This window comes from Coregonus lavaretus (genome assembly GCF_964263955.1).
Source record: "Coregonus lavaretus genome assembly, contig: HAP1_SCAFFOLD_844, whole genome shotgun sequence".
Taxonomy (NCBI): Eukaryota; Metazoa; Chordata; class Actinopteri; order Salmoniformes; family Salmonidae; genus Coregonus; species Coregonus lavaretus.
In genome coordinates, this window is record NW_028159233.1 from 1 (window position 1) to 72,089 (window position 72,089).

Here is a 72,089-nt window from a genome sequence, read left to right on the forward strand (position 1 = left end):
TTGTTCTTGTACAGGGAGCTTGTGAAGGCAACATCCACGTGCCTCAGACCGCCGTAATCAACCACACAGCCACTACAGACAGTGACGACATAGAGGCATATAACGGGTGTGTCCTTTTCACATGAAAATACACCATTTGCCTAATTTTGGTGTGTTCCACAACAAACGTAATCACTATCCTGTCCATGGTGCATTGCATCCATACCGGGCAACTGAATATCCCCTCATGACCCCAGGCTTGTGTGGCTCAAGTGTAATCTCTCTTGTTCCAGGCTGCTGCAGTGTGTATGTAAGGAGCTAGCGGAGTGGTATTTCCAAGATGGCCGTGCTGTGCTGGCGGCGTGCTGTCACCTGGCTGTTGACAACACTGAGGTAAACACACAGACTCTGTATGTTCTCTTGTAATACACACATAATATTCACTGTTCCGTATGCTAATTGTTCACCTCAAACCTAAAGCTGGTCATGAGCTACCCTCCCGCAAAAGCCTACCTACAGAGCACTAATGCCTATGAATGTGAACATAAATGTAGATATTTAGTAGATGCATAACTTATCATGTTGTTGTGTGTTCCCCACAGCTAGCCATGGCCAGTCTAATCCGGGGTAATGAGCTGGAGCTGGCTGTGTGTGTAGGGCTGGTGTTGGGAGAATCAGCCAATCAGGCCACTCACTACGTCCTGGAGCTACTAGCCAGGAAGTACATGACCGCACCCACCTGGTAAGAGCCAATTACAACTCTCCATGAGAGGGCTACTGTACATAACAGGCTAGATTATATATATATATTCTCCATATGATTGAGAATGTACAGATCACATTTGTTTATCATTTCCATCCTCTCATTTCTTGTAGCTTTCCATCAGTTGGAAGCAGGTATTATACATTTTTCATGTATCATAACCCTAAGTTTAATGCGATAAAGGATTTGACTTTATTCTGGTTTGAGTTGCATCTTTTGTTCCATCCGTTTGTATCTGGTCTTGTACAGTACATTACCTCATTCATAAAGACTGCTTAGGTTTTCAGAGGGATGTGTGGATGTGTCCTCTGCAATCCAACAACTAGACTAATGTCACCACCCTTCTCCTTCCCAGGGACCTGGCAGCTGATCTTCTCCAGATGATCCCAGACAACGAGGTCCTGCTGGCCAAGCTGTGTGCCTTCTACCCTGGGAGCTCCTCAGAGATAAACCAAATCCATAAAAAAGTTGGTGCAGAAATTCAACGAAAATTCTCTGTTGAGCATTCTTTTACGTCATGCTTTTTAGTCCAAACTGGGTCCGGGAAACCAGTCCTAATTGTTTAAACAGAAGAACATACAAATAGACCTATCTACAATATGACATGAAAATGTCAACAACAACATTGAATGAAAAAATGTATGTTAATAATGGGGGGTGTTGTTTCAGTGTGGTCTTCCCAGTCTGGAGGAATGTCAGGCATTGGCTGAGTCTGCTGTCAGCGAGGGAGACATCTTCAATGCTGTCAAGTACTATCTACTGAGTCCAGAACCCGAGGCAGCCCTGCTTGTTGGCATCACCCACGTCAAAGAACAACTGAGTGATTCTGACTGGACCGTAGACTCTGTCCATCCTATCCTGGACCTTCTGGGTTACATTAGAACGGACCGGCTCATACTTGCCAAGTTCACTGAGTAAGTGAATGGAAAACACAATGTGTGAGACAACGTCACCTGGGTCTAGGCAGGTAGCCTAGCGGTTAAGAGCATTGGGCCAGTAACTGAAAGGTTGATGGTTCGAATCCCTGAGCCGACTAGGTGAAAAATCTGTCAATGTGCCCTTAAGCAAGGCACTTAACCCTAATTGCTCCTGTAAATCACTCTGGATAAGAGCGTCTGCTAAATGTGAGAGGAAGGTTAAGAATACTGCTATAGATTGGCCATCAGCCCTCTCACCTTGGATTTTCTTATTGTGTTATAGAGCTCGAAGTGAGCTGCTCATCCTATCTGGTTACATCGGTGCACTGTTGGCCATCAGAAGACAATACTCCAGCATCGTTCCTGCACTTTATGAGTATACCAGGTAAGATGCAAAAGCCACCGTATGGAACACTTTCTAAATGTTTATGTTGAACCTACATCACCTAATTCTTCAATGTTGAATTTAAAGCCCTATCTCTGACCTCTCACCTTCCTCCCCAGTCAGTTGATGAAGAGGAGAGAGGTGTCTGTTCCCCTACAGATAGAGCAACTCTCTGTAGAGCTGGAGGCATGGATGGCCTGCACACCTTCTCTCATCAAGTGAGTAGAAGAATTGTCTTGTCAATCCATGACACTGATACACTCTACTCTGGCCTGGCCCGGATGTTAGTCATCACATATTGGACTAGCAAACTCAAGACAGTTTGAGGTTCAAAGTCTGACATTAAAACACACCGGTGTCTACATGTCTGAATCGTTTGATTCTGTCTCCATGCCTTCCAGCTCCAGGGGTCCTGATGATGCTCCCTACACCCCTCCGTCAGAGGCGCAGAAGGCAGAGCACGCCCGCCTGCTAGACAGGCTCCAGAAGGAGCCACTCAGGGGCCTGGAGGGGCCCGACTATGTCACAGGCTCCAACCTGCCCAGCCATTCTGACGTCCAGGTCTCCTGCTTTACCGGACTCAGGATTCAGGTCAGCCTCAAGCAATCAACCAATTAATAAATCAAAGTGTATTCAGAAAGATACATTCAGAAATATATTGGTCACAAAGGGACAGTTTCGAGGACACAGAATTGGGTCCAGGACTAGGTTTAATCTGGGTCAGGGAAACAAAGGGCTCAGCAGCAACTCAGACCCAAACCACCATGCTTTCTAACCCCTTACAAAGAGGGCCATGCTATATATAGCCCATGAGTGGTTACTATTTGTAGTCCCCTAGTGGTGGGTAATCACTAAATGGGTGGTAATCAGTAAACTGCTGCTCAAGCTGTCTCCACTGCGATGATTTGAAGTGCCTTTCTGCTTGAAGTGTGTCTCAGTCACTTCCTCAGCTGATTCAAGGGGAGAAAGATGACGTTACTTCAACCTTTAAACTGTTGTGCTTTTATTTTCTTCACTCAGGGCCCTGTGTTTTTCCTTGAGGACGGTAAATCGGCCATATCATTGAACGATGCCCTTATGTGGGCCAAAGTGAACCTTTTCTCACCTCTGGGGACGGGTGTCCGTCTCGACCCCTTCTAAGACACAGCCTAGCCAATGAGGACGGGCTACAGGACTAATGGCATTTGATTGGTCAGCCTCCGAGGCCAAGGTCACATGATGGTAAAAGGTCAACGTCAGGACCGACACCTGCTCTCCCTGAGAGATAGAAGGAAGAAGGGATGGACGTTCCAGAACGGAAGAAGAGAGATGGATGGAAGAAAGCGACAAACAAATATGCTTAAAATTAGTTCTCTCCTCCACTATGTGCTTTTTCTATGTGGTTTACAATGTGTGCAGCACAAGTCATCCAGTCAACAGTATTACAGCTTCTTATAGAAAACGTGTTGCGTACTTAGACACTGACAAAGAGTGTTTGCATGGTTGAAACGGGTTATAGTGTTGCTATGTGGGAGCGAGACCATTGCAGTACTTCTCTGTCTTGTTTTAGACACGCCATCACATGCACGTCAGTCCACAGACAGACAAGTCGACGAGCTATATGATTCTTATTATACTCATGATCATAGCACCAGCATCATTTGATTGATGAATACCATATTTGTGTTGTATTGCTGTTGGTTTAACGTTGCGCAATGTTGCATCATCATTTCTGTTTGTAACAGAAATCCGCCAGCACACACACAGGTACAAGAGCAAAGCATATGATGATCTAGGCCTACAGTGGTAGTTGATCGAAAGCAAACATAGTTGTTAGCCTTTTATTTAGCTTAGCATCAATCAACCAAATAATTGATGTAGGACTTGATTGCTTTCTCATTAAAACAGCTTAGCAGCATCGTGTCTGTACAGTACCGTGTTTGACTGTGAATGTATAAGACTTCTGCTCGACCAAAAATAAGGATGTGGACATGTAAAATTGTCAATTATCCTGTGAATAGGTTATTGTATTGCACATAAGACTGTAATTCCTGTTGAGTTGCGCAGAACTGTATCAGGGATCACAGTTGCTAGCTAGAAGGGGAGGTAGTTGGTACTGTACAAGGCTAGAATAATAGCTGTTATGATACTGGATCCATAGAATTATAATTTATATTCTATGGTTGGGTCGATGCTTTAGAATGTCTCTGAGTCTCGTCGGCATTACACCGTCATAATCATTCGTAGCCATCACCTGACTGCAGAATTTGTAGTGATTTCGTATTGATGATAAGCTTCTGCATGGAATTCATTATTACAATCAATATTTGGCAGACAGGGTGACAACCTGCTAAGACTAGCTAACTTATATGTTAAATAATATGCCATTAAACAGAAAGCTATGATAAAAAGAAGGCAATATTTGAGAATCCTTTTGCTTTTGAAACACAGACTTGAATAAATAGGCTAATTAAGAAATGAAATACCTGAAGGTTGTGCCTTAAGAAAGTAGAAAACGATTTGTTACATCTTTATCACTGCAACATACAGTATATTGGAAAGTAGGTACATTCATGTAAATAGAATAGGTTTTCTTCCTCCTGCTTAATGAAACAAACATTTATTCAGATCATTTGTAATTGTGTTGTAATTTTTTTAATAATGTATTGATATTACTTTTCCACCTACACTACTGTTCAAAAGTTTGGGGTCACTTAGAAATGTCCTTATTTTCCATGAAAACATACATGAAATGAGTTTGAATAGGAAATATAGCAAAATGAATAGGAAATGTAGTAATTGACAAGGTTAGAAATAATGATTTTTTATTTAAATAATTATTGTGTCAAAGAATCCTCCATTTGCAGCAATTACAGCCTTGCAGACCTTTGGCATTCTAGTTGTCAATTTGTTGAGGTAATCTGAGGAGATTTCACCCCATGCTTCCTGAAGCACGTCCCACAAGTTGGATTGGCTTGATAGGCACTTCTTACGTACCATACGGTCAAGCTGCTCCCACAACAGCTCAAAAGGGTTGCTGATAATGGGCCTCTGTACGCTTATGTAGATATTCCATTAAAGATCAGCCGTTTCCAGCTACAATAGCCATTTACAACATTAACAATGTCTACACTGTATTTCTGATCAATTTGATGTTATTTTAATGGACACATTTTTTTGCTTTCTTTCTAAAACAAGGACATTCTTTCTAAGTGACCCCAAACTTTTGAACGGTAGTGTATATGTTCAACTTAAATTATCTTCAAATGCATTTATTGTATCTATGTATTTATTATGTTTTACTTATTGACATATGTACAGTTTGTTTGTACTGCCATTGCAGTTTATAAAATGTGTTAATTAAAATATGACAATCTTACTTTTGTAACATAAAGACGATACCAATGTAAACATGTAAAATTTGTAAGCAGGATATATTTGAGTTTTGATTAATGGAAAAGGTAAAGGATCAATTGAGAAAATTGGTCATGTTACAGAGCACCATTGTAGACAAAATGAAAAAGTCTGTCAAAAAAAAAGACCAAACTAAACCACGGCCAAAAAATTCAACAAGTATAGTCCCCAAGACAATCATGGAATACCATTCTTATTTATTATAGTAAAACAGGTGAGAGGTATGTGAAATGAGTTTTGGCAAAATATTGTACATTTGTGAGTGAGTTATACATATACAGGTCACGTTAATATATTAGTTGGCTAATTTAATATAAATAAATAACAAAATACATCTGATTAGCATAAGAGCTTCATATAGGACAGACACAATCAGATTATCATGGGTGTCATTTTGAATATTTTCACTTTTTCCACATTATCAGGGAATTACAAGGAGTCATTGAGTCTTTAACGTACACATGTCAATGTGTAATGAATGAGCTGCATATATGCTATCAGTGATGCAAACAAGATAACATAACACTGCGTACATTAAAGTACATTATGTTATCTTGTTTGCATCATTGATAGCATAAAGGCAGCTCATTCAAACAAGATGACATAACATTCATTATGTGTACATTAAAGTACATTATGTTATGTTATACATTACGTTAAAGATTCAATTACCCCTTTTATTATTTGGGTCAATGAATATTAGGCAGTTAAACGTATGGCATGCACAGGAATATTGGATACAAAACCAAAGTGAACATGAAAGATGAACGATCAACTTGACTTAGATAGTATTGTGCAGAAAAACATGATTTACACCAATACACATCTTCACAGACAACTTTCTGACACGTTGGGATCACAACGATCACTGCAGTGGGGGTGTCATTTTAACAAGGACTTATAACACAATATTATACAGTGTTAATATTTAGTTATTTTGAACATTCAAACTCTTGTTTTGGTCAATGTAACAGAATATACATATTTACATGACCATGTGCATAGGTGCTTCAGAGAATCAGTTAAAACAGATTTCAGTGAATGGGAGGGATTCTGTGCGTTTGAGGTTCTGGGTTAAAAAAAGCGGTTCAGTGACTAATAATAAATTAACTTGATGATAAAGATGGACGAGAGAGAAACAGAGAGAAAGAGAAAGAGAGTGGATGGGATAGAGAATATCCTCTAATATGACGATGCTCTCATTTAGAAACAGAGAGGGAAGGGGGAGAGCAACAGACAGGAGAAAGAGAGAGAAACAGAGAGAGAAGGGGGAGAGCAACAGACAGGAGAAAGAGAGAGAAACAGAGAGAGAAGGGGGAGAGCAACAGACAGAGATGAAAGAGAGAGAAACAGAGAGAGCGTTGATGTGTCCCTATCTGTACTGGAGGAAGCGTTTGAGAAGGTTGGGGAGGTGTAACTGAGGGATGAGGTGTAGTCGGGATCGGCCCATATAATCTCTGATACTGAGACGACACAGCTGACGTAGTGACCGCGGTGTTGCTACAGAGAGAGAGAGAGAGAGAGAGAGAGAGAGAGAGATTATCGGATTATTCCAAGACAGCGTCAATATCATCCATTTCTATAATCCAAATATCAATGTTTTACAAGGAATTCTGACTGAATGGGGATATTTCCTGGCCTGGTCCCAGATCAGAATTAGTATCAGAAAACTTCAGTATCGGTTTCTGATCAGACTACGAGTTTGGCATGAAAACGAACATATGAGTTAGCTATACAGTACAAACTGATCTGGAATCAGTCAAATATTCCCATGTAAACTGAGCATAATCTTACCTTCATGCAACAGTAACGTCTCCTCTGCTGAGCTGTTAGGCGGGGCTGACTCCACCGGTCTCTTCAGCTCTAGGTTTTTAGCGTTAATGTTCGCTCCAAACTCTAACAACACATTGATGATCTCAGTACAGTCCTTCTGAGCTGCTGCATGGAGCGGGCTCTCCAGGAACCTGCCCTTCTGCACATTGGCCCCTGTGGAGCAAACCGGACACCATTGGTTTAGTTCAGTAGTTCACACTCTAGGAAAATGGTTTGCAACAGAAAACATTAATTTATGCTCTGATTGGACACTTTTTTGTAGTTCCTTCCTGTTTTACTCAGTTTAAAAATCTATTCTCCCAACTGAACACACCCTATGTTTGTTCAGTTTGGAGAATAGACCACTGTGCCGAGTGGCGCAGTGGTCTAAGGCACTGCATCGCAGTGCTAGCTGTGCCACTAGAGATCCTGGTTCGAATCCAGGCTCTGTCGTAGCCGGCCGCGACCGGGAGACGCATGGGGCGGCGCACAATTGGCCCAGCGTCGTCCAGGGTAGGGGAGGGAATGGCTGGCAGGGATGTAGCTCAGTTGGTAGAGCATGGCGTTTGCAACGCCAGGGTTGTGGGTTCGTTTCCCATGGGGGGCCAGTATATATAAAAAAAAAGATGTATGCACTCACTAACTGTAAGTCGCTCTGGATAAGAGCGTCTGCTAAATGAGTAAAATGTAAATGTAAATGTACTGCATCAGGTAAATCAATGTCCTATGACATATCTTCTCTTAGTAAATACAGAAAACAGAAGAAGAAAAAGATAATACAAACGGATGAATCGTAAAAACGAAATACAAAATGCATTGATGTCAATGGGAGAGATCATTTTAAGTTAGGACCAAAGTGTCTGGTTAGTTACTGACCTCCATTGAGGAGTTTCTGTGTGCACTGGAGTCCTGAGGAGATGCAGGCGATGTACAGGGGGGTTCCCAGGTGAGGAATATCATAGTCCACGTCTGCTCCCCATGTGATCAGTACCTCCAGACAAGCAATTTTGCCTACACACAATACGTCCTGTGTTACCAGCATACTCTCATTCAGAAACGCATTCATTGGTCTCATCTTAGAATTGGGGGGGGAACATACTAAAATTACAGCCAGAGTATTTCAAAACCTCACAGTAGTGACAGCACATATCCTGCGATGGAAGTCCTCCTACAGTACCTTTGCTGGAAGCCTCGTGTATGGGCGAGGGCTGGCATATCTCTGACTGGGGCTTGGCACCGTTTTCCAGCAGTACCTCTGTACAGGTGGCACTGCCCACTGAGCAGGCATTGAACAGCGGTGTCACCCCATCAATGGTGGTGGCATTTACCTGATCAGATAGATGGGGCATTGTCAGAAAAGCATGTGTATCTATACATGAGCCATTGTAAATGGAAACGTTCCAAAGTTACAACAAAGGGAAGTCAATCGGAATGTAAAAAGATGAGTTGCTGCCACAGCATAATGATGTCTTGTTCTGACATGGAGTGTATGTGTTTGTGTGTGTGCATGTGTTTGGTCATGACTTACATTGGCACCAGCAGCAATAAGCGCCCTGGCGCATGACGCGTGGTCTGACAGGCAAGCCTCATGCAACGGCGTCACATGGTCTATGGTAGGGATGTTTGCGTTGTAACCCTGGGATGACAACAAGAAATGTTTGCATTCATTATATAGGGCTCACTTTCCCTACACTTTATTTGTGCAGATGCTCTACAGATGATCATACTATCAACACACTATATGTTGATAAGCAACTGCTTGCTAAGGTTACGTTTAGGGTTAGGTTTAGAATACGAGTTACACTCTTTGAAAAAAGGGTTCCAAAAGGGTTCTTCGGCTGTCCCAATAGGAGAAACCTTTTTGGTTCCAGGTAGAACTCTTTTGGGTTCCATGTAGATCCCTCTGTGTAAAAGGAACCAAATGGGTTTTTACCTGGAACCAAAAAGGGTTCTTCAAAGGGTTATCCTACGGGAACAGCTGAAGAACCCTTTTAGTTTCTAGATAGCACCTTTTTTCCCTAAGAGTGTAGGGTAAGGGTTAAGGTTAGGTCTAGGGTTAGGGTAAGGGTTAAGTTTAGGGTTAGGATAAGGGTTAAGGTTAGAGCTAGAGTTAGTAGATAGATAGTTGAAATATTACTGGTAGTCTGTAGATAGTCTGTAGAGCATCTACAGATAGACTATCCAAATAAAGTGTTACCCTAACTTTTGGAAATCTGATTACGAGGGGAAATGGCAAACATATCATATGTATCTTATCTGGAACATACAGAAACAGCATCAGCATATAATTTTACATAAAGGTGTCAAAACATTCCTCTCCTTCTTTACTGTCTTAACACTGTATAAACCATCGACCAGAATGCTTTACGTTGTGGTGCCCCGCCCCTCTGTGTTTGACTCACCTGTGAGAGTAGGGTCCTGAGGGCCAGGAGACGGCCCTGACACGCTGCCTCGTGGAGAGGAGACCGGTCCGCCCATGACCCTGGGAGAGGGACAGACAAAACACCTGAGCAAGTATTTGATACACTGCCGATTTTTCAGGTTTTCCTACTTACAAAGCATGTAGGAGGTCTGTCATTTTTATCATAGGTACACTTCAACTGCGAGAGACGGAATCTAAAACAAAAATCCAGAAAATCACATTGCATTTTATTGCATGACATAAGTATTTGATACATCAGAAAAGCTAAACTTAATATTTGGTACAGAAACCTTTGTTTGCAATTACAGAGATCATACGTTTCCTGTAGGTCTTGACTAGGTTTGCACACACTGCAGCAGGGATTTCGGCCCACTCCTCCATACAGACCTTCTCCAGATCCTTCAGGTTTCGGGGCTGTCGCTGGGCAATACGGACTTTCAGCTCCCTCCAAAGATTTTCTATTGGATTCAGGTCTGGAGACTGGCTAGGCCACTCCAGGACCTTGAGATGCTTCTTAAGGAGCCACTCCTTCGTTGCCCTGGCTGTGTGTTTCAGGTCGTTGTCATGCTGGAAGACACAGCCACGACCCATCTTCAATGCTCTTACTGAGGGAAGGAGGTTGTTGGCCAAGATCTTGCGATACATGGCCCCATCCATCCTCCCCTCAATAAGGTGCAGTCGTCCTGTCCCCTTTGCAGAAAAGCATCCCAAAAGAATGATGTTTCCACCTCCATGCTTCACGGTTGGGATGGTGTTCTTGGGGTTGTACTCATCCTTCTTCTTCCTCCAAACACGGTGAGTGGAGTTTAGACCAAAAAGCTATATTTTTGCCTCATCAGACCACATGACCTTCTCCCATTCCTCCTCTGGATCATCCAGATGGTCATTGGCAAACTTCAGACGGGCCTGGACATGCGCTGGCTTGAGCAGGGGGACCTTGCGTGCGCTGCAGGATTTTAATCCATGACGGCGTAGTGTGTTACTAATGGTTTTCTTTGAGACTGTGGTCCCAGCTCTCTTCAGGTCATTGACCAGGTCCTGCCGTGTAGTTCTGGGCTGATCCCTCACCTTCCTCATGATCATTGATGCCCCACGAGGTGAGATCTTGCATGGAGCCCCAGACCGAGGGTGATTGACCGTCATCTTGAACTTCTTCCATTTTCTAATAATTGCACCAACAGTTGTTGCCTTCTCACCAAGCTGCTTGCCTATTGGCCTGTAGCCCATCCCAGCCTTGTGCAGGTCTACAATTTTATCCCTGATGTCCTTACACAGCTCTCTGGTCTTGGCCATTGTGGAGAGGTTGGAGTCTGTTTGATTGACTGTGTGGACAGGTGTCTTTTATACAGGTAATGAGTTCAAACAGGTGCAGTTAATACAGGTAATGAGTGGAGAACAGGAGGGCTTCTTAAAGAAAAACTAACATGTCTGTGAGAGCCGGAATTCTTACTGGTTGGTAGGTGATCAAATACTTATGTCATGCAATAAAATGCAAATTAATGACTTAAAAATCATACAATGTGATCTTCTGGATTTTTGTTTTAGATTCCGTCTCTCACAGTTGAAGTGTACCTATGATAAAAATTACAGACCTCTACATGCTTTGTAAGTAGGAAAACCTGCAAAATCGGCAGTGTATCAAATACTTGTTCTCCCCACTGTATATATATATATATATATATACACACACACTACCAGTCAAAAGTTTTAGAACACCTACTCATTCAAGGGTTTTTCTTTATTTTTACTATTTTCTACATTGTAGAATAATAGTGAAGACATCAAAACTAGGAAATAACACATATGGAATCATGCAGTAACAAAAAAGTGTTAAGCAAATCAAAATATATTTGAGATTTGAGATTATTCAAATAGCCACCCTTTGCCTTGATGACAGCTTTGCACACTCTTGGCATTTTCTCAACCAGATTCACCTGGAATGCTTTTCCAACAGTCTTGAAGGAGTTCCCACATATGCTGAGCACTTGTTGGCTGCTTTTCCTTCACTCTGTTGTCCGACTCTTCCTAAAACATCTCATTTAGGTTGAGGTCGGGGGATTGTGGAGGCCAGGTCATCTGATGCAGCACTCCATCACTCTCCTTCTTGGTAAAAAAGCCCTTAAACAGCCTGGAGGTGTGTTGGGTCATTGTCCTGTTGAAAAACAAATGATAGTCCCACTAAGCCCAAATCAGATGGGATGGCGTAACGCTGCAGAATGCTGTGGTAGCCATGCTGGTTAAGTGTGCCTTGAATTCTAAATAAATCACAGACAGTGTCACCAGAAAAGCACCTGCACACCATAACACCTCCTCCTCCATGCTATACAGTGGAAAATACACATGCAGAGATCATCCGTTCACCCACACCGCGTCTCACAAAGAAACGGAGGTTGGAACCAAAAATCAAGCAAGTCATTTCTTATTATTGGTGATTTAGTAGTGGTTTCTTTGCAGCAATTCCACCAGGAAGGCCTGATTCACACAGTCTCCTCTGAACAGTTGATGTTGAGATGTGTCTGTTACTTGAACTCTGTGAAGCATTTATTTGGGCTGCAATCTGAGGTGAGGTGCAGTTAACTCTAATGAACTTATCCTCTGCAGCAGTGGTAACTCTGGGTCTTCCATTCCTGTGGCGGTCCTCGTGAGAGCCAGTTTCATCATAGCGCTTGATGGTTTTTGCGACTGCACTTGAAGAAACTTTCAAAGTTCTTGACATTTTCCGTATTGACTGACCTTCACGTCTTAAAGTAATGATGGACTGTCGTTTCTTTTTGCTTATTTGAGCTGTTCTTGCCATAATATGGACTTGGTCTTTTACTAAATAGGGCTATCTTCTGTATACCCCCCCCCCCCAACCTTGTAACAACACAACTGATTGGCTCAAACACATTAAGAAGGAAATAAATTCCACAAATTAACTTTTAAGAAGGCACACCTGTTAATTGAAATGCATTCTAGGTGACTACCTCATGAAGCTGGTTGAGAGAATGCCAAGAGTGTGCAAAGCTGTCATCAAGGCAAAGGGTGGCTATTTGAAGAATCTCAAATGTAAAATATATTTTGATTTGTTTAACACTTTTTGGGTTACTACATGATTCCATATGTGTTATTTCATAGTTTTGATGTCTTCACTATTATTCTACAATGTAGAAAATAGTAAAAATGAAGAAAAACCATTGAATGAGTAGGTGTTCTAAAACTTTTGACTGGTAGTATATTTCCAGCACATTCCCATTAATGTCTGATACATTGACAGCATTCATCCTTATTATTCAATCATTACCATAATCCTCATTTAGAATTACTTCCTAAAGGCCAGTAGTAGCAGTCCACTATCCATGTTCAGAAAATAGAAACCCTGTTGTCACAGCTGTCACTTATATCACAGAGCATAAAACAGAGCGCCGGATAGGTTTTCACTCTCTCACAGTGTGGATGGAGCTATATATAGCTGTAGCTCAACCAAGCAGGCCATCTGGCAGGCATAGCCTTGTACAACTGGCAGAGCAGAGCTCAGTCTCTCCCTACACACCCAACTACACTACCATCCACGTCAGAGAACAACATATAGGTGTTTATTTTATTTTATGAATCCTTTATTCAGGTGAAATCCTGTAAATCCTCTTTTATGAGGAAGCCTTAAGTATAATAAAATGTCAGCCATACTTCCACACAACATAACACAGCAATGCAGTGCAATATTCAATACTACATACCCATGTCTCCGTCTCCCCACGGCACATCTAGCCATTGATACGTATATGACATTGCTGCCTGTAGGACAAGAGGGCGCCTGTCACCTACTGTACTGTTACTGTACTGAAGGTTCTTGTTGTCACAGCATGGATTCACACAGGCAGAGCTGTGACTGTGGCGGCCATCTTTGGAAGGGCATTTGTATCACCTGACAAGCTCACGTAGTACACTGACATGGCCTGTTGTTGCTACTATCTTTTCTGATAAATAGGACAACTAATATACTGTATATTATTTTGTTGTTGTTGCAAATTCTGAATTCCTTTTTAATATATAGACCAAAAATGACATTAATTGTTATATATCTTTTTTGGGGGGGTGAAAGGACAATAACAGAGATTCCTCTATCAAGGGATACATAACATAACAACAGGTGCCAATGAGGACAACCACTGGTGCAGAGATAAATAGAGTTTGGAAGCTATTCTTAGGAAGCACATGTTAGAGCTACAGTAAGTAGCTAATTCCAGTCACAGCAGCAACAGCGACCTGGAATCCCCCCTCTCTCTATTTTCTATCCTTTCTCCGGGAAACCAGCCAACCTTTCCCACAGCGGTGATCCTCTATAGCTGGTTGCCTGGTGCGACTGAAGCCTTGTACATTATTCTCATTCGGACAGCACAGGGTGTCTCTATTCTAAGCAGGGTAAAATGGTGGCTCTCATGAATATTGCAATGGTGCCCTGAACATGTGACTTTGCTTTTGCTTAAGGCTCCCCTTTGCCACACTAAGCAAGAACACAAGGAAGCAGAAAAGGCTGTAATATATGATATAATCAGGGTTAATTGTCTGAAGCTGCTGCTTAGTACAGTTAAAAGGTCTAACTGTTATTGTCTTGTGTGAAAGAGTCATGATAGCACATGGTAGCTTCAGCTGTTGTAGGCCAGTCATTATTAAACTGCAATAGACACATATCCCAAGGCCTACTACTTCTACTACAACTACACACAGGCCTAGTAGTAGTAGTAATACTACTACTACTAATAATAGTAATAATAATAATTAATTAATTAATTAATTATAAATAGGTGTTAAATAAATAAATACAATTGTGTTATGATGTAAGATATACGGATCTGTATTCACATCAATAGGATAAACACTGGACTGCTCTAGGGACCCATTTGACCAGATGTGTCCAAGGCGTTTGTTTGGTTATGTCATGATATTCTTATATCATAGAGCTTCATTTCGCATGCTATAGCACAGTCCCAAATAGGCTGAATCCTATGAGAATGTTCCAGAACAGGTGCCTTTTCCCCGAAACATTTCCATTTCAACCCCTCTGTCTACCTCAAATAAGCTTGACACGAACAGCACATGAGCCCTATAACAACATTGCAGAGTGCCAGTCCGAGACGCACTCACCCAGTGCGCAAATACACAATTGTGTGTGCGTAAACCGCTACTGACCTTGGCTAGTTAAAATACCCCAGCAGCGAGGTTTCTTTTTTGCCGTGTAATCGTCTGTGTACTCTAACGTTCTTTTCCTCTGCGTGTTTTCTGGCTGCTGCTCGCTCGAGCTCTCTGCAGATGGAACTTCAGGCATGTTTACATCGGCTATCTGTCCCTGCAGCACTGTGCACCATGATCCAGTCTAAATCCTGCTCTCTGATTGGCTGCACGGCTTGTTGTTTCACAGCCAAGGCCGAGCACAACGATAACAAGAACAGGCAGAGAGGGAGGTAGGGAGAGAGAGAGAAAGAGAGAACTTTTTGCACATTGTTACAACACTGTATATATACATAATATTACATTTGAAATGTCTTTATTATTTTGGAACTTCTGAGTGTAATGTTTACTGTTAATATTTATTGTTTATTTCACTTTTGTTTACTATCTACTTCACTTGCTTTGGCAATGTTAACATACGTTTTCCATGCCAATAAAGCCCTTAAATTGATTTGAATTGAATTGAATTGAATTGAGAGAGAGAGAGAGAGAGAGAGAGAGAGAGAGAGAGAGAGAGAGAGAGAGAGAGAGAGAGAGAGAGAGAGAGAGGGGAGAGAGAGAAGGAGGGGGGAGGAACAGGAGATGAGTGTGAATGTAAGGAGATATTGTGATAAGGCGAAGAGAGGAGAGTCAACTGAGGGGAGAGTCGACTGAGGGGAGAGTCGACTGAGGGGAGAGTCGACTGAGGGGAGGAAGAGAATGTGGTGGCTGTGGCAGTGGCACCCTGCCACTGCCACAGCGGCACAGTGCCACGACTGTAAGTCGCTTTGGATAAAAGCGTCTGCTAAATGGCATATTATTATTATTATCAGAGGTTAAGAAATGGCTTAGACCAGAACAGCCTTTATCCCCGCTGGCCTCAGGGTTAGAAACCTTTCTGTTTATAAATGATTAATTCGGCATGGTTTGAAATATTAAAGTTTGACCTTTGAGTTGAATACAGTATTTGCTCTTTTGAGTATGCCTAGTTGCTTGTGTAACAATCCTTTGCTTGCAATATTCAAAAGCCATGTACTGTTTATAACGGTCATTGGTTAAACTAGTTGTACTTGGGGATGGAAAGCTAGAGCCCCTCTAACCTCTCTCTAACACGCTTCTGTTCAGCTCAAAACATTCCTGGCTGACAGCCGCTGTGTAACCTACGTGAAGTACGAGTACAGGCTGCAGCCTGCAACTGCCAAGTCTCAGCTATGAGATAAACTGTCTATGAATTGTGTGGCATTTTTATAAGGGCACAGCTCCTAGGTATGCACAATTATACAAATACGTACAGCTGCAAACCGATGGTTTGAATATATTAATTTGACATACTCTCAAAAAATTTGCATTTCATGTGTCATCTCATCAGATCTCTTGATGATTACAGTGCATGGAATACGCTAAGGGCAGAAGCAATCAGAGACTTCTGGCATGCCATTCCAACATGCCATCATGATGCCAAAGGTTCTGGGTCCTTTCCCTCATCCCAGGTGTGGTTGTTCCAATGCAGTGCTTTCCCCCAGTACCTCAGCAAGAAAAGAGCATTGAAAGACATCAAGAAGAAAGTGTATCTAATACACAAATGTATCTAAGTGTTTCTAATGTCACCGGCCACAACGATAGGCTGAGTAGTTCCTGGGCAGACTGGATACAGTTGCCTGGCATGTTACAGACACAGAGCTTTTAGAAAGCTGGAATACCCTAATACACACACTTTACTGTAAAAAGTGTGTGTATGACTCTCTGCTGTAGAATAATAGTCTGTTGCCTTTCACAGAAACAGCTACTTACTGTGCCCTTGTCCAAAATCATAAAACTCTTCTGCAATGCGGGCAGCCTCCTTCCGATTCCCCTTCACCACATAGAAGTGGGTGAGAATATTCAGGCTGATCTTGACAAAGAGCTTGACGCAAAACAGAGCGAATATGGAGAGGTAGACATTGGAGTAGTGTACTGTGCCAAAAGACTGGCCATCCACATTTGGAGTCATTGCTTCCTTGCTTGTCTAGCCTTGCTTATGTCTTGCCTGGCTGTCGGTGGCTGGCTGCTAATGTTTTGGAAATTTAAATGGGGGGCCTGGCTATCTGTGTTGTGTTGACACTGGTACTGGGTCATATGCCAGCCCAGAATGACACAGAAATTCCCCTCAGCAGCTGGGTCGAGACCAGATAGGATAAGTTGGAGAGAGCAGCTGTATTATAGCGCTGCCTGCCTGCCTGTGGGACAGCTGGGGCCCGTATTCATACAGTGTCTCAGAGTAGGAGTGCTGATCTAGGCTTAGGCTCCTCCTCTCCATGTAATCTTATTCATTATGATCAAAAATGCAACACTGAACATAGATCAGCATTCCAACTCTAAGACGCTTTGTGAATACAGGCCTAGGGCCACTCAGACTCTGCCAGCAGCCCTAGGGCAGGGAATACAGTACAGCTATAGCCAGGGGCTTTGTGACTGTGACCTGTGGTTACAAAAAGCTAACCCAGGCCTTAATCTTAGTTGACCTGTGGTTTGTTCCATTTTGTTGTGATGCTTCGGAAAGGTTCAAAAATATTTGTTGAGTATTTATTCTCTTGAGGTTTAACATTATCTTGACTCATATAATTTTCCTTCAAAATGATATTATCCAATCAATTGTCTACTGTCATGAAATTCCAAGCTCTTACTGGTAGTGTGAACTGTAGTTCACCTCCATAACACATGGGGGCAATGTTTCACTTTCATTTTCCTTCGATTACGGAAAAAACATCCACTTCCGTATTTCTTTGTCTCAAACTACACTTCCTGCTTTTGCGGCTGGAAGTCGTTTGCATCTTTGTTTATAAAACTGTAATATAACTGCATTTAAAAATGAATACAGTGTTGTCGAGGGCGAATTCCCTCTTCGCCTTTTCGCTCAGTGTGATGGCAGCGTTGACGTTCGGCTGTTTTATCACGACGGCGTTCAAAGACCGGAGGGTGCCGGTGGATATCCACGTCTCGAGAGTAATGCTGTGAGAGATGACGAGTTATTATTATTAAACTACACTGAACATGCATTGCTTTGGTTTAGGTATCTTTCGCACCGTGATCTATCACATTTACACATTCGTATAAATAGTTATTGGTCTCAGTTGGCTACATAACTAGTTCGGTGTATGAGTCTTTGCAATGGTGCTAACTAATGCTAGCTCGAGGTGATCACTGAATCCATATGGCAATATTGACGCCAATCAATCTGAAACCTGTGAATTGAAAACTGCCTGCGCAATGAACAACAGATGTTTTTGTCTTTGGCTACAATGTAGCCAGCCAGACAGGATGCCAGCTGCTGCGGCTTGCAAAATTGTATCCAATAGTTGAACAGCACGTCAGCGTGGTATATTTTGTCAAACTGTGAACGAGCTGCCAGCAGATGGAATGTTTCAGACCTTACTTTTGACATTTAGCTATCGTCACACCTTTTTTCATTAGCTTTGTAATAGTGTATGTGAATGCTACCATCCATATACATTAACATATCACGTTACAATTTGTAGCTACTCATCTATAGTAGCCCACCCCCCCACACACCCTATTAGCATATGAACAGGTCATAAGCCATGGCCAAAAAAAATAGAATTACAGGAAATTAGCTGTAAAACTGCAACATGTTCTCTCAGCCTCATGGCAAAATGTGTAGAATAGCATGAGATTAGCTATAAAACTGCAAAAAAAATATCTCTTCCCCATGGCTGTATGTGTAGAATTGCAGGTAATTGCCTTTAAAACAGCAACATTTTCTCTCAGGCTAATGGCAAAATATGTAAAATGGCACGTTTCTTTTTGCCCCATGGCAAAATGTGTAGAATTGTAGGAAGTTAGGTGTTTTTTCCCCTTGCTCAGACCTTACGGGGGGATGCGTGAAACTGTGGTATGTCATGCTAGTAGCTATACCAAGCCATACTGTGCAAGGTGTAGCTAGAGACCATAGGTGTACAGCCAGAGACCATAAAGCAAATGTAGCCTACTACTATTTGTGGTGTAGCCAAGACAAATAACATATATTTTGACAGCTTACTGTTCCATGTGGTGAAAGAAATGTCTTGGCCTAATTCTAGGATGCACTGCACACAACTAACTCTGCCTTTACCATTTGACAGGAAAAACGTGGATGACTTCACAGGACCCAGGGAAAGAAGTGACCTGGGGTTCATCACCTTTGACCTCTCTGCTGACATAAAGCCCGTATTTGACTGGAACGTCAAGCAGCTCTTCCTCTACTTGTCTGCAGAGTACGCCACCAAGAGCAACGTAAGTGTCTTACAACAGGGGTGTATACATTACATCTTGCAACAGAAACCATTTACCATTTAAGAACCAAACGGGGAGGCATCTACCTGAATGTATCCAACAAAAACTCTAGTTTTCGTTGCAAAATGTTTTGCAACGGAATCGACATGATGAATACAACCTAGGCCTGTTCTCTTTCCTGTTCATCTATCAATTATCATTATCATGTGTTCCTCTTGGCTTGCTTGGGTAGTTGCCACAACAACAGATCACACACATCATACAAATGATACTTGATGAAAGCCAATATGATCGGAAGGGAAGACATTCTATAGGTAGATTACCCTACCTATAGAATTGCAGCAAAATAGTCATACTTCTATGTCACCAGGAGCGATGTAAGAACTGACCACTTTCCTTTACAATGTATCAATGATCGTTATCACACGTTCCTCCTCTTGGCTTGGGTAGGCTGGTTGCCACACACTGTTGACACATTGGTGCTTCTACAGATCGCACGCATTTACTTGGTGAAAGCCAAGAAGGCAATATGGGTTGAAGGCAATATGGTTTGAAGGTGACATTTTATAAGTAGTGTATCCTAAGAAGTAGCCTGGGTTAGACTCAGGTAAACTCTTATGGTAAAAAAAAACAAAAAAACTATGACTATAGGAATTGGATACACAGTTGTGAAGAGAGCACAACAACGCCTCTTTCCTCTCAGGAGACTGAAAAGATTTTGCATGGCCCCTCAGTTCTACAGCTACACCATTGAGAGCGTCTTGACTGGCTGCATCACCGCTTGGTATGGCAACTGCTTGGCAACCGACCATAAGGCACTACAGAGGGTAGTCCGTATGGCCCAGTACATCACTGGGGCCAAGCTCTCTGCCATCAAGGACCTCTATACCAGGCAGGTGTCAGAAGAAGGCCCTAAAAATTGTCAAAGACTCCAGCCACCCAAGTTATAGACTGTTCTCTCTGCTACCGCACGGCAAGCGGTACCGGAGCATCAAGTCTGGGACCAAAAGGCTCCTGAACAGCTTCTACCCCCAAGCCATGAGACTGCTGAACGGTTAATCAAACGACTACCCTGACTATTTGCATTGACACCCATTTTTATTTGCACTGACTCTCTTGCACCGGCTCTATGCACACTTACTGGACTCTACCAACACATACTACTGACACTCCAATACACACACTACATCCGCTCACACACAAAACACACACACATATTGACGCCACAGACACACTTTCAATCTTTCACACTATTCACATACGCTGCTGCTACTCTGTTTATTATCCATCCTGATTGGCTAGTCACTTTTACCCCTACCTACATGTACATATTACCTCAATTACCTCAACTACCTCGTATCCATGCACATTAACTCGGTACCGGTACTCCTTGTATATAGCCTTGTTATTGTTATTTTTATTGTGTTACTATTTCCTTTTTTTATATTTAGCAAATTTGTCTTACTCCTTAACTCTGCGTTGTTGGGAAAGGGCTCGTAAGTAAGCATTTCACAGTAAAGTCTAAACCTGTTGTATTCGGCTCGTGACAAATAAAATTAGATTTGATAGAGATCTGGGATCAGGCCACCTAGGAAGGTGAAATGCATGGTAAAATGGCTGCCAAATAGTGATACTTAACTGCGACGTGTTGTGCTTTCTTCCAGGCCCTGAACCAGGTGGTTCTGTGGGATAAGATCGTGCTAAGAGGAGAGAGCACCAAGCTCAACCTCAGAGACATGAAGTCCAAGTACTTCTTCTTTGATGATGGAAACGGTCTTCGGTAAGCATCCTCTGTTCACCCTCTCACTTTTATTCTGGTGCCAGTAACCTAACGATAACAAATCATGTTTTTGTAACAGCACTGGTGTGGAATTTGTCTTGATGCCATTTTATTTAATGAAATAAAATAGTTTTCGTCACATACAGTTTACAGCAGGTATAAAAGGCACAGCGATAATCATTTCGCTACACCTTTTAAACCTGCTGTAAACTGTATGTGAGAAATACAATTTAATCTGATTTTACATAGAGAAATTAATATTTTTTTGCATTTAGGCCTACATTATGTTGAATATTTATGTAACACCCTTTGTATGCTGTAGAGGGCAGTATAGGTCTGCTTTTGGCACCTCTCTCACTCCTCTCCAGTCTTTTGAATGGAAATACTGTAGGAATGCTCTGATGTTTAAGGCCTTTGTGTGATGATCTCTCCACCAGGGCGAATAAGAACATCACCCTGACTCTGTCCTGGAACGTGGTGCCCAACGCCGGGATCCTGCCCCTGTTCATGGGCTCTGGCCACATGTCCGTCCCCTTCCCCGAATCATACGAGACCACCAAGAGCTACTGAACTGTTCCACCATTATTTGTAAATGTTTGACTTTTAATAAAAGTGTACATTTGGGAATGGTTCAATTGTATGCATTTGCATTGATGCTGCCACAGATAAAGACTGTCTGAACGTTACTAGCTGTGAAATCCTTGGCTATTGTTTTCTACAATTCCTCTCAAAGCTCATTGGAGGAGGCCACCTGAGGAGAGACCTTGGATCCTCTACTTCAATGCACTTTGAGAGAGGTGAGGAAATGAGGAAGAAGCAAGGATTTGACTGCTAGTAATCCTTGGTTTAAATTGTCATTGCGGAGACGGACTTAGTAACTAGAAAGTCAGGACTCATCATGCTTCATTTAACTCTACAGCAGTACTCAGTACCTGTATAATGAATGGCAATGTGAGATTGTTGAATAATTACGTTTTTGTGTTGTTCTCTGTAGGTGTTGCTTTCTTTGTTATAAAAAAAACATATGAAAGATAATTCTGTATAATTGGTTATTAGTAGAGAAGTGAAAGAGGATTGGATAAAAACATGTAATGTTTACATTTTACCTAAAGATGGCACCACATTACCACAAACACAACTAACCTACCACATATCCAAAGCGTTCAGAGTGGTCGTCACATTTAGGATGATTGACGTAGGCCCATAGAATAATTGTCGATGTCTTGGAATTTAGTTCCCAAAAACAATGTCTCTGTTCTATTCATGATGTTTTGAAGTCATGGTATATACATTTAATGGCTACAACGACATCGATTGAAACTTGCCTTCGAGCCTAGGTGCTCCAAATAACTAAACATAGTTCAATCAGTGTCCCTCTAAAGAATGTCCATGGGTAGTAGACTAGACAGATTTGCAATTTCAACATTTAATTGAAGGCCTTACATTTTAGTGAGTTTGGAGAGTGGAAAAAATCCATTGTATCACATACAATAGGAACAGAAAAGCCCAAGGTTGTTGACACAGCAGCCGCAGTTGAAGGGGAAATGTAATTATAGCTAGCCATATATTTGTATTCAAGAGACTGATTTTAATCTTGGAAAATAAGTTCATGTGCGTTGTTCTTAGACTGTGTGGTATGCAGGGGGTAACAAACAAGAGTTGGGGAAATTCAGCTGCAGAGAGCCCTGCTATTTAGACGAAGGGTGTTTAGTGAGGAGTTGTAGAGGTTATTAAACCCAAAGTGATTTACAGTTTAAGACAAGCGGGAAGCTCACCAGGGTAGCAGGGTATCTACTAAACTAAATCGGATCATGCGTTAACTGGCCATAGCCGACACCTGCATTATAGCTGATGTTTAGAAGGTGTTGGAGGTGGAATTGGGTTGGAGCTGTCAAATCTGTAAACAGCCGCTCTTGTTCACTGTCAAGAAGCAACACCCGCCCCACTGGCGTTAGAAGTTAAGAACGAGAAAGTGTAGGCTATGTAGAAATAATTATGCTCAAAATGAAAAGTCATTAAACGAAATGAGGATTTCTATCATTCTAATCGTGGTGTAGATTTCATTCCAGTGTTCGAATTTGTAAACAAGGCTGCATGTTTCCAAATGTGTAAACAAGCAGCCTTGGGCACATGGGAGGGTAGTGCGTTTTCTTTCCTGGTTTACATTCGCTCTTTTGCAGGTTTGACTATATCATTTCATCCATCCTAGCCACATTTCCTCATCTGCTTGCATGTGCCTCCACTATATCAAGGTGTTTTGGTACTTCCCACATACACTATGCTTTTCCACAAGCTAACTTTTACTATACTACTATAATTATTATTAGCCAGTCTAACTGTCTATCCTGCCCTCTATCCACCATTCATAGTGACAATAGTGGTAGGTGGATCTTTTGTACAGATCTGCAATAGGCTAACTAGCAACCATACCACACATAAAACCATTCAAAGCTGCATACATTTTCAACATGAATCCACAAGAGCAAATAGGAATAGCTGATAGGCAGCGGAGAGGCCAGGTGCATCATTGCTCATGAAAGAACAGTGAGACATGAGACATGCAGCTCAAAAAGCTCCCCTATGGATCTTGTTTAGGGACAATGTACAATTATCCTACCTAGACTAACCTACAACACCACAATTAATAATTGCATTATTGTGTTCAAGTACGCACAAAATTCTACTTTTACTTCTGATACTGAGATGCGCTGTCTGTCATCATGGATGGAAATACAACTCTGATGGGAAAATGTACATATTGTTTTTATACAGATTTTAGAATATTCGCATGAAAATCTGTCGCCAATTGGATGGAAACTTATTTATACACACCCTAAAGACTCTGGCTAGTGCTTTAGTCCAGTGTCACTTTGATTATGCCTGCACATCATGGTTCACCAACAGCCACAAACATCTAAAGAATAAGTTACGGACCTGCCAAAACAAGCTTGTAAGAATTGTACTTAAACTCCCTGCTCATACTCATCTGGAGGTCGAGCATTTTAAGCAGCTAGGCTGGCTATCTGGAAAAAAAGAGTAGTATTAATTCAACTTGGTCTGGTCGACAGAATTATCACGAACTCAGCCCCTAGGTATCTGCTTTTCCTTCACTCTGCGGTCCGACTCATCCCAAACCATCTCAATTTGGTTGAGGTCGGGGGATTGTGGAGGCCAGGTCATTTGATGCAGCACTCCATCACTCTCCTTCTTGGTAAAATAGCCCTTACACAGCCTGGAGGTATGTTGGGTCATTGTCCTGTTGAAAAGCAAATGTAAGTCCCACTAAGCCCAAACCAGATGGATGGCATATCGCTGCAGAATGCTGTGGTAGCCATGCTGGTTAAGTGTGCCTTGAATTCTAAATAAATCACAGACAGTGTCACCAGCACTTCATGTCTTAAAGTAATGATGGACTGTCATTTCTTTTTGCTTATTTGAGCTGTTCTTGCCATAATATGGACTTGGTCTTTTACTAAATAGGGCTATCTTCTGTATACCCCCCAACCTTGTAACAACACAACTGATTGGCTCAAACGCATTAAGAAGGAAAGAAATTCCACAAATTACATTTTAAGAAGGCACACCTTTTTATTTATTTTATTTCACCTTTATTTAACCAGGTAAACCAGTTGAGAACAAGTTCTCATTTACAACTGCGACCTGGCCAAGATAAAGCAAAGCAGTGCGATAAAAACAACAACACAGAGTTACATATGGGGTAAAACAAAACAAAGTCAAAAATACAACAGAAATACATATATATATACAGTGTGTGCAAATGTAGCAAGTTATTGAGGTAAGGCAATAAATAGGCTATAGTGCAAAATAATTACAATTTGTATTAACACTGGAATGATAGATGTGCAAGAGATGTTGTGCAAATAGAGATACTGGGGTACAAATGAGCAAAATAAATAACAATATAGGGATGAGGTAGTTGGGCGGGCTAATTTCAGATGGGCTGTGTACAGGTGCAGTGATCGGTAAGGTGCTCTGACAACTGATGCTTAAAGTTAGTGAGGGAGATAAGTGTCTCCAGCTTCAGAGATTTTTGCAATTTGTTCCAGTCATTGGCAGCAGAGAACTGGAAGGAATTGCGGCCAAAGGAGGTGTTGGCTTTGGGGATGACCAGTGAGATATACCTGCTGGAGCGCAGACTACGGGTGGGTGTTGCTATGGTGACCAATGAGCTAAGATACGGTGGGGATTTGCCTAGCAGTGATTTATAGATGGCCTGGAGCCAGTGGGTTTGGCGACGAATATGTAGTGAGGACCAGCCAACAAGAGCGTACAGGTCACAGTGGTGGGTATTATATGGGGCTTTGGAGACAAAACAGATGGCACTGTGATAGACTACATCCAATTTGCTGAGTAGAGTGTTGGAGGCTATTTTGTAAATGACATCGCCGAAGTCAAGGATCGGTAGGATAGTCAGTTTTACGAGGGCATGTTTGGCAGCATGAGTGAAGGAGGCTTTGTTGCGAAATAGGAAACCGATTCTAGATTTAACTTTGGATTGGAGATTCTTAATGTGAGTCTGGAAGGAGAGTTTATAGTCTAACCAGACACCTAGATATTTGTAGTTGTCCACATACTCTAGGTCAGACCCGTCGAGAGTAGTGATTCTAGTCGGGTGGGCGGGTACAAGCAGCGTTCGGTTGAAGAGCATGCATTTAGTTTTACTAGTGTTTAAGAGCAGTTGGAGGCTACTGAAGGAGTGTTGTATGGCATTGAAGCTCGTTTGGAGGTTTGTTAACACAGTGTCCAATGAAGGGCCAGATGTATACAAAATGGTGTCGTCTGCGTAGAGGTGGATCTGAGAGTCACCAGCAGCAAGAGCAACGTCATTGATATACACAGAGTAAAGAGTCGGCCCAAGAATTGAACCCTGTGGCACCCCCATAGAGACTGCCATAGGTCCAGACAACAGGCCCTCCGATTTGACACATTGAACTCTATCTGAGAGGTAGTTGGTGAACCAGGCGAGGCAGTCATTTGAGAAACCAAGGCTATTTAGTCTGCCAATAAGAATGCGGTGGTTGACAGAGTCGAAAGCCTTGGCCAGGTCAATGAAAACGGCTGCACAGTACTGTCTATTATCGATCGCGGTTATAATATCGTTTAGGACCTTGAGCGTGGCTGAAGTGCACCCATGACGTGCTCGGAAACCGGATTGCATAGCGGAGAAGGTACGGTGGGATTCGAAATGGTCGGTGATCTGTTTGTTGACTTGGCTTTCAAAAACTTTTGAAAGGCAGGGCAGGATGGATATGGGTCTGTAACAGTTTGGATCTAGAGTGTCACCCCCTTTGAAGAGGGGGATGACCGCGGCAGCTTTCCAATCTCTGGGGATCTCAGACGTTACGAAAGAGAGGTTGAACAGGCTAGTAATAGGGGTTGCGACAATTTCGGTGGCTAGTTTTAGAAAGAAAGGGTCCAGATTGTCGAGCCCAGATGATTTGTAGGGGTCCAGATTTTGCAGCTCTTTCAGAACATCAGCTGTCTGGATTTGTGTGAAGGAGAAGCGGGGGGGGCATGGGCAAGTTGCAGCGGAGGGTGCAGAGCTGGTGGCCAGGGTAGTGGTAGCCAGGTGGAAAGCATGGCCAGCCGTAGCAAAATGCTTGTTGAAATTCTCGATTATTGTAGATTTATCGGTGGTGATACTGTTTCCTAGCCTCAGTGCAGTGGGCAGCTGGGAGGAAGTGCTCTTATTTTCCATGGACTTTACAGTGTCCCAAAACTTTTTGGAGTTAGTGCTACAGGATGCAAATTTCTGTTTGAAAAAGTTAGCCTTTGCTTTCCTAACTGCTTGTGTATATTGGTTCCTAATTTCCCTGAAAAGTTGCATATCGCGGGGGCTATTTGATGCTAATGCAGTACGCCACAGGATGTTTTTGTGCTGGTCAAGGGCAGTCAAGTCTGAGGAGAACCAGGGGCTATATCTGTTCTTAGTTCTGTATTTTTTGAATGGGGCATGTTTATTTAAGATTGAGAGGAAATTACTTTTAAAGAACAACCAGGCATCCTCTACTGACGGAATGAGATCTATATCCATCCAGGATACCTGGGCCAGGTCAATTAGGAAGGCCTGCTCGCTAAAGTGTTTTTGGGAGCGTTTGACAGTGATGAGGGGTGGTCGTTTGACCGCAGACCCGTTACGGACGCAGGCAATAAGGCAGTGATCGCTGAGATCCTGGTTGAAGACAGCGGAGGTGTATTTAGAGGGTAAGTTAGTCAGGATGATATCTATGAGGGTACCCATGTTTACGGATTTAGGGTTGTACCTGGTAGGTTCGTTGATAATTTGTGTGAGATTGAGGGCATCTAGTTTAGATTGTAGGATGGCCGGGGTGTTAAGCATATCCCAATTCACCTGTTAATTGAAATGCATTCCAGGTGACTACCTCATGAAGCTGGTTGAGAGAATGCCAAGAGTGTTCAAAGCTGTCATCAAGGCAAAGGGTGGCTATTTGAAGAATCTGAAATATAAAATATATTTTGATTTGTTTAACACTTTGTTGGTTACTACATTATTCCATGTGTTATTTCATCGTTTTGATTTATTCACTATTATTCTACAATGTAGAAAATAGTAAAAATAAATAAAAACCCTTTAATGAGTAGGTGTTCTAAAACTTTTGACTGGTAGTATATATGTAAATAGGAACCAGAATGGAAATAAGTTCCCGACTTTATTGTGCAACCCCAATCACTTTAACACAGCTTTGTACTGTGTGTATATACAGTGCATTTGGAAAGTATTTAGACCCCTTGACCTTTTCCACATTTTGTTACATTACAGCCTTATACTAAAATTGATTAAATCGTTTTTTTCCCCTCATCAACCTACCCCATAATGACAAAGCAAAAACTTTTTTTGTGTGCAAATTTATTAAAAAATAAAGAACTGAAATATTATATTTACATACGTTTTCAGACCCTTTACTGAGTACTTTGTTGAAGCACCTTTGGCAGCGATTACAGCCTCAAGTTTTGGGTATGACGCTACAAGCTTGTCACATCTGTACTTGGGGAGTTTCTCCCATTCTTCTCTCCAGATCCTCTCAAGCTCTGTCAGGTTGGATGGGGAGCGTCGCAGTACAGCTATTTTCAGGTCTCTCCAGAGATGTTAGATCGGGTTCAAGTACGGCCTCTGGCTGGCCACTCAAGGACATTCATAGACTTGTCCCGAAGACACTCCTGCGTTGTCTTGGCTGTGTGCTTAGGGTTGTTGTCCTGTTGGAAGGTGAACCTTCGCCCCAGTCTGAGGTCCTGAGCGCTCTGGAGCAGGTTTTCATCAAGGATCTCTCTGTACTTTGCTCCGTTCATCTTTCCCTCGATCCTGACTAGTCTCCCCTTCCCTGCCGCTGAAAAACATCCCCACAGCATGATGCTGCCACCACCATGCTTCACCGTAGGGATGGTGCCAGGTTTCCTCCAGACGTGACGCTTGGCATTCAGGACAAAGAGTTCAATCTCGGTTTCATCAGACCAGATAATGTTGTTTCTCATGGTCTGAGAGTCCTTTAGGTGCCTTTTGGCAAACTCCAAGCAGACTGTCATGTGCCTTTTACTGAGGAGTGGTTTCCGTCTGGCCAGTCTACCATAAAGGCCTGATTGGTGGAGTGCTGCAGAGATGGTTGTCCTTCTGGAAGGTCACTGTGTTCTTGGGGACCTTCAATGCAGCATACTTTTTTTGGTATCCTTCCCAGATCTGTGCCTCGACACAATCCTGTCTCAGTGCTCCACGGACAGTTCCTTTGACCTCATGGCTTGGTTTTTGCTCGGACATGCATTGTCAACTGTGGGACCGTATATAGACAGGTGTGTGCCTTCCCAAATCATGTCCAATTCATTGAATTTACCACAGGTGGACTCCGATTAAGTTGTAGAAACATCTCAAGGGTGATCAATGAAAACAGGATGCACCTGAGCTCAATTTCGTGTCTGAATACTTATGTACAGTGGGGAAAAAAAGTATTTAGTCAGCCACCAATTGTGCAAGTTCTCCCACTTAAAAAGATGAGAGAGGCCTGTAATTTTCATCATAGGTACACGTCAACTATGACAGACAAAATGAGACATAAAATTCCAGAAAATCACATAGTAGGATTTTTAATGAATTTATTAGCAAATTATGGTGGAAAATAAGTATTTGGTCAATAACAAAAGTTTCTCAATACTTTGTTATATACCCTTTGTTGGCAATGACACAGGTCAAACGTTTTCTGTAAGTCTTCACAAGGTTTTCACACACTGTTGCTGGTATTTTGGCTCATTCCTCCATGCAGATCTCCTCTAGAGCAGTGATGTTTTGGGGCTGTCGCTGGGCAACACGGACTTTCAACTCACTCCAAAGATTTTCTATGGGGTTGAGATCTGGAGACTGGCTAGGACACTCCAGGACCTTGAAATGCTTCTTACGAAGCCACTCCTTCGTTGCCCGGGCGGTGTGTTTGGGATCATTGTCATGCTGAAAGTCCCAGCCACGTTTCATCTTCAATGCCCTTGCTGATGGAAGGAGGTTTTCACTCCAAATCTCACGATACATGGCCCCATTCATTCTTTCCTTTACACGGATCAGTCGTCCTGGTCCCTTTGCAGAAAAACAGCCCCAAAGCATGATGTTTCCACCCCCATGCTTCACAGTAGGTATGGTGCAACTCAGCATTCTTTGTCCTCCAAACACGACGAGTTTAGTTTTTACCTAAAAGTTATATTTTGGTTTCATCTGACCATATGACATTCTCCCAATCCTCTTCTGGATCATCCAAATGCACTCTAGCAAACTTCAGACGGGCCTGGACATGTACTGGCTTAAGCAGGGGGACACGTCTCGCACTGCAGGATTTGAGTCCCTGGCGGCGTAGTGCGTTACTGATGGTAGGCTTTGTTACTTTGGTCCCAGCTCTCTGCAGGTCATTCACTAGGTCCCCCCGTGTGGTTCTGGGATTTTTGCTCACCATTCTTGTGATCATTTTGACCCCACGGGGTGAGAACTTGCGTGGAGCCCCAGATCGAGAGAGATTATCAGTGGTCTTGTATGTCTTCCATTTCCTAATAATTGCTCCCACAGTTGATTTCTTCAAACCAAGCTGCTTACCTATTGCAGATTCAGTCTTCCCAGCCTGGTGCAGGTCTACAATTTTGTTTCTGGTGTCCTTTGACAGCTCTTTGGTCTTGGCCATAGTGGAGTTTGGAGTGTGACTGTTTGAGGTTGTGGACAGGTGTATTTTATACTGATAACAAGTTCAAACAGGTGCCATTAATACAGGTAACGAGTGGAGGACGGAGGAGCCTCTTAAAGAAGAAGTTACAGGTCTGTGAGAGCCAGAAATCTTGCTTGTTTGTAGGTGACCAAATACTTATTTTCCACCATAATTTGCAAATAAATTCATTAAAAATCCTACAATGTGATTTTCTGGAAAAAAAAATCTTAATTTGTCTGGCATAGTTGACGTGTACCTATGATGAAAAGTACAGGCCCCTCTCATCTTTTTAAGTAGGAGAACTTGCACAATTGGTGGCTGACTAAATACTTTTTTTCCCCACTGTAAATGTGATATTTAAGTTTTTTATTTTTAACAAATTTGCAAACATTAAAAAAAAACTGTTTTTGCTTCGTCATTATGGGGTATTGTGTGTAGATAGAAAAAAATATATTTAATACATTTTAGAATAAGGCTGTAAATGTTGAAAATCTGATTTCCTCCTATCTGACCATTGTCTGCAGGCGGCTCTGATCTTAGTATAGGCCTAAGAAACATGCAGGGAGAGTGAGCTCGTTCGTGGTGGCCGGCGAACCCTCAACCATCTGGCCCATATCACTGCATGCTGAAGTGGCAAAGTCAAAACCCCCCCCCCCCCCCTCACCACCACCAACTAAAGTTCGAACTCTAGTTCCACCTCCAACCTGGCCAAAACAACCGCTATGCAGATGTCGGCTAAAGCGGATCTGATTGAATAGAACCCCATGTGTTTTTTAGCACACAAGTAGAAACACGAATAGGTCAAATAATTTAGGCAATAACTCTCACATTAGCATAATGCGTCTTTACTGTGTGTGATGAGAAAACCGTTCAGCAGCTTTTCATTTCCTACGGGAAGTCGGGAAGTCACTGATACCCTTTTCACACTATTGTGCCTAACCGGACTGTTGTGACTCAGATTCTTCATTAAACAGTATCCTTTCTAGCAGCTATAGTGGATGCTTTACCAGTACAGCTCAGTAGTGTGAGAAGGGTACATAAAAGGTCTCTCTGCCATGTTGTGACAAACAGCAGAAGTACCAGAGTGGATCCACTTCACACAACCTCTTCTCCAGAAGCACCGCACAGGGGCGTCTGTAATCACTCAAACCTAAGGCATGATCAGCATATATTAAGTTGCCCTGGTAACTCCTCCTGTCAGAGACATAGAGCGCGGGAGGGCGACGTTATCCACCTGTCTGGTGAACAGGGAGGGAACCTGTTTTAGAGGGAGAAAGATGTGTGTCTGTGTGTATCAGGAGTGTGTGTGTGTGTGTGTGTGTATGCACGCATGACTGTAAGTCACTTTGGATCAAAGCATCTGCTAAATGGCATATGTTATTATTATTATTATTATTATTATTATTATTATTATTATGTTTATATTATATTATTGTGTCAGGAGTGTGTGTGTCGGGAGTGTGTGTGTTGGGAGTGTGTGTGACTGTGTGTCAGGAATGTGTGTGTGTCTAAAGCTTACCGTATGCTTCCCAGTTGAAGCAGTTATTATTTTCAGCTGTTCATGCACACACCATTTCTTCTTCAGGCTAGTCGAAGTTCGGTAGCCGAAGTCTATGCACCTTCGTCTGTGATTGGTCAACAGTAGGGATTCTTCAATGAAGTGTTTGTTGTCATTCAACAACAGACAACTAGTTTTCATGCAAATTCTTTCACTTGAGAAATACTGCACCAAACATCTTATTTAGATGTAAAATTGAGTGACTATGACCTCCTCGGCAAAAACTGAGCTGAGGGATACCCTGGGGCTGAGGGATACTCTGGGGCTGAGGGATACCCTGGGGCTGAGGGATACCCTGGGCTGAGGGATACTCTGGAGCTGAGGGATACCCTGGGGCTGAGGGATACCCTGGGGCTGAGGGATACTCTGGAGCTGAGGGATACCCTGGGGCTGAGGGAGACCCTGGAGCTGAGGGATACCCTGGAGCTGAGGGATACCCTGGGGCTGAGGGAGACCCTGGGGCTGAGGGATACTCTGGAGCTGAGGGATACCCTGGGGCTGAGGGAGACCCTGGAGCTGAGGGATACCCTGGAGCTGAGGGATACCCTGGGGCTGAGGGAGACCCTGGGGCTGAGGGATACCCTGGGGCTGAGGGAGACCCTGGGGCTGAGGGAGACCCTGGAGCTGAGGGATACCCTGGGGCTGAGGGAGACCCTGGAGCTAAGGGATACCCTGGAGCTGAGGGATACCCTTGAAGTCACAGTCACACCCCACCAAGTAGAGAAGGCCAGATGTATTGCAGCCAGGGGCTATCTCATCCTAAATCTGCATGTTTTAGCAGTAGTGGGACACCCTTCTGGTTACACACCAATGAACAGAGAAAATAGGAAGACAGTTCAGGGTTATCCTATTCCAAAATGACAAAGAGAGCTTGGATCATAGAACGGTGATGTTGCTGACAGGGCAAAACCAAGTAGTAGAGTTCAGTCATGCATAGTTGTATGATAGAAGAATAGTGGCCTTGCTGCTATTCCAGTTTCAACTGTTCTGCCTGCGGTTATGGAACCCCTACCTGTCCCAGACCTGCTGTTTTCAACTCTTAATGATCGGCTATGAAAAGCCAACTGAGATTTATTCCTGATTATTATTTGACCATGCTTGTCACTTATGAACATTTTTGAACATCTTGGCATGGTTCTGTTATAATCTCCACCCGGCACAGCCAGAAGAGGACTGGCCACCCCTCATAGCCTGGTTCCTCTCTAGGTTTCTTCCTAGGTTTTGGCCTTTCTAGGGAGTTTTTCCTAGCCACCGTGCTTCTACACCTGCATTACTAGCTGTTTGGGGTTTTAGGCTGGGTTTCTGTACAGCACTTCGAGATATTAGCTGATGTAAGAAGGGCTATATAAAATAAAATTGATTGATTGATTGATTTATAATCTTCTAGACTCTTGCCCTGGATCCACGCGTTAACAACATTGTTGATTCGTAATGTGACAGGTCAAAAAAGGGTTAGATGGACATTGTTGAACAGACTTTTTAAGAAATTGAAAATGACAAAGAGATTGATTACGGGCAGGTTTTATATTTTCGTTTAAGTTTCTGGAAATTCTTGACAGCAGAGCCCCACGATAACTTAAATTCACCCTCCCCCTGCAAACCTCCAGGAAGAAAAACAACATTCATCTTATTCACAAGCCTCAAGCAGAGAGAGCGAGAGAACCCCATTAGGTCATCAGGCAGATGTTCACAATTACATGGCACCTTCATGGCATCCATATCACAATGCACAGGAGACATGGGAGGTCAAAGTTCAGCCTGCCTGCTGCCATTATGTACCTTTCAAGTGTAGTGTTGCTAATGCTTTGTGTGAGGCCAACTTCCATTCACTGCACCGTATCCCAATGTGATTATGCAGAGTGTGGGTGAAAAGTGTGTGGCAGAGTGAAGGTTAAAAGAGCTGCTTCATTGGAATATTCAAGATTTGGAAAGGAAATAGGCTTTTCGGAGGCATGTGGGGGAGTTCAAAATGACTCAGGTGGGATGATGGTTTGGAGTGTGCCAGTGGCTAACAGGAGACTATAATTCCCTTACTGTGCAGTGAGCTAATGAGCCAACAAGCAAAGTGAATTTAGACACATTATAACCGCCACATGACCAAAATCAAATTGAATTTGCTCACTTCCTGTTATACAAAATATGCTTGTGAAAGCATATTCAGAAGTTGTTCATTAGGAAATTCAATCCCTGTGGAAATTCAATCCCCTTTTAAAAACAACTTCAGGTGGAATATGCTGATCATACCGGGAAAAAACCCTTACCGCAATTCCCCTTTGTCATAGCTGATATCATGTGATGCCTTATTTAGCTACTTTTCTATTAGAGTCAGGTTTGAAGAATGCAGGGGGTGATTCTGAGGCAGACCGATTCTCCTAGCTACCCCCCCCCATTCACCCGTGGCAAGCCCTGCTCCTCTAAGGCAGCCTCCTTATCTTTGGCCCTAGTTATAATGCCATTCTGGCTCTTCTCCCAGCGTCTGGGAGGCACAGCCTTCATTGACTCACCCTCCTCGGTGGAGCATTACTCCTGTCAGAGTCGGGGTAAATTCCATTTAAATTCCAGTCAATTCAGGAAGCACACTGAATTTCGAATTCCTATTCTCTTTTATGCAAATCATAGACGAACATTTGGAATTAGAATTGGAATTTGGTTTACTTTCTGAATTGACTGGAGTTGACCCCTACCCTGACTTTTCTGCCCCAACCCATAGAAACATAGTATTGTTAGGAATGGGAATTGTTTAGGGCTTCGGTAGACTTCCACTCTACACTTCCACTACACGCATCCCTAGAAGCAGCAGAAACTGGGCCAGGTACTGAGAGTGATAAGCAAGTGATTGCTCACAGGTAATCATAGTGGAGAGGTGAAATTAAGTAGCCTTCCCGCGTTTATTTGATTAAAAAAAAATTTGATAGCATGCATTTTTATGTCTTTATTTGTTTGTGTCATTAGCCTCAACATTAATTATCTGCTTGGGCTAGCTGACTACCGAGTCAAGACAGAGCTCGCCATGGACCCTGGTAAGAACGCTGTCACCTCGGCACGTGCCTCTAACAGAATGAGTTACAGTGAGAGAGGAACATTGTGTGTATTATTATTGAAACCAAGAGATTATAGTTTAGTTTAGTTTAGTTTATAAGGATCACCGTTGGTTATTGCACATGCAGCAGCTACTCTTCCTGGGGTCCACATAAAATGTACAAATACAGGACAAAGTATAGATCAGTAATAGACTAGAACAACATAATATAGTACATTCAATTCAAAATAAACACATTTTTACTCCAAGAGACAACAAAAATACTTTTTACACACTATTCATATATACACTACCAGTGAAAAGTTTGGACACACCTACTCATTCAAGGGTTTTTCTTTATTTTAACTATTTTTTATATTGTAGAATAATAGTGAAGACATCAAAACTATGAAATAACACTTATGGAATCATGTAGTTGTGTGTGTGTGTGGGGGAGGGGGGGGGGGGGGTATACAGAAAATAGCCCTTTTTGGTAAAAGACCAAGTCCATATTATGGCAAGAACAGCTCAAATAAGCAAAGAGAAATGACAGTCCATTGTTACTTTAAGTCAGTCAATATGGAAAATGTCAAGAACTTTGAAAGTTTCTTCAAGTGCAGTTGCAAAAACCATCAAGCACTATGATGAAACTGGCTCCTATGAGGACCACCACAGGAATGGAAGACCCAGAGGTACCTCTGCTGCAGAGGATAAATTCATTAGAGTTACCAGCCTCAGAAATTGCAGCCCAAATAAGTGCTTCACAGAGTTCAAGTCACAGACACATCTCAACATCAACATTTTACATTTACATTTACATTTTAGTAGACGCTCTTATCCAGAGCGACTTACAGTTAGTGAGTGCATACATTTTTTAATATATTTTTTTCATACTGGCCCCCCGTGGGAATCGAACCCACAACCCTGGCGTTGCAAGCGCCATGCTCTACCAACTGAGCTACACGGGGCCCCAGCATACATTGTTTTGCACCGATATTGAATTTCAAAAGCCTTTATTATAGACCACATGGAGAATTATAGAACCACAAAGTCCCATTTTACATGAATAAAGACTTGCTAAAGTGCCACAATTCAGCATTTTGACATGTCCCTCTGTGCACCCCTTGTGACTTATAGGAAGATTTTAGCCCACTTAATCCCAACATTTCTCCAAATGTTCACTATCATTGTAAAGCCCTAGTTATTTTGTTGCTTTGACAAATACATTTCTGAAGATTATTATTGATTTCATGTGATTAGTGATTCATTTACATCTGTCCCGCATTTTAAGGTCAACCATGTTACGTGAACTGAACTCTCGTTTTAATACGGTGAAACTATTCCTTAAAAAAAAAGATTTGTTTTAAAATACAAGAAAAAAAAACAGAAAAGCAGTTCAGCTGGTTCTACTCTGTCATTTTCTGGTGTTTTGTGGTGGAAAACTGAGTGGGTCAAGCATAACACTTCAACCCAGTTACCCATAGATAGACAGGCTAGAAATGTTTTAACAATAAAAAGTTAAAATGTGAAGCTTGCATTCAATTGCCACTCTGCTGCACACAACAAGCTTCCATTTCCTCTGTCACAAGGGGATTTATGGCTGATTTAAGATGAAATCGTCAACTCTTACTTTATTTAGCATTTACTATAGTCATTATTTTATTTAACATGTGCTCTTTATGACAAAATGTTAAAATTAGGTGAAATCAAAAGTTTTTTGATCAAGTTACACTTATCAAAAGGCACCGAATTGGTGGAACGACCCATATACTAAAGGACATTTCTGTCAGGAATGCAGGCCTAATGAAATTAGCATGGAAAAGCAATCCTCTTGTTACAGTGTAGTTTATTTACAATGCAACAGTCAAACTCCCTGGTTCCTCCCCAGGAATAGCAGAGGAGTTGGAATTACGGACAACAATCCCATACTTGGCACAGCTACCCTCCAAGCCTTGAGGAGCACCCCACCCCCTTCCTCACACAACATCAGTACAGGTGCTCAAGAGGGACATTAGTCAACCAAAACCAGGCTTTCAGAAACATCATTTTCTGACACACCCTACAAGACTCTTACACCTTAGTGTTTTATATTGGTCTAATTTGTGTCTTTTTTTATATAGAGTATTTTTATAACTTCAAATGACGGATTTGGAAATAGGGTGTCTCTATTTATATGAAATAGTTAAAAAAACTCCCAAATGTCTAAGTATAACTGAAATCAAAGCAGATAAAGATAATGTGGTCTCTGCTGGTATATTGTAATATTACCTCCTTATTTAAACCTTCCTTCCAATCTTTACATTTGATAGGGGAGTAAATCAAATCAGTGGTTCAAATCCTGTTGTCCACTTGAGGGAATGGGATAAATAACACTGAATTTAAAAAGAGCTTTGTCTTTTACTCTTTGTAGCTCTTGCTCCGGCCGACCACTCGTCCTACTCTCCTACTCTCCATCCTCTCTCCTCTCCGGTCTCAGTTATTGTCTTTTAACTGTGCTTGTGATGCGTTTCGTTGTAGTGCATGATCCTTAGTTGCGGTTGCTGTCTGGGTCGTGCTGAACTGGCCGTGCTTTTCTTGTGACACTGTCTGTGATTTATTTAGAATTCAAGGTACACTTAACCAGCATGGCTACCACAGCATTCTGCAGCGATATGCCATCCCATCTGGTTTGGGCTTAGTGGGACTATCATTAGTTTTTCAACAGGACAATGACCCAACACACCTCCAGGCTGTGTAAGGGCTATTTTACTAAGACAGAGAGTGATGGAGTGCTGCATCAGATGACCTGGCCTCCACAATCCCCTGACCTCAACCCAATTGAGATGGTTTGGGATGAGTCGGATGGCAGAGTGAAGGAAAAGCAGCCAACAAGTGCTAAGCATATGTGGAAACTCCTTCAAGACTTTTGGAAAATAATTCCAGATGAAGCTGGTTGAGAGAATGCCAAGAGTGTGCAAAGCTGTCATCAAGGCAAAGGGTGGCTATTTGAAAAATCTCAAATCTCAAACATATTTTGATTTGTTTAACACTTTTTTGGTTACTACATGATTCCATATGTGTTATTTCAAAGTTTTGATGTCTTCACTATTATTGTACAATGTAGAAAATAGTAAAAATAAAGAAAAACCGTTGAATGAGTAGGTGTGTCCAAACTTTTGACTGGTACTGTACATGTTCGTATTCCTACATACAGTTAAATTAGATCATTAGAAAGAGCAGAGGCGCTGTGATACAAGATGTTTTTAATCTTTTTTTTCTTTTTTTTTAAAGTTAAACTTGCTTTTTGTTATCGCTCTAGACATAACTTAGCAACGCATTAAATCTGGTTTTGGTTTGGGTACCGTGAAGAAACCCATAGTGGTGTGTCTGGTGGGGTATGGATGTCTGTTTGAAGTGTATTTTCAACACACAAACGTTTCTTAAAAAGACTAGAAGAGTAGTCAATTTCTCCTCATCCGTCAACCATGAAATACTATTTTTATTTTAGTCATTTAGCAGACGCTCTTATCCAGAGCGACTTACAGTTAGTGCATTCATCTTAAGATATTATAGCTAGGTGGGACAACCACATATCACATACTATCATGTTGTTGATAGTTCTGTGTGTGCAGTTAAGGGCAAGGCAGGCTTGCTTTATAGAAATCAGGCAACATTAGTCATAATGCTCCATTGTTCTTGTCTTGATCTAATGCCACCCAGAGCACAGGGTGGCACAGTTGGCATTCCAAGCGCAAAGCCAAGACATATTTTGCCAATGGTTGGCAGTGACTAGTACCTCCAGACTGCTACAACATTGTATGATCCAATCCCCAAAGTCCAAACACAAAGAATAGCCCTGGTGATAAAATGTGTAATTCCAAATAGGCTGTGAGTCCCCTGCTATTGTCCCTACTGTAAATCCCCTAGTATTGAAGTAATAACTGCTGGAAAACAAAGCCACAGGAGTTGTTGCTGTTGTTTGTCTATTACCACCAGTCCCTGTGCATTCTCCTGAGAATAACCCCAATGTCACTCATTGTGTCATTGTGTCATTTGTGTCTCTTCGTGGATGGAGTCATTCCAGGGTCATTTCTAGAATTCATCTCTTTCTTTCACTCTTTCAGGTATTTCCTCCTTCTGTCTTTCCTGTCGCCGAAATGTAGCACATAGGTCTGTTCTGTGCATTGCATGGGGGCATAGGTGGTTGACATAGACCACAGGAGGTTGGTGGCTCCTTAATTGGGGAGGACGGGCTCGTGGTAATGGCTGAAGCGGAATTGGTGGAATGGTAGCAAATAAATCAAACACTTGGTTTCCATGTGTTTCATGCCATTCCATTTGCTCTGTTCCACCCATTATTATGAGCCGTCCTCCCCTCAGCAGCCTCCACTGAAGTAGACCTAAATGTTTGTGGACATTAAAGCACTTAGAGGAGGAATACCAGAGTAAAAACATTGTTACATGGCATTTTGAATTTGTTTTCTGCATTCCTTGGATAGCAACACATTTCATACTACACCACATGTTCACATTAAAGGACTACATGTAAGCCTATGCACACGATGTGAATTGTGTTATCTCTTCAATATGAGTGCTTGAATGAGCTTTTCATTTGTTCCACTCAAATCAAACACATGTAAATACACACATTCTCCCCAGTCCACATACTGTCTGTCATGTATGTATATTTCTCTCTCCTCCACTCTTTGTTTTGTTACCAGTGTTTTTCATTATCAATCGATCTCTGTTGTGTGGTACCAGGAATCCAGCCTGCCGGTTATTGGCGTTGGGATTCATTTCCATCCTGGCAGCCGCCCCGTGTTTCTGTTCTGTGACATGGAGATGTTAATAATCTAGCACAACAATGGACCGAGTTCATTTCCAGCCAGTCAGTTAGTTAGTCAGCCAGCCATCCAGTCAGTCAGTCAGTCAGTCAGTCAGTCAGTCATTGAGTCAGTCAGCCATTCAGCTGTTCAGTCTGTCAGTTAGTCAGCCATTCAGCCAGTCAGTCAGTCAGTCAACCAGCCAGCCAGCCAGCCAGCCAGCCAGCCATTCAGTCAGTCAGTCAGTCAACCAGCCAGTCAGCCAGTCAGCCAGCCAGTCAGCCAGTCAGTCAGTCAGTCAACCAGCCAGCCAGCCAGCCAGCCAGCCATTTAGCCAGTCAATCAGCCAGTCAGTCAACCAGTCAGTCAGTCAACTAGCTAGCCAGCATCAAAGTCAGTCAGTCAGTCAACCAGCCAGCCAGCATCAAAGGCAGGCAGCATTGAGAGTGTTTCCCCCTCCACCCACTTGAAGACACCCACCCTAGTCGGGGTAGTGGAGTGTGAGGAGGGTCTCCTTGGCTTTTACAGCCAACTTTACTCAGTAAAGTAAAGTAGACCCCTAACGTGTTATTAAACCGCCACAAGGGTTTACAGGACATTAGGCTGAATGTATAAACTGGTATGATGGGCTGGTGCTCACACTGTAAAGTCCTGATGGAGATAACAGGTTTAGTAGAGAGCAGTAGACCCACATGCCATCTTTGTATTAGCAAGGCTTATATTGATGACCCTTTCCCTTAGTTAGTAGACTACCTGCACAAGGCCTCCGTCTGGAACCTGTGTGATGTTTATTAACAATGGCACAGAGGAACGTTTTTAAAACATTATTAAATCAGAATTTAATTTAGAAAAATTGAAATACATGGTTTTCCATTTCAAGGTCATACTACATTGTTTTCCCATGGCTTGTGTTTTCCCCACCACCAGTCCATTGGACAGACGGTGCCAAAATAACAGTCTCTCATGCCAGACTTCAGCTACATTCACAAACCTGGGCTACATTCCAAATGGTACCCTATTCTCTATATAATGCACTACGTATGACCAGGTCTCATAGGGCTTCTGGTCAAAAGTAGTGAACTACAGTATGTAGGGAAAAGGGTTCCATTTGGGAGGCATTTCTCGAGTGAGGGTTCTCTTGTCTAGTTTTAATCTCTTCCTCTTAAGGGCTTCAAAAGCACTATACATATCCAGTATAAAATACATTTGTACCAATATGACTGTGATATTTACTCAAATTATCGGATTTTGATGTGAACATAATTGAAACCTCAATCTTTAAGTGTTTGATATAAAACAATATTTCTCAAACACAATCATATTTACTTTGTATTACATCTCATTCAGCTTTTGATTATTTTCTTGGCATTTCTGCTGTGGACACGGGTAACAAACCGTAGTTTGTTTTGGATAGGCGGCCAATAGTTATAGTTTTGAATTGACAGGTTTGAGTTGAGTTTGTGTTCCTCAGTCTACCAAGTGTCACTCAGTACTTTATGTAGCTACAAGTAACTAAAATAATATAAAAACAAGTCGAATTTGCATAACATTTGCTTGTATAATACACCAAACAGGCACATACAGGGCAACTACTGGCTTCTGAATGCAAAAGCTTTGTGAGGGCTGTGGATTTATACCCCTCCTCCCTTGCACCCACCCTTTCTATTGTTGTTCACTGAGTCAAAGACACACCCCGTTCCTAGCACAGACACACACCTATAATGGGAATCTACACCCCCCACACCCCTCTACCCCCACCCCTTCACAGAGGTCATAAGTCTTCCACAATTTCAATAGCAGGAAGATCGCATGATAGTAAATAATGGGTACAATGATGTAATATACGGTGTGAATGCTTCGACTGTGCCACAAACGCTTATCTGACAATCAGTAAGACCAAGGCAATTGACACTGTTTCCTTCCCTTTGCAGAGGATATTGATCATCCTTTAAAGAACCTTTTTCGGTGGTTAAGGCGTTTGTTATTGTCAAACCGTTTCCAAGGGGACAACCCGGACAACAAACTATATTCCAAAGACATCCTGTGAAGTTAGATGTATTCACTGGTGTTAGGGTGTGGGTTGGTTAGTTGTAATGGTGGTTGTCTCACATTTGGAAAGATTTGCTTTGTTTTATATTATAATTTACATTTGAGACTGGTGTATTTTTCTTCAGGACCTCTGTGTAACCTACAAGGTGCTTGCAAAAAATTGAAGTTGAGAACTGAAATTAAAAGCGAAACATCTGGATCGGCCAAACTTAATTTTCAGTCAATTATACAAGTCATCAAATATATTATTTTTGTTGATGCAGCTACATTTTGCAGCTCTTTTGTGGCAAAGGTCTTACTGTCAAACAGCGAAACTAACAATGTTGGTTTTACAATCATGGACTGTAAGGTTTGAGACTGTACTGCCCATTCTCGTTTGAAATTCAACGATGCGACAAAAGATTGAATAGCACTGATAAAACAAACTGCAGGCTTTATTGGTAACCAAGAGGACTTAGCTACTTAGACCAGCTGGCACACCATAAACCCAATGTCTCATGAAATGTGTATTTGTGTCTCTGTTCTCAATGCCACAACCCTAATGGGTTCAGGATTCAGGAGTATTGTGACCATGTGACCTGACCAGGGAAAACTCAGGCGCTAGTTAAGGTCGTCACTAGTTACCACAGCCACAAAGTCATAATTATGGCTAAACTCTACCTATTTCTACAATTGGTCTTCTTAAAATCTGATTTTTAACCTAACCTTATCTCTAACCCTAACCTTAAACAAGTTAACTTGTCTTTACTGGTCAAGTCACATGGTCAGGAAGAGCTCCTGGCTCATACACACAAACGGTGCCTTAGAAATGGTGTCCCATAGAGAAAGTATGATGACTGTCTCTTGGCTGGAGAGAGAGAGACCTGAGAAACATAAAGGAACATGGATGATTTGTATAACAAACCTGTCACAATTTCCTCCAAAACGCTGACAAAGCTTCTTGTCCGTGGGCGGTGTGTTCCCTTTGATTAGAATGGATGGCCCTCTTCTGCAGTGTGGAAAGGAGCACAATGTGGAAAATGTGAAGTGAGGAAGTACAGATGTAGGATCTTAATTTGATCATCCTGCAATGCAGGAAATGTAAAACTTGTAGTGTATTTGAGGTTTAAATAGGCTTCTGAAGTTTGTAATTTCCACTTTGAAATTTCAGACTTGATTTTCCCTTACAAGAAATGTATCAACCCCTACAAAAATATCCATGAATTATAATCCAAATAAATAGTTCACATTTCCTGTTGCTGCAGGATAATTTTCCTGCTGTAGCAAACTGGCTCAAATTAAGGTCCTACATCTGAATGGAAGCTTAGACCAAGGTGTGTGTTAGGATTTAGACTGGAAATCCAACCTGTGGCATACACAAAGTCAGCAAAAGGTAACTCAGTTAGATAGTTGCAGCCAGTTAGTTGTGCCAAGTCTATTATCTTCCTCTCTTGAGCTGGGAGTTCAAATTCTCACACAGCCCAGCAGTATTGTTTTTGGTGTTGCAGTTTGTGGTCGTGATGAACATAAACGCGTTTGTGTCTCCCCGTGGCGATATTGGCACGCCGAGGCCTACTCAGCCTTTCATGGTTTGCAGAAGGAGTGTGAGAATGAGATTTTACACGCTGTAGCGAATCAGTCTTCAACATAGTGGACCTCTCCACAATGCCCAACAAAAATACATTTATACATCCTGCCTGTAACTTAATAGGGTGCTCATAAACATCTTATAAGAATATAAAATCAGTATTGCTTAAGCTTACCATGAACCTTAGATTGGGAGACATAGTAAAACTCATGTTTGTTTAACTAAGCAAGGTAAAGCATTTTTTCCCCCTTCAAAAACAGCATACCAACAAGTGTCTGTGACAATTAGGCAATTCTAAAATGTGAGAAAAGCAATCTTCAAGCAGAGAAAAAAAATGCCTTTCCTTTCTAAGTAGTGTTCCGTGTTTATGGCTTAAATAGGGCTTACTAGTAAATGGGGCTCATGCCATTGATTCTGTTTGAATTTCATTCCAAGAGTAAAAAAGAGAATCCTTTATGGAGTGCGGAGAGGGCCAAAAAAGGAGCAGTAGTGTTGTGGACAGATGGAAGTTATCAGATTGCTGTGGAAACGCTGGGTCATAACTTAGCTAAAGAGGACTGCGATGCACCCCAACGTCTACAAGAGCTTGAGTTATGGAACGAAGAGAAATATTCACTTTTTTGAGCACTTTTCTTTTTCATCCTAAAATGGGTGCCAGTGAATTTTGTATGCGTGTAGTTGAAATAAAATGATTGGAGGAAATGTTTGTCTGGGACTGTAGTTGGCAATTACTGTTAAAATCAAATGCAACTGATACTCGGAGCTAAGCCTCTATCTCTAAGTTCATACCCCCTTGCTTTAGTGAGTGACATTAGTGATATAGCGGAAGAACTATACAATAGAACCTAATACTGTATAGGCCTACTTTATGGATAGGATTAGGATGGATGTAATCTAATTTATTCCCATTCTATGGACAAATTGTTGCTATATCAGAGGTGTTTTCCAGTCTTGTAGTATTGGAAAAAGCTGCATCCTGACTAGTTCCTAACTGTATCCAGGCAGGCACACTGCTGGAGTTTGACCTAGAGGTCAGGGTTCAGAGATCCATTGCTGAGAAGGTCATCTCAGTTAGCATCACCAGTGTGTGGCCTATGAGCGGTAGAGCTACAAACCACCCATAAACACAGCAGAGTCTATTGGGTATAACTCCGTCTGTGTGATCTATGGACCACTTGAGAATATGGGTGATGGCTTGACACCTTGAGAGAAAGTAAGACTGAATCATAGCTGAGTAGACAGAAGATTTTGGATTTGATGAAAGATATGTCTGTTTTGGAAGAAAACAGTATGTTTGTTGTGCGTGTCTAGCCGTGCCACAAATACACTTTCTCCTAATCTGTTTTAAGTGCTCTGCTGTTTTTCTCCCCTATGAAAACAATAGTTGATTAAATTCATAACTACAATTGTTTTACACTGACACAAACGAGAATTTTAAGTGAAAATAAAAACATGTTCAGTTCCAACTTAGTTTGCCTTAACTTGTGTTACTTACAGCATACTGAAATTGGACTCCAGTGACTTCAGTGCCTGTGAGAAACTGTTTGAGTAAAAAGGTTGAAACAGAATAATGTCTCTGTCTTTATTCTCCTCTAGTCAGTCTAAACAATCAGGGGTTTTCCTCAACTGTCTCATGGAGCCATTGATCACCACATCATTTAAATGCACAGTAACTCGGAGAAAACGGTTTACTTGTGTGCAACCGTGGTTCTGCCGCCTCTCTCTGAACGTCTCGTTTAAAAAGCAATCTGTGGTGGAAAATGCTAAACAGATGTAGTGTGTTGTTTTTATAGTGGAAACGTAACAGTACACACAGTGAATATTGGATCAGTAATGATGCATTTCAATACTCATCCTTTACCCCACTACTAATTGCTAAGCCATGACAAGACAACTTTTTGATTCCACTTATGCTTTCGAATGAAAAATGTCTGTATTTCAGCACACAGCAATAGCAAGATCTCATTTATTTAAGTGAAGGGTATTCTAAGAAGATAAAGAAAGACTTAATTTTAAAAATTTCCAAATATATTATATCGTTATCATGAAAGCTTCAAGTCTGTAGAGGAAACATTTATAAGATTTAAACAACCAATTACAGCCAAATAAAACAATCCAACAATTGGGAAAAATAAAACGGCGAGACAGGGCAGAAGAACTACTGTAAGACAAAATTAGATGAATATCCAGTTTACTTTTCTTTTACTTGTTTCAACAGTGTTCTGTGTACCTTGTGGTGGGGTTGAATTTGGTGCTGTCCCCTTAATCTTGAAGTGACTAGTGGTTTTGTTTGCTCTGTAACCCGATTATTGGCTCATGCTTGGTGTGGACCACCGACTCTCTGTCTGTCCGTTCCTGCTGGGCCTCCTCTTCTCGGCATAACAACACATCACTGTGGGTTTTAGAGAAACAAGCTTGCCCAATCCATTACTCAGTCAATCAGTTAATCAGTCACTGTAACAGTGTCCCCCAATCAAGGTCATTGAATACCCCTCGGTCTGTTTTACTAACCATCTCTGAATTGGTTTCTCTATCTAGACTCTCTACCTATTCAACTGAAGGACCCACATCTGATATCAGTCACAGTCATTAATCTATACTACAATAATTATCCATTTCAGACAGCGGATTTTAGAGATAGATGGAGCAAAAAATACAGCACACCAACTGTTGGTCAAGGGCCTAAATTGTCAGGCCGATTTGTGCAGTTTCAGTTTCTGTTAGGATACTGTCTTTTTACAGTGAAACTGTGAGTCATAATTTACTGCAAGTTTTAAATGGCATAATCACAACGTGACCGAGTTAACAAAGGAAACTGTGCCTCTTTGAGATTTTAACAACCAAGCCCTGTTGGCCCGAAGATAAAGAATCTGTCAAGCTCCTTTAGAATTCTGCATACCACACATACAACATACAAATTCACCAGGCACAACCTCTAGGAATGGACCCCGAGCAGTAGGCTTTCTGAGGTCCGGTAATCAGAGAATGTATGCTGGTGGGAGGGAGTTTGTTGTAATTATTGATTTATTTTCTTTACAGGTGGACGCATGGATGTTTTCATTGCAGAAAGAGAAACACACCCAGTCTCCCACTTTGCAATTTCCACATCCTCCCTTTCTTGCCTTTAGATTCATTTTTCATTACTACTTAATGGTTTCCCTTTCCCACAGCCTAAATAAACACCAACCATTAGAAAAACCTCATGCTCACCCTGGCTGGCCTCAACACACACACACACACACACACACACACACACACACACACACACACACACACACACACACACACACACACACACACACACACACACACACACACACACACACACACACACACACACACACACACACACACACACACTCTGATAGGGTTCAAGGTACTCTGACTCTCAGGGCACAATGTTCTCTATTCATTTGATTTGACGTAAACAGAACCAGTCAAAGGTTTGGACACACCAACTCATTCAAGGGTTTTTCTTTATTTTTACAATAGGGGGGGGGGGGGGGGGGGTATACAGAAGATAGCCCTATTTGGTAAAATACCAAGTCCATATTATGGCAAGAACAAATAAGCAAAGAGAAACGACAGTCCATCATTACCTTAAGACAAGAAGGTCAGTCAATACGGGAAATTTCAAGAACTTTTAAAGTTTCTTCAAGTGCAGTCACAAAAACCATCAAGCGCTATGATGATGAGGATAAGTTCATTAGAGTTACCAGCCTCAGAAATTGCTGCCCAAATAAATGCTTCACAGAGTTCAAGTAGCAGACATATCTCAACATCAACTGTTCAGAGGGGACTGTGTGAATCAGGCCTTCATGGTCAAATTGCTGCAAAGAAACCACTACTAAAGGTCATCAATAAGAAGAAGAGACCTGCTTGGGCCAAGAAACATGAGCAATGGACATTAGACCGGTGGAAATGTGTCCTTTGGTCTGGAGTCCAAATTGGAGATTTTTGGCTCAAACCGCCGTGTCTTTGTGAGACGCGGTGTGGGTGAACGGATGATCTTCGCATGTGTAGTTCCCACCGTAAATCATGGAGGAGGAGGTGTGATGGTGTGGGGGTGCTTTGCTGGTGATTTATATAGAATTCAAGGCACACTTAACCAGCATGGCTACCACAGCATTCTGCAGCGATACGCCATCTCATCTGGTTTGAGCTTAGTGGGACTATCATTTGTTTTTCAACAGGACAATGACCCAACACACCTCCAGGCTGTGGAAGGGCTATTTGACCAAGAAGGAGAGTGATGGAGTGCTGCATCAAAGCTGTCATCAAGGCAAAGGGTGGCTATTTGACGAAACTCAAATATAAAATATATTTGAATTTGTTTAACACTTTTTTTGGTAACTGCATGATTCCATACATGTTATTCCATAGTTGTGATGTCTTCACTATTATTCTACAATGTAGAAAATAGTCAAAATAAAGAAAAACCCTTGAATGAGTAGGTGTGTCCAAACATTTGAATGGTACTGTATGTTTTTTTCAATTGATTTCAATCCAAGTTATTTTATGACTCTGTCAGATATATAGGATTGTAGAAAAGCAGGGTATGGGAAAATATGTTGTTTTTGTTGTGAGGTGTGTGGGAGAAAGAATGATGGTGGTTTTAGTTCTACAGTAGTATGTGATGCGGTCGTAGCTTTCTTTCGCCTGGGAACCTCTTTGTAGGCGATTCGAGCTAGTATTGACTGGTATATTTCTCTTGTTGATTGTGGAGTGGGTGTAGAAGAAAAGGACTGTGGTCAGAGTACTAAGGCAGGAAGAGGGTGAGGTCCAGAGGCAGGAGTAGTGAGAAAGCTGGGGGGTGGAGGAAACTTTGGCCTGATATAGGATCAGTTTTGCCTTTTAGATAATAGTAAATAAGATCATATGGAAAGCAGGGACCTGATCCTAGATCAGCACGCCTACGCTATTTGAATACAGGCCCAGGGCTACTCAACAGAGGAGAGAAAGAGAACCAGTGAGGGCCAGGCATTGTTCCTAAAAATCTACGATTCATTTGAATTCCAAACTCTTTCTATAAGAACCCTGTGGATGTTGCTGACTAATTGTGGTAGGCCCAGTTCCACATGAAATGCACCGTTTCATCCAATTATAACACAAAAGTCCCATTTTGATCCAAATTCCAACAACTATCAGCATGAGAGAGATCAATATTAGAGAAACATTATGAGACGTTTATGTCACTCATTTTCTAAAGCAAGAACGTGAACCAGAAAACAACAGCAGAACTACACAACCCGGCCAGATCCATAAACCAACGGAGAGACAGAGGATGCGTCTCAAAGGGCATTCTATTCTCTAGGTAGTGCACTACAGCCCAATGCGCCCTGGTCAAAAGTAGTGCACTATATAGGAAATAGGGTGCCATTTTTGGACGCAACCATAGAGAACAATGGTCTTTTCCAACAACTCACATAACAGCCAAACACTGACATGATTTATGAGTTCTGAGAAGACAGAAAGACAAAGAGTCTGTTTCCCATACCTGTCACTCAATCTATATCTGATTCCAGGTATATGTCGCTGGGCTACACATTCACATCAGCGCATTGTAGCGGACCATACCAAATGGCAGGCTTGTTGTTGTAACTGGAATGCAGTCAATGTGGATAATGTGTGTGTGTGTTTGTGTATGACTGTGTGCGTTCACGTGTGTGTGTGTGTTTGTGTGTGTGTATGCATGGGTGTGCATGTGTGTGTGTGTGTGCGCGCATATGCACATGCCTGTGTGTGTGCGTCTGTGTACCTGCCTGTGTGGGTGCGTGTGTGTGTGTGTGCGTGCGTGCGTGTGTGCGTGTGTGTGTGCGTGTGTGTGTGTGTGCATATATGTGTGTGCTGTAGACATTAGGATAATCCCATTGAAAAAGAAAGCATAAGGACAGACCACAGAGTTTGGACTGAGGTGAAAGCCAGACCTCTCTGTTGGACTGAGCGGGAGGTGTGTTCCCTAATCAGCTGTGAAAATAAGCTTCAACTCAACAGCTGTTTTAAAGGCGAACAGTACAGACAACAGACCCCTCAGACTCCATATAACTTCATAACCATAATCCAGTTTGTGTTTTACGGTAACCTGAGAATGTGTTACTTAAGAAGTAAATCATAATGGATATATGTGTGGATGTCAACTCTCGTACAGTATGTTACTGGCTACGGGCCGTACAGTTTTGACGGTGTTCCATTTGGCCTCAGTAATGCACCAGAGCTTAGTTATCAGTGCGTTACAAAGATGAATAATCGTTTTTAGGATCATTTTCTAGTTGATTGTCAAATTAAAATGAATTTCAAGGAACACATCCCCTTATGACCAAAAAGGCTTTTTGGTTGAACTATTTGCTGGCTAACGGTGTAGCCTGAGACTATTGGCAGGCTAACGGTGTAGCAGGCTAACGGTGTAGCCTGAAACCTTAGTCAGGTGGAAGATCTGCCGGTGACTGATAGAAGTTTAAAGGAACAGAAGAATAACAATATCCAGACCTTGCCTAATGCTCTGCAGTTCCTCTGTCTGTAACTTCCTGTGAAAGAGGGAACCATCATACCAGTAGCCCCTCTAGTTAAAACTTTTTACAAGGCTCAGTTGCTATATAACATACTGCCAACCTGACAGACATGATATATCTAGTATTACACCACACCTGACAGACATGATATACTGTATATAGTATTATAAACTGGGTTGTTCGAGCTCTGAGTGCTGATTGGCTGACAGCCCTGGTATATCAAACCATATTCCACGGTTATGACAAAACATTTCATTTTACCCATCAATTACGTTGGTAACCAACTTATAATATCAATAAGGCACCTCGGGGGGTTGTGGTATATGGCCAATATACCACAGCTAAGGGCTGTTCTTATGCACGACGCAACGCGGAGTACCTGGACACAGCCCTTAGCCGTGGTATATTGGCCATATATCACAAACCCCTGAGGTGCTTTATTGCTATTATAAACTGGTTACCAACGTAATTAGAGCAGTAAAAATAAACGTTTTGTCATACCCTTGATGTACAGTCTGATATACCACGGCTGTCAGCCAATCAGCATTCAGGGCTTGAACCACCCAGTTTATATATAGTAGTACCCCACCGTACACCACACCTGACAGCCATGTACCATACATTACACTGGATTAGTGTGAGGGGCTAAATAGAGCAATAATAACAGGACTAACACAGGGCTCGTTCACAACGGGAGACCTGGCCCTGGCACTGACAGCAGACAGACACATAACTCAGGCCAGATGTAGCCAGGTCACTCAGGTGTGTTATAACTACTACATAGCCAGACAATGAGACTGTAATGGTTTCACAATGATTTTAGGCCATGAGCACTGCACTCCACACAGACCACACACAGAGGGAGACCTCGATGTAGACGGTGTCACATATCGCATGCTTGTATAAACGTTATTAGTTTTTTAGACTACCCCGAGATTTCTTATTATGAATGTAATCTAATGTAATCTAATGTAAGTTTCATATAAGACATTTTTTTGGTTAAAAACCTGTTTTTACCACAGTCTTAGTAATTTTTCTATCTAAACAAACCGTGTTGAATGTCTGGAACTGTAGAACAAACCGACGAAACAAGACACTGGTTTGTTTAGGTGGCTGTCTGTTCCATCCTGCAAAGTGTTTTCGTTTCCCACTCGACGGAACACACCAATACCAAACATTGGCCTGATCCCATTCCCGTGGCGACCCACTTTAATACAGTGGAACGTAAACTTTAATCCTTGACCGCAAAAGTCAAAGAAGGGTTAAATCAGTAAGACAATGTTTTTTCTCTTTCAGCTTTCTTTCTTTCCTCTGTTGATGCGATGGCTGTTTCTGGTTATCTGTCTGTGTTTCACGGTCCACAGTAACACATGTTCTGTCCGACTTCTTTTGAGGTGAATCAACAGGAAAATAATTTGGACGGGACTCAGAGACAGAGCGTGTTCTACCATGTCATTATAAAGCCCTGTTTCTGGAAAGGAAGGAACTTACTTTTAACATACAGTCATACTTTGAACAGACATATGAATATGTGGCTGTGCTGGTTCTTCTGGATTAAGATAAAGAGTCTGGATAAAGATAAAGAGTCTGGATTACAATAAAGAGTCTGGTTTAAGATAGTTTGGATAAAGATAAAGAGTCTGGATTAAGATAAAGAGTCTGGATTAAGATAAAGAGTCTGGATTAAGATACAAAATCTGGATTAAGATAAAGAGTCTGGATTAAGATAAAGAGTCTGGATTAAGATAACGAGTCTGGATAAAGAGTCTGGATTAAGATAACGAGTCTGGATTAAGATAAAGAGTCTGGATTAAAATAAAGAGTCTGGATTAAGATAGTCTGGATAAAGATAAAGAGTCTGGATTAAGATAATCTGGATAAAGATAAAGAGTCTGGATTAATATAAAGAGTCTGGATTAAGATAAAGAGTCTGGATTAAGATAAAGAGTCTGGATTAATATAAAGAGTCTGGATTAAGATAAAGAGTCTGGATTAAGATAAAGAGTCTGGATTAAGATAGTGAGTCTGGATAAAGATAAAGAGTCTGGATTAAGATAAAGAGTCTGGATTACGATAAAATGTCTGGATTAAGATAAAGAGTCTGGATTAAGATAAAGAGTCTGGATTAAGATAACGAGTCTGGATAAAGAGTCTGGATTAAGATAAAGAGTCTGGATTAAGATAAAGAGTCTGGATTAAGATAAAATGTCTGGATTCAAATAAAGAGTCTGGATAAAGATAAAGTGTCTGGATGGAGGAAAAAGCGTCTGGATAAAGTGTAACAGAGAGTGAATAGGTGGAGGTAATGGAGGTAATGTGCTCCAGATGCATTGCAGTGGTGAAGCTGCTGAGACCTCATAAGCGAACAATGGTTTAGGGGTGAGGGTTGGGGGTTCAGGAGGATAAGGGCCCACCTGGTGTGTAAATAAGAAAGAGGTGGAGCTCTGTTTAACTGGGGAGACCAGCCGTAACCCCATTTCTACCTCTCACCCCTCCCCTCCCAATGGAACTATGAATTTATGGCATTATTGGGGGGCTATGCACTTTGAAATACTTTATAACATAGTGAGTGGTCCCTCTAGTAGTTGAGGCAGGTCCAAAACGGGAATGTCCTGTCCAGGAATATGTCCAGGAAAATGGCGTGCACACACACAGACACAGACGCACGCACACACACACACACGCACACAGGCACAGACGCACAGCAAAAAACACACACATACACACCACACTAACACTAACGCATTGGCGTGGGACAAGAGCAGCAGATGATTTATTATATTTACAGTGGTCAGACGAAAGTGTGTGTGAATATCAGGTGGAACCAGGCCAGTTCCAAAGCTCATAAATACACATCTATTAAGTGACATCTGTGGTCTTTCACGCACTAAGCCGGTGGCTAGCTTGCATATCCATGTCAAGATAAAAGTGTGCCAATTCCAGTTGAAATAAGCCAAAACCCACAGTCCATCTATCTTGCCGTCTTTCGTTGCCCTTACGCCCAAACGCTTTGCTGCGTCTATTTCTAGTTTTTCTGCACTCAAGACAAACGACAGAAGAAGTAAAAAGGAAATATTTGCTTCCACATAATTGATCAACCCTCAGTCAGTTACATCAGTCCACTCACTGACTCAGAATAGCTGTGCTTCTTGCCAAATTGGTGATTTATTTTCCAGTAGAAAAACATAGGAACAATACAAATACTTCTGATGTACAAAATGACCATGACACATTTCAACACTATAACAAGAACTATGACTCTTGTTTAAACCCATATTGAGTGAGCACCTTAGAAACATATTAATAACCATTTGTCCTTAGCCCATTGTCTCTTTCATGGTAGACTTTTAAACATCCATTTACTTGTCCGATGAGTTTTGGTCAGAGGATTAGGAGCATTCTCATACTGGTCTTAATCCTGCTGTACTTTAGATTGGATATCCTTATCCATTTTGCTGATTAGGGTTCTCCATAGTAGTATTATTCATTAATTGACAAGGCAGGATTCATGTATTAGTTCACTGTATTCCTTCCTTGGAGGTCTCCTGCACTTGATGTTCATTTATAGGATATTCTCATCATGTCATAAAATGGGCCAGACCTGGAAAAACTTGTGGCCCTATCATCATGATCATAGAACTGAGAGCCCAATGCTAGTATTGCTGGTGAGGTGGTTGACCAAAGATAAAAGTGATATATGGTATATTTTCAAGTATCTAATGTAAATGTATGTGTATGTTGTGGATGGCAGTTCAGAAATCACATGCTATTTTGCATTAATTCATATAGAAATTGAAATGACATTTCAGTTGTGTAAAGATAGCCTGCCATAAAATCATAATGGTAAGATAAGTGTGTACAGTCGTGGTCAAAAGTTTTGAGAATGACACTGTCACGGAATCTGCCGAGGCTGCTCCTTCTCCTTGCTCGGGCAGGTTTCGGCGGTCGTCGTCCCCGGAGTACTAGCTACCACCGTTGTATGTTTCTATGTTCGTTTGCTTTTGTCTGATTGTTGTACACCTGTGGTTAGTTAGCGTTGATTATGTGTCCTATATAGTTCTCGTTTTGTTAGTCATGTGTTGTGTGTTATTGAGCTTCCTGTCTTCGTGTCTGTATTGGTTTTCCCTCCTTGTGTTTGAGGAGAGGTTTTCACACTTGTTGTGCGCGTTAGTCTTTTTCCTGCTCGTTTACGCCTGTGTGCGTATCGCTCGTCTCCGGGCACTTTTGCTCGTATTTATTCACTAAAGACTGTCTAACGAAGCTTCTGTGTCCTGACACCTTCCACATACAGCACTCCTGACAGACACAAGTATTGGCCTTCACAAAGTTCGCTGCTTCAGTGTTATGAGATATTTTTGTCAGATGTTACTATGGTATACTGAAGTATAATTACAAGCATTCCATAAGTGTCAAAGGCTTTTATTGACAATTACATTTAGTTTATAGTTTATGCAAAGAGTCAATATTTGCAGTGTTGACCATTCTTTTTCAAGACCTCTGCAATTCGCCCTGGCATGCTGTCAATTAACTTCTGGGCCACATCCTGACTGATAGCAGCCCATTCTTGCATAATCAATGCTTGGAGTTTGTCAGAATTTGTGGGTTTTTGTTTGTCCACCCGCCTCTTGAGGATCGACCACAAGTTCTCAATGGGATTAAGGTCTGGGGAGTTTCCTGCCCATGGACCCAAAATCTCGATGTTTTGTTCCCCGAGCCACTTAGTTATCACTTTTGCCTTATGGCAAGGTGCTCCATCATGCTGGAAAAGGCATTGGTCGTCACCAAACTGTTCTTGGATGGTTGGGAGAAGTTGCTCTCAGAGGATGTGTTGGTACCATTCTTTATTCATGGCTGTGTTCTTAGGCAAAATTGTGAGTGAGCCCACTCCCTTGGCTGAGAAGCAACCCCACACATGAATGGTCTCAGGATGCTTTACTGTTGGCATGACACAGGACTGATGGTAGCGCTCACCTTGTCTTCTCTGGACAAGCTTTTTTCCGGATGCCCCAAACAATCAGAAAGGGGATTCATCAGAGAAAATGACTTTACCCCAGTCCTCAGCAGTCCAATCCCTGTACCTTTTGCAGAATATCAGTCTGTCCCTAATGTTTTTCCTGGAGAGAAGTGGCTTCTTTGCTGCCCTTCTTGACACCAGGCCATCCTCCAAAAGTCTTCGCCTCACTGTGCGTGCAGATGCACTCACACCTGCCTGCAGCCATTCCTGAGCAAGCTCTGCACTGGTGTTGCCCCGATCCCGCAGCTGAATCAACTTTAGGAGATAGTCCTGGCGCTAGCTGGACTTTCTTAGGCACCCTGACGCCTTCTTCACAACAATTGAACCTCTCTCCTTGAAGTTCTTGATGATCCGAGAAATGGTTGATTTAGGTGCAATCTTACTAGCAGCAATATCCTTGCCTGTGAAGCCCTTTTTGTGCAAAGCAATGATGACGGCACATGTTTCCTTGCATGTAACCATGGTTAACAGAGGAAGAACAATGATTTCAAGCACCACCCTCCTTTTAAAGCTTCCAGTCTGTTATTCTAACTCAATCAGCATGACAGAGTGATCTCCAGCCTTGTCCTCATCAACACTCTCACCTGTGTTAACGAGAGAATCACTGACATGATGGCAGCTGGTCCTTTTGTGGCAGGGCTGAAATGCAGTGGAATTTTTTGGGGGGATTAAGTTCATTTTCATGGCAAAGAGGGATTTTGCAATTAATTGCAATTCATCTGATCACTCTTCATGACATTCTGGAGTATATGCAAATTGCCATCATCAAAACTGAGGCAGCAGACTTTGTGTCATTCTCAAAACTTTTGACCACTACTGTACATTAGTTATTTACAATCAGTAACTACAATTGAATATGATAAACTAGATTAGAAATAAGTTAACAATATACAACTTTTATTTTAAAGAGGCATCACATGATACAAAAATATTGATCACAGTGTATTTTCTTAGAAAGATTGTAATTGCAATAAACAAAGAGGTTGCAAACATTAATGGCAATAAATTATATAATCAATATCTGACATACGAATAACAAAACAATTACAAAATAACAAGAATAAGGCTTTAGCCTTCAATTGCTCCCCATCCTTCAGTCTTTTCATTAGATCCTCTCATGATATTTGGGGTTCATATCAATACGTCCATAATATGTCCCAAATGTCACTTTATAATTCCAAAGTAGCCCACAAACTCTGTGTCCTTTCAACCATTTCCGAACTAGGTCCAGGCTAGGTACTTCTCCACAAGATGGCGGCTATCATAATAGATTATAATCATTATAATCGGGTAGCAGGTCAGCTGCATAATGTGAACTCAAAGTTAATCCTGTCCTCTCCAGTATGTTGGTACGCACCGGCAGACCTCCTCGCTGAAGTAAAAACCTGATGCACAGCGCCGATTCCTCCGCACGTCACAAGGTGGTCTGTAGCAACTAGGGGAAGACAAAGAGGATTCATGTTAAAGGGACATTTCAACGATTTTCAACTACATGTTCATTAACATATGTGAAAATGGTGTGTTTCTGTGTTTTGTAGTAAAAAATAGAGAGGAATGTAAGTTTTTCCAATGACATCATCGGTGTGCATTATGTGATTTTAACCACCTATGAGCATTACCTACTATTTACCTACTAATTGTCTACTAATTGGTTGATGATGTCATTGGAAACGCATCTCCCTCTATCTTTTTTACTACAAAACATAGAAACGTGCCATTTTCACATATGTTGATGTTGAGGTGGTGCTGGAGATGATGAGTATGAAGTTGACATTTTTTGAAATGTCCCTTTAAATCATGTAACGTGCAGGAGTTTTAACCATATATACAACCACAGGTTTATTCCTCCTTCTGGTATACCCTTTCTTTTCATCGTTGTCCTACTAGGTACAACCTCTTACTCAGTATATGTCAATGGTATGGCATCAATATAAGGACGTCCCTCAGGTGTCAGATAAAAACTCCCTCAGTTGGGGTCGAAATCAATAGCACACATTTGCTTCAGGAAATGAACATTTTCTAGTAATTTTGGTATCAAATAAAAACAGGACAAAACGAAAGCTGATTTTATTCTATCGGCCGTGTTCCTGACATTGGATCCTTACTGCAGATGGATAGTCATAAATCATATTAACGTGGGGTTACAAGGGGTCACCGTAGAGGGTTGTGGGTTGTTCCTTCAGACATGGGGAACTAGCAGTTAACTGACAGCAGTGAGGCAGTGAAACCTTCTATTTGCCAGTGAAATGTGTTGTACTATAACCAATTAACACCAAGCCCTCAAACTGGGTATAGTTTATCACCCTGGCGCTGGTTTAAGACCACAGGAGCAGAACTAGCAACGTCACCTGAAGAGTGAGATCACTGGTAAATGGGCAGCCCTTATTCCAGGGTTTTTATCGCAGTGTAATTTGCAGGACTGCAAGTTCATTTACAACTCTGGGCGGATTTGTATTCACAGGACTTCTCTCCTTGCAGACTTCTAAAAATAAAGGGGTTGTAAGCTTTGAAATAAAAATGATTGATGTCTAATTCGTGTCTGAGGGCATCTGGAAAATGAACATGTATGACTACCAGTCATGCAATGTCATGTCACAGACATGATACAGTATATAGTATAGCAGTCCATATGAGTTTCTTTGTGTGAAAATAGACATGTTTTTGAATCCTCAATTGTAGTCATCAGTTAATATAATTCATATATTCTAGTGGTTCGCTGACATAATAACTCTTCACTTTCTATTTGAGCCCGTCATTCTAGCTTTGTTGGAGTTCTTAATGATAGAACACTCCACAGCTCTGGATGTGCGGCTGCATACATTTTCTCCGTTACCCAGAGTCTGGAAGCTGGATGTTCTAAATCAAGGACATTTAGCATGGCTCTGATAGAGACCAGCTGGAAAGGGTTAGCCTTAAACAGGCCATGTCATTGTAGGATTTGGCAAACTCAGCTGTATATTACAGCCTTGTGGCTTAGCGGCATGGATCTAACAGGACTTGTACCTAGACTGCATCCCAAATGGCACCCTATTCCCTATTTACTGCATCCCAAATGGCACCCTATTCCCTATTTACTGTGTCCCAAATGGCACCCTATTTCCTATTTACTGCGTCCCAAATGGCACCCTATTCCCTATTTCTGTGTCCCAAATGGCACCCTATTTCCTATTTAGTGCATTACTTTGACCAAGAGCTCTATGCTCTAGTCTCTTCTCCAGTAACTGGCTACTTGAATTACCAATGACTATGCTAATGTATATGGTTTGCTACGGAAATATGCTTTGAAAAGATCTGAAAAGGTTGTCACGGTAGCAATTTGGATTGTCATCATCAGACGTCCCTATCCTCTATTCGTTCCCTTTCTCCATGTCGTCCTCCTCTTTCTTTTCATCAACCCTTCTCATCCTCATCATCATCATCATCAAGCTGTATTTACCTGCAGGTGGCCTGGTGGAACCTTTTGCCTTTTAGGAAGCACCTGTTGGGTGACTCGTTGCACTCGCAGGCACACTTGCTGCGGTTGAGCGGCTGGTGCTTGGGGCACGTCCTGCCGCAGGAGCACTGGCACGTGTCTTTATTGAAAATCTGGTGCGGCCCACAGGACGACGGGAGCGTCTTACACACACACTGGCACGTGTTCTTATCAAGGTAGCGGTGGGGTCCACATGTGCCCGAGGCCCGAAGCTGTCGTCTGCACACACACTGGCACGTCTCCTCGTCCAACTCCTTATCTGACCCGCAGATATCCGCTTCAAACGAGTCTAGAGAGATACAGGGGAGAAGATTAGATAAGAATTATACTGAACAAAAATATAAACGCAACATGCAACCATTTCAAAGATTTTACTGAGTTACTGTTCATATAAGGAATTCAGTCAATTGAAATATATTCATTAGGCCGTAATCTATGGATTTCACATGACTGGGAATACAGATATGCATCTGTTGGTCACAGATACCTTCAAAAAAAGGTAGAGGCGTGGTTCAGAAAACCAGTCAATATCTGGTGTGACCATAATTTGCCTCATGCAGCGCGACACATCTCCTTCGCATTGAGTTGATCAGGCTGTTGATTGTGGCCTGTGGAATGTTTTCCACAGGCCACGATCCAGAGCATCCCAAACATGTTCAATGGGTGACATGTCTGGTGAGTATGCAGGCCGTGGAAGAACTGGGACATTTTCAGATCCTTGTGACATGGGGCCGTGCATTTTCATGCTGAAACATGAGGTGATGGCGGCGGATGGATGGCACGACAATGGGCCTCAGGATCTCGTCACGGTATCTCTGCGCATTCAAATTGTCATTGATAAAATGCAATTGTGTTCGTTGTCCGTTGCTTAAACCTGCCCATACCATTACCCCACAGCCACCATGGGGCACTCTGTTCACAACGTTGACATGAGCAAACCGCTCGCCCACACAACACCATACACGTGGTCTGCGGTTGTGAGGCTGGTTGAACGTACTGCCAACTTCTCTAAAACGACATTGGAGGTGGCTTATGGTAGATAAATGAAAATTACATTTTCTGGCAACAGCTCTAGTGGACATTCCTGCAGTCAGAACTTGAGACATCTGTGGCATTGGGTTGTGTGACAAAACTGCACATTTTAGAGTGGCCTTTTATAGCTTGTTGATTTGCCACACTTGTCAGGTGGATGGATTGTCTTGGCAAAGGAGAAATGCTCACTAACAGGGATGTAAACAAATTTGTGCAAAAAATGTGAGAGAAATAAGCTTTTTGTGCACATGGAAAATGTCTGGCATCTTTAATTTCAGCTCATGAAACATGGGACCAACACTTTACATATTGCGCTTATATTTTTGTTCAGTGTACATTAAAAACTTTATTGTCCAATAGGTTGGCACAAAATGGAAAATTGGCTTTGGCACTCTTGGCATTGAAAGGATAAAAACAGACATTAAAAGTATAAAAACATACACATTACACACATTGAGCATTTCCATGTCAGTTCACCATATTCTTATTGAGAGATCAGGGATGAGGTCAATTATATTTCAATTCAGTCAATTCAGGAGGAGCTTCCTGAATTGACTGAATTGAAATGGAATTGACCCCAACCCAGGAAGAGACAGGATGTGCTCTGAACTGATCACATAAAATAAAATAAAATAAAATACAATTTTATTTGCCACATGCACCGAATACAACAAGTGTAGACCTTACAGTGAAATGCTTACTTACAAGCCCTTAACCAACAATGCAGTTTTAAGAAAAATAAGTATTAAGTAAAAAATTGTAGGGAGGCTATATACAGGGGGTACCGGGTAAAGAGTCAATGTGCGGGGGAACAGGTTAGTCGAGGTAATTGAGGTAATATGTACATGTGGGAAGAGTTAAAATGACTATGCATAGATAATAAACAGAGAGTAGCAGCAGCATAAAAGAGGGGGTGGGGTGGGGTGGACAATGCAAATAGTCCGGGTAGCCATGATTAGCTGTCCAGGAGTCTTATGGCTCGGGGGTAGAAGCTGTTAAGAAGCCTTTTGGACGTAGACCTGGCACTCCGGTACCGCTTGCCGTGCGGTAGCAGAGAGAACAGTCTATGACTAGGGTGGCTGGAGTCTTTGACAATTTTTAGGGCCTTCCTCTGACAACACCTGGTATAGAGGTCCTGGATGGCAGGAAGCTTGGCCCCAGTGATGTACTGGGCCGTACGCACTACCCTCTGTAGTGCCTTGCGGTTGGAGGCCGAGCAGTTGCCATACCAGGCGGTGATGCAACCAGTCAGGGTGCAGCTGTAGAACTATTTGAGGATCTGAGGACCCATGCCAAATCTTTTCAGTCTCCTGAGGGGGAATAGGCTTTGTCGTGTCCTCTTCACAACTGTCTTGGTGTGTTTGGACCATGATAGTTTGTTGGAGGTGTGGACACCAAGGAACTTGAAGCTCTCAACGTGTTCCACTACAGCCCCGTCGATGAGAATGGGGGCGTGCTCAGTCCTCTTTTTTTTCCTGTAGTCCACAATCATCTCCTTTGTCTTGATCACGTTGCGGGAGAGGTTGTTATCCTGGCACATCATTGTCAGTGATCAGGCCTACCATTGTTGGGTCGTCGGCAAACGTAATGATGGAGTTGGAGTCGTGCCTGGCCATGCAGTCATGGGTGAACAGGGAGTACAGGAGGGGACTGAGCACGCACCCCTGAGGGGCCCCCGTGTTGAGGAACGGCGTGGCAGATGTGTTGTTACCTACCCTTACCACCTGGGGGTGGCCCGTCAGGAAGTCCAGGATCCAGTTGCAGAGGGAGGTGTTTAGTCCCAGGGTCCTTAGCTTAGTGATGAGCTTTGAGGGCACTATGGTGTTGAACGCTGAGCTGTAGTCAATGAATAGCATTCTCACATAGGTGGCCTCCTCTGTAGCTCAGTTGGTAGAGCATGGTGCTTGCAACGACAGGGTTGTGGGTTCAATTCCCATGGCGGGCCAGTATGAAAAAATGTAAGTCGCTCTGAATAAGAGTGTCTGCTAAATGACTAAAATGTAAATGTGTTCCTCTTGTGTAGGTGGGAAAGGGCAGTGTGGCGTGCAATAGAGATTGCATTATCTGTGATCTGTTGGGGCGGCATGCAAATTGGAGTGGGTCTAGGGTTTCTGGGATAATGGTGTTGATGTGAGCCATGACCAGCCTTTCAAAGCACTTCATGGCTACAGATGTGAGTGCCACGGGTCGGTAATCATTTAGGCAGGTTATCTTAGTGTTCTTGTTCACAGGGACTATGGTGGTCTGCTTGAAACATGTTGGTATTACAGACTCAGTCAGGGACATGTTGAAAATGTCAGTGAAGACACTTGCCAGTTGGTCAGCGCATGCTCGGAGTAGACGTCCTGGTAATCTGTCTGGCCTTGTGAATGTTGACCTGCTTAAAAGTTTTACTAACATCGGCTAAGGAGAGCGCGATCACATAGTCATCCGGGATAGCTGATGCTCTCATGCATGCTTCAGTGTGGCTTGCCTGGAAGCGAGCATGGTTGTGCTTCCCTTTGTAGTCTGTAATAGTTTGCAAGCCCTGCCACATCTGACGAGCGTCGGAGGCGGTGTAGTACGATTCAATCATAGTCCTGTATTGACGCTTTGCCTATTTGATAGTTCGGACGGCATAGCGCGATTTCTTATAAGCGTCCGGGTTAGAGTCCCGCTCCTTGAAAGTGGCAGCTCTACCCTTTAGCTCAGTGCTGATGTTGCCTGTAATCCATGGCTTCTATTTGGGGTATGTACGTACGGTCACTGTGGGGATGACGTCTTCGATGCGCTTATTGATGAAGCCAGTGACTTATGTGGTGTACTCCTCAATGCCATCGGAAGAATCCCGGAACATATTCCAGTCTGTGCTAGCAAAACAGTCCTGTAGCTTAGCATCTGCGTCATCTGACCACTTCCTTATTAACCGAGTCACTGTTGCTTCCTGCTTTAGTTTTTGCTTATAAGCAGGAATCAGGAGGATATAATTATGGTCAGATTTGCCAAATGGAGGGCGAGGGAGAGCTTTGTATGCGTCTCTGTGTGTGGAGTAAAGGTGGTCTAGAGTTTTTTTTCCCTCTGGTAACACATTTAACATGCTGGTAGAAATGAGGTTGAACGGATTTAAGTTTCCCTGCATTAAAGTCCCCGGCCACTAGGTGCGCTGCCTCTGGATGAGCGTTTTCCTGTTTGCTTATGTCCTTATACAGCTCATTGAGTGCAGTCTTAGTGCCAGCATCGGTTTGTGGTGGTAAATAGACAGTTACGAAAAATATTGAAGAAAACTCTCTTGGTAAATAGTGTGGTCTACAGCAAAACCTGGAGACTTCCTTAATATTAGATTTCGTGCACCAGCTGTTGTTTACAAATATACACAGACAGCCACCCCTTGTCTTACCGGAGTCAGCCATTCTATCATGTCGATGTAGCGTATATCCCGCCAGCTGTATGTTATCAATGTCGTCGTTCAGCCACGACTCGGTGAAACATAAGATATTACAGTTTTTAATGTCCCGTTGGTAGGATATCCTTGATCTTAGGTCGTCCATTTTGTTTTCCAATGATTGTACGTTGGCTAATAGGACTGATGGAAGAGGCAGATTACTCGCTCGCCGTTGGATCCTTACAAGGCACCCCGACCTACATCCACAATATCTCTGTCTCTTTCTCATGCAAATGACGGGGATTTGGGCCTTGTCGGGTGTCTGTTGAATATCCTTCACGTCCGACTCGTTGAAGATAAAATACTCTTCCAATACGAGGGGAGTAATCGCTGTTCTGATATCCAGAAGCTATTTTTGGTCATAAGAGACGGTGGCAGAAACATTATGTACAGAATAAATAACAAATAACGCGAAAAAACACACATAATAGCACAATTGGTCAGGGGGCCGTAAAATGGCAGCCATCTCCTCCCCTCCGGCGCCAGTGATGATATGCAGGTGTTCTAAAGACAGATGTGTTTTATATCCCTGGTTGCTATCGTTTGTGAGTTGTCAGCACTTGTTAACAGATTGTGAAATGTTCTATTTTCGGCTAGTCGTCCGTGTGGAGACGTTGATGTTGTAACCCCCTGGATCGGATGGTATGGAACACTTGGACTTTTCTGAAGAGCTTACAGATGTAGGATCTTAATTTGATCACCCTGTTGTTGCAGGAAATTTCCTGCACAGAAGGAAATGCAAATTTGCTTCTAAAGTTTAATTCCCACTTCAAAATGTCAGACTTGATTTGCCCTAACCTTTCCTGCTGTGAGAAACTGGTCAAATGAAGATCCTATATCTGTACATAAGAAGAACATAGCAATATCCTGCAGAATTGGAAGTTAGCTAGAGTTGTTGTTTGACATCACAGCAGCAAACTATTGGAGATAGATTGAAAAGATTGAGCATTCCTGCCCTAAATCCCTCACAATATATTTTCCCCCCAGTGGAGCAAACAGATGTTTTCCTTACAACACAGGCGAATAAACAAATGTGATATCTTCCAGAGAGAGAGAGAGAGAGAGAGAGAGAGAGAGAGAGAGAGAGAGAGAGAGAGAGAAAGTGTGTGTGAGAGAGAGAGAGAGAGAGAGAGAGAGAGAGAGAGAGAGAGAGAGAGAGAGAGATTTGGCTGCAGTCAGGAACTAAATTCCTGTCGTTACTGTGTTTATGTGTTTGCTGATGAACAGACCCAGATTGCGATGGCAACGCACAGAGATGTTAACCACAGAGAGGTTTCCTAACCCTAACTCATTAATGAACTGTTTGCTTGTATTGTTTGCTGTTGTGGTGCTTCAGATGAAGAGAAAAATAAATGTCCACTTTTCATAATTCATGAGTCTTTAGTGATTGATTTTATTCAATAACACATCCGATAATTGGTCAAGTATTCCTTATGGGATATGCTTGAATATGCATAATGTTGCACTGTGGTTTGCCATGAATCAATGTCATTTGTCAATTATTGAGTCGAATTTACAGTAAATCATAAATCAAGTTAGGCTTTTCCAACAACTTCGCAAGCTGAAAAAAATCACCACATTTTCAGTGGCAACCAAGTCAAAGTTTTTTACAGTTTTACACAGAAGTTTGACACTGTGCCCGCTGACGTCGCCATAATTAACGATGTGTCGACGGTGTCTCTCTGATTTTGGTCATCGTCAGGGGAGGTAGTGTACTGTAGTTAATGGAGCCAGAAAGGTCTCTCACTGATCTTCAGCTCCTCTGTCTTGTGTAGAGATCCTTATAAGCCAATGTTCTGCTTATCTGAAGGGAGAGAGACAGGAGGGAGTGAGGACGTAGCTGCCAGCCAAACTCTGGTTGATTAGCAGAGGGAGTCACCCATAACTACCATTACTTATGTGACTTATGAGATCACCACAAACCTGGAGACAAAAAACAAACGTTCATTCCCTCTACACACACTCTCACTCTTTCTCTTTCTTTCTCTCCCTCTCTCTCTAATTTTCTCTTTTTCACTCTCTCTCTCATCTCTCCCCTCTCTCGCTTTCTCCATCTCTCTGTCACTCTCACTGTATGCCTTCGTCTCTCCATCTCTCTCTCGCTCTTTCTCTCACTCTCTCTCTTACTCTCTTTATGCAAGAGGAGGTGATCGCAGAGAAATAGGAGAGTGAGCCCTCTATTAGTTATTAGTGACAACCCTGATGCAGTCAAACCAAAGAAAAACTAAACCCAGATCTAGCTACCTCACCTCCCTCTGTGAATGATACCGCACTCTAGATGAGGGTTCAATCCAGACGGACCATAACCAAGGCACAATGACATATCTGTCTCTCTAAATCAAAGTGCTAATCCCCTATAGGAGTAATGACACCAACTGTATATTACACAGGCACTATAACTGTCCAGATCTAGGGTTTTGGTGTCTGTTCCTCTGAAGACTTCAGCTAGTGTTTCATACTGACCTGGGGAGCCTCTGACTGCATAGCGGAGACATTCTATTCCATGGGTGCGTCCCAAATGGCTCCCTATATTCCCTTTAATGTGCTTATTTTCACCAGGGCCCATAGGGCTCTGGTCAAAAGTAGTGCACAATCTAGGGGATAGGGAGCCATTTGGGATACACATGGGATACACATGCACCTCTAATGCACCATTTGGGACACACTGTCCCTGTGAGCAGAGTAGAGCAGAGCACGCACCTCTAAGCTTCTAGATCTACCTCTGATTGGGCCTGTCAAAGCTGGTTAGTGTGAAGAGGAAACATAAATCAGCTCTGCAGCTCTCGTATGGCTCTTGCTATCAAGTCCTCTCGTAGAATTATTCGTCTGTAATGTGGAAGATATAGGCCTAGCTAAATGTTTCTTTGGGTTCCATCAAATTGTAGAACATGGCATTGGGGTTGAATGATAATCAATGAGCAATTCAATTAATTGTCAGCCAGTAAATGCCATTGTATGACTGGACAATAAGCCTACAGATGATCAACATCATCTTTAATTTGGCAACTGCATGAGAAACATCAGCAATGCTTTGATCAAACATTTATCAGCTGATGAAAAGGGGTGATCCCCATTAAACCAAATGTTGATGGCTTGATCTCCCCAATTTACCCAGACCCTTTTTAATATACATTTTAGTCATTTAGCAGATGCTCTTATCCAGAGCGACTTACAGTTAGTGAATACCATTTTTTTTATATATACTGGCCCCCCGTGGGAATCGAACCCACAACCCTGGCGTTGCAAACACCATGCTCTATCAACTGAGCTACATCCCTGCCGGCCATTCCCTCCCCTACCCTGGACGACGCTGGGCCAATTGTGTGCCGCCCATGAGTCACCCGGTCGCGGCCGGCTGCGACAGAGCCTGGATTCGAACCAGGATCTCTAGTGGCACAGTTAGCACTGTGATGCAGTGCCTTAGACCACTGCGCCACTCAGGAGTACGAGTGAGTAAACTCTGAAGCCAAGTCTGTTAAGAGAGATTAACTTTCATGCAACAACAGAATTGTTTGATTGGCTTCCTGCTTTCAGTGCTTCATAAACATTGTGTGGCAGGGGTAGAGTGGCGTGAGCCATGGGCTGCATCCCAAAATGCACCCTATTCCCTACATAGTTCACTATGGGTCCTGGTCAAAAGTAGTGCACTATAAAGGGAATAGGGTCGAATTTGGGACGATACTATGGAATCCAGAGCTCTGGGATTCTTTCTGCATTCTTCTGTCTCTTGTTTGTTCACTCAGAGATCACTCTACTGCGTAGCCACGTCCGCTGAAAAACAACTGCCATGTTGTGTTTTCATAGTGGCAACTCACTGAGACGTGGCCTGGGAGCTTTCAACATCTGTGGACTCGGTTTGTAAATAGTGTATGGGGATCACACGTACATTCTCGCGTCACATTGAATTGAGCGGAATGAGTTGTTCTCTTGTTGGTGAGTTGTTGAAGAGACTCAAGTGCTGGTCTGTGTCTCTGTGAGGATTTTGAGGGCTGTTGTAAAAAACCAAGAGCACATTGTCCTTCTCCGTGTCCGTTTTCTTTCTTTATTATACTGTAGCATGTTGCTTCACTCTGTCACAGTCTTGTAAGAGGCCAATAAAAGACCATTAATCGTGCACAACACCTTCTCTTGACTCCACCTTCAATCCATACCACATACCACAACTAGGAAACCTTCAGAACAGCATAAGCCTATCTTAGTAATATTGAACTCAAAGAGAAACATAATTCACCACATTAAGCGGTAATTCAGTCTAATAAGCAGTATCTAATTCAGTCTAATAAGCGGTAATTCAGTCTAATAAGCAGTAATTCAGTCTAATAAGCGGTAATTCAGTCTAATAAGCGGTAATTCAGTCTAATAAACGGTAATTCAGCCTAATAAGCGGTAATTCAGTCTAATAAGCGGTAATTCAGTCTAATAAGCGGTAGCTAATTCAGTCTAATTAGCGGTAGCTAATTCAGTCTAATAAGCGGTAGCTAATTCAGTCTAATAAGCGGTAGCTAATTCAGTCTAATAAGCGGTAGCTAATTCAGTCTAATAAGCGGTAATTCAGTCTAATAAGCGGTAATTCAGTCTAATAAGCAGTAATTCAGCCTAATAAGCGGTAATTCAGTCTAATAAGTGGTAATTCAGTCTAATAAGCGGTAGCTAATTCAGTCTAATAAGCGGTAACTAATTCAGTCTAATAAGCGGTAGCTAATTCAGTCTAATAAGCAGTAATTCAGTCTAATAAGCTGTAATTCAGTCTAATAAGCGGTAATTCAGTCTAATAAGCGGTAATTCAGTCCAATAAGCGGTGCAACAGGTGCAGTATCAGCATCAGTACTAGGTCCTACTCACCCGAGTGTTGTGTCTGGGGCGGGGGAGGGGTGTCGCGTTGCACCGCCATACATCTGCACAAGCGGTTGCTCCAGCTGTGGTTCTTTGGGCAGGTTTTATTGGCAACCAGACATCTGTAAAGGGAAAGCAGTTATTAGCATTAGAAGAGGGGGAAACCGACAGACAAAGGCTGTTGACCAGAGCCATATGGGCCCTGGTCAATAGTAGTGCCCTATATAGGGAATAGAGTGCCATTTGGGTGCCAGTAGCTGGAGAGGAAATTCCTCACTTCATCGACATTCATTTACCTGGCCCAAGCTACACTAAGCTATGTAGCATTTGATGTTGTTTTGGTTGTTGGATGAAATGTGACAGGGCTGGACTGATAGGGCTATTTTAAGGGTTATTTTGTCAACACCCACCCAGCACATCAAAGTTGGGTTAGCAGCACATCTAATCCTAGCGTGAGAGTGAATAAGCCAATTGGCTCTGATGACATGAAACATTTCTGTCCCCTTAAAGATAAGAGGGATGCTGATTGGCTGAGTTTAGACAAACAACCATCAAAGAGAGAGGAGTCATGGGAAGACATCAATGGACAGCAATGAACTTAGAACTGTAGAGCTTCCTTCCGTTCCACATTACACGTCCTAGTAGTGAACATTTTGATTATGAAACACTGCATAGTTCCTGGTCAGAAGTAATACTTTAGAATGTGGCACTTCTATCGCCACTGGATCTTTTCACTCCCTCCTCTCTACATTTTCTTCATCTGTTTCTGCTGCTAAGGCCACTTTCTACCACTCTAAATTCCAAGCATCTGCCTCTAACCCTAGGAAGCTCTTTGCCACATTCTCCTCCCTGCTGAATCCCCCCCCCCCCCCCCCCCTCCTCTCTCTCTCTGTGGATGACTTCATCAACCACTTTGAAAAGAAGGTTGACGACATCCGATCCTCGTTTGTTAAGTCTAATGACACTGCTGGTCCTGCTCACACTGCCCTACCCTATGCTTTGACTTCTTTCTCCCCTCTCTCTCCAGATAAAATCTTGCGACTTGTGACTGCAGGCCGCCCAACAACCTGCCCGCTTGACCCCATCCCCTCCTCTCTTCTCCAGACCATCTCCGGTGACCTTCTCCCCTACCTCACCTCGCTGATCAACTCATCCTTGACCGCTGGCTATGTCCCTTCCGTCTTCAAGAGAGCGAGAGTTGCACCCCTTCTCAAAAAACCAACACTCGATCCCACTGATGTCAACAACTACAGACCAGTATCCCTTCTTTCTTTTCTTTCCAAAACTATTGAGCGTGCCGTCTTTAGCCAACTCTCTTGCTATCTCTCTCAGAATGACCTTCTTGATCCAAACCAGTCAGGTTTCAGGACTGGTCATTCAACTGAGACTGCTCTTCTCTGTGTCACGGAGGCTCTCCGCACTGCTAAAGCTAACTCTCTCTCCTCTGCTCTTGTCCTTCTAGACCTGTCTGCTGCCTTTGATACTGTGAACCATCAGATCCTCCTCTCCACCCTCTCCGAGCTGGGCATCTCCGGCGCGGCTCACTCCTGGATCGCGTCCTACCTGACCGGTCGCTCCTACCAAGTGGCGTGGCGAGAAGCTGTCTCCGCACCACGTGCTCTCACCACTGGTGTCCCCCAGGGCTCAGTTCTAGGCCCTCTCCTATTCTCCCTATACACCAAGTCACTTGGCTCTGTCATATCCTCACATGGCCTCTCCTATCATTGCTACGCTGACGATACACAACTAATCTTCTCCTTTCCCCCTTCTGATAACCAGGTGGCGAATCGCATCTCTGCATGTCTGGCAGACATATCAGTATGGATGACGGATCACCACCTCAAGCTGAACCTTGGCAAGACGGAGCTGCTCTTCCTCCCGGGGAAGGACTGCCCGTTCCATGATCTCGCCATCACGGTTGACAACTCCATTGTGTCCTCCTCCCAGAGTGCGAAGAGCCTTGGCGTGACCCTGGACAACACCCTGTCGTTCTCCGCTAACATCAAGGCGGTGACCCGATCCTGCAGGTTCATGCTCTACAACATTCGGAGAGTACGACCCTGCCTTACTCGCTGTTGGCTGGGCTCCCTGCCTGTGCCATTAAACCCCTACAACTCATCCAGAATGCCGCAGCCCGTCTGGTGTTCAACCTTCCCAAGTTCTCTCACGTCACCCCGCTCCTCCGCACACTCCACTGGCTTCCAGTTGAAGCTCGCATCTGTTACAAGACCATGGTGCTTGCCTATGGAGCAGTGAGGGGATCGGCACCTCTGTACCTTCAGGCTCTGATCAGTCCCTACATCCAAACGAGGGCATTGCGTTCATCCACCTCTGGCCTGCTGGCTCCCCTTCCTCTGCGGAAGCATAGTTCCCGCTCAGCCCAGTCAAAACTGTTCGCTGCTCTGGCACCCCAATGGTGGAACAAGCTCCCTCACGACGCCAGGACAGCGGAGTCACTCACCACCTTCCGGAGACATTTGAAACCCCACCTCTTTAAGGAATACCTGGGATAGGATAAAGTAATCCTTCTACCCCCCCCCCCCCCCTAAACAAAAAAAAAAGATTATCCCACTGGCTATAGGGTGAATGCACCTATTTGTAAGTCGCTCTGGATAAGAGCGTCTGCTAAATGACGTAAATGTAAATGTAAATGGATCTGTCAATGAGGATGATCATTTAGGGGGAGGAAAGTGAAAATAATAAAAGTCTGAGACACTTTGCCGCTCTAACTCGAAGCACATGGTGAGGCTGGCACGTACGTCACCTCTCTCTCTCAATTTCAATTCAATTTCAATTTAAGGGCTTTATTGGCATGGGAAACGTGTGTTAACATTGCCAAAGCAAGTGAAGTAGATAGTAAACAAAAGTGAAATAAACAATAAATATTAAAAGTAAACATTACACTCAGAAGTTTCAAAAGAATAAAGACATTTCAAATGTCATATTATGTATATATACAGTGTTGTAACAATGTGCAAATAGTTAAAGTACAAATGGGAAAATAAATAAACATAAATATGGGTTGTACTTAGAATGGTGTTTGTTCTTCACTGGTTGCCCTTTTCTTGTGGCAACAGGTCACAAATCTTGCAGCTGTGATGGCACACTGTGGTTTTTCACCCAGTAGATAAGGGAGTTTATCAAAATTGGGTTTGTTTTCGAATTCTTTGTGGATCGCTGTAATCTGAGGGAAATATGTGTCTCTAATATGGTCATACATTTGGCAGGAGGTTAGGAAGTGCAGCTCAGTTTCCACCTCATTTTGTGGGCAGTGTGCACATAGCCTGTCTTCTCTTGAGAGCCAGGTCTGCCTACGGCGGCCTTTCTCAATAGCAAGGCTATGCTCACTGAGTCTGTACATAGTCAAAGCTTTCCTTAAGTTTGGGTCAGTCACAGTGGTCAGGTATTCTGCCACTGTGTACTCTCTGTTTAGGGCCAAATAGCATTCTAGTTTGCTCTGTTTTTTTGTTTGTTCTTTCCAATGTGTCAAGTAATTCTCTTTTTGTTTTCTCATGATTTGGTTGGGTCTAATTGTGTTGTTGTTGTTGTCCTGGGGCTGTGTGGGGTCTGTTTGTGTTTGTGAACAGAGCCCTCTCTCTCTCTCCCTCTCCCTCCCTCTCTCTCTATCTCTCCCTCCCTCTCTCTCTCTCTCTCTCTCTGTCTCTCTCCCTCCCTCTCTCTCTCTCTGTCTCTCTCCCTCCCTCCCTCTCTCCCTCCCTCCCTCCCTCTCTCCCTCCCTCCCTCCCTCGCTCCCTCCCTCCCTCCCTCCCTCCCTCCCTCAGAGTTCACAACCTCCACAATAATATACTACTCACACACTTTCCATTGGCTTCCCATTGACAAAACACATCAGCCAAATGATTGACCATCGTGGACAGTGTGTTTCACAAGCACATCTGACACTTGCCAGACCAATATGGATCTATTTTGTTTTTGACATGTCTGAAATCATCCATTTCGGAGCACAGTGCTTTGTTTTTTCTCCGACCGTTACACATTAGGCTAGACCAATGCTGAGAATACAGTTGAAATCACATACTGGCAATCGACCCACACTGACTTTATCAGAGCCAGTGTCAGCTCCAGCCATCTGTCTTTTTGCTCTGAGACAAACGCACGACTCGTGCTACAGTACAACCGCTGGCCAGTGAAAGCACAGTCGCATACCAAGATGAACTTGATTCTGGATGCTTTAACTGCTGTGAAAGAAAAGGGTTAGCTCTCAGCATGGTGGAGTTGTGGACTGAAATGGGACATGTTTGTACTATCGAAGATGCAGTGGAGTGCATTTAATACAGGTCAACTTTATATTAACTTTATATGGAAAATGATTGTTGCTATGCAACATCTGACCCACATGAATGTAACAGCAGTAGAACTGCAAGTGTTTTGATACAAAAATAAAATGGCTATAAATCCAGTTAAAATGGATTGAAGTGAATTAGTATTTAGTTCAACTATCAGATTCTTTGTATACACTGCAGTTTCTTCTTTCCATTTACCAACCTCCAAAGACAATATACTACATTTCCGGAGAACCAGAGATATTACATATACCTGTATACTCTAGTCAGTAGTTCCTGCCAGACTGAGTATATCACCACTAATGAAAATGCAATAAAAAGAGAACCACACTAACTCCATTCAGCCTCTTAAGAGAGAGCCAACAAATAGCACTTTAGTGCCTCTATGGGGGG

At 42.6% G+C, this 72,089-nt stretch overlaps 4 protein-coding genes across 4 annotated transcripts in view; 2 read left to right on the forward strand and 2 right to left on the reverse strand.

Annotated features, from left to right (window-relative positions):
• Positions 1-8: 8 nt before the first annotated feature.
• Positions 9-3,184, forward strand: LOC311123151 (WD repeat-containing protein 17-like; the record flags this gene model as incomplete). The annotated part of the gene is made up of 10 exons (XM_084197416.1): positions 9-106; positions 273-372; positions 582-721; positions 856-876; positions 1,098-1,209; positions 1,412-1,656; positions 1,943-2,044; positions 2,164-2,262; positions 2,446-2,635; positions 3,065-3,184. Coding segments are annotated over 10 exons (1,227 nt in total), but the record flags the coding sequence as incomplete, so codon positions are not given.
• A 2,425-nt stretch (positions 3,185-5,609) lies between these two features.
• LOC311123152 (ankyrin repeat and SOCS box protein 5-like) lies at positions 5,610-15,106 on the reverse strand. Its single transcript, XM_084197417.1, has 7 exons — positions 14,841-15,106; positions 9,652-9,731; positions 8,778-8,885; positions 8,427-8,577; positions 8,126-8,260; positions 7,232-7,423; positions 5,610-6,937 (listed from the first exon to the last, which is right to left on the reverse strand). The coding sequence occupies exons 1-7, from the start codon at positions 14,974-14,976 to the stop codon at positions 6,810-6,812; spliced, it is 930 nt and encodes a 309-aa protein (XP_084053543.1). The 5' UTR covers positions 14,977-15,106; the 3' UTR covers positions 5,610-6,809.
• Positions 15,107-17,606: 2,500 nt separating this feature from the next.
• LOC311123155 (signal peptidase complex subunit 3-like) lies at positions 17,607-21,942 on the forward strand. The gene is made up of 4 exons (XM_084197420.1): positions 17,607-17,848; positions 18,977-19,127; positions 20,792-20,907; positions 21,345-21,942. Exons 1-4 carry the CDS (start codon positions 17,706-17,708, stop codon positions 21,475-21,477), a joined length of 543 nt encoding a protein of 180 aa, XP_084053546.1. The 5' UTR covers positions 17,607-17,705; the 3' UTR covers positions 21,478-21,942.
• Positions 21,943-55,514: 33,572 nt separating this feature from the next.
• Positions 55,515-72,089, reverse strand: part of LOC311123154 (vascular endothelial growth factor C-like) — a 54,414-nt gene continuing 37,839 nt past the window's right edge. Inside the window, exons 5-7 of the mRNA XM_084197419.1 lie at positions 67,402-67,514; positions 58,071-58,395; positions 55,515-56,069 (exon numbers count right to left, since the gene is read on the reverse strand). Coding sequence (XP_084053545.1) covers positions 55,958-56,069; positions 58,071-58,395; positions 67,402-67,514 — 550 coding nt within the window. The 3' untranslated portion in view covers positions 55,515-55,957. The remainder of the gene's footprint in view (positions 56,070-58,070; positions 58,396-67,401; positions 67,515-72,089) is intronic.

What these genes read in the sequence shown, in the direction of transcription:
- LOC311123155 (XM_084197420.1), top strand. Translation starts at nt 17,706, where the DNA reads ATGAATACAGTGTTGTCGAGGGCGAATTCCCTCTTCGCCTTTTCGCTC. An exon ending in CACGTCTCGAGAGTAATGCT is followed by an intron (nt 17,849 to 18,976) that starts GTGAGAGATGAC and finishes ACCATTTGACAG; the next exon opens with GAAAAACGTGGATGACTTCA. An exon ending in GATGATGGAAACGGTCTTCG is followed by an intron (nt 20,908 to 21,344) that starts GTAAGCATCCTC and finishes TCTCTCCACCAG; the next exon opens with GGCGAATAAGAACATCACCC.
- LOC311123152 (XM_084197417.1), bottom strand. Translation starts at nt 14,976, where the DNA reads ATGCCTGAAGTTCCATCTGCAGAGAGCTCGAGCGAGCAGCAGCCAGAA. An exon ending in TTATTGCTGCTGGTGCCAAT is followed by an intron (nt 8,578 to 8,777) that starts GTAAGTCATGAC and finishes CTATCTGATCAG; the next exon opens with GTAAATGCCACCACCATTGA. An exon ending in GACGTTACTGTTGCATGAAG is followed by an intron (nt 6,938 to 7,231) that starts GTAAGATTATGC and finishes CTCTCTCTGTAG; the next exon opens with CAACACCGCGGTCACTACGT.